General features: G+C 36.0%; 4 protein-coding genes across 8 annotated transcripts; 2 read left to right on the forward strand and 2 right to left on the reverse strand.

Moving 5' to 3' along the window:
* Window positions 1-3,070: 3,070 nt before the first annotated feature.
* Window positions 3,071-4,054, reverse strand: LOC132152272 (odorant receptor 131-2-like). Its single transcript, XM_059561080.1, has one exon. The coding sequence runs from the start codon at window positions 4,052-4,054 to the stop codon at window positions 3,071-3,073; it is 984 nt and encodes a 327-aa protein (XP_059417063.1).
* A 10,552-nt stretch (window positions 4,055-14,606) lies between these two features.
* On the reverse strand, window positions 14,607-32,240 carry LOC132151542 (matrilin-4-like). 5 transcript variants are annotated; one of them, XM_059559725.1, is made up of 20 exons: window positions 32,008-32,238; window positions 28,116-28,231; window positions 26,083-26,646; window positions 24,981-25,103; window positions 24,771-24,893; window positions 23,737-23,859; window positions 23,382-23,504; window positions 22,632-22,754; window positions 22,038-22,160; window positions 21,092-21,214; window positions 20,667-20,789; window positions 20,251-20,373; window positions 19,800-19,922; window positions 19,362-19,484; window positions 18,039-18,161; window positions 17,420-17,833; window positions 16,486-16,638; window positions 16,092-16,196; window positions 14,786-15,204; window positions 14,607-14,746 (listed from the first exon to the last, which is right to left on the reverse strand). In XM_059559725.1, the coding sequence occupies exons 2-19, from the start codon at window positions 28,186-28,188 to the stop codon at window positions 15,146-15,148; spliced, it is 2,844 nt and encodes a 947-aa protein (XP_059415708.1). In that variant the 5' UTR covers window positions 28,189-28,231; window positions 32,008-32,238; the 3' UTR covers window positions 14,607-14,746; window positions 14,786-15,145. The 5 variants fall into 5 exon arrangements, with proteins under 5 accessions (XP_059415708.1, XP_059415710.1, XP_059415709.1 ...); XM_059559727.1 differs by lacking the exon at window positions 20,251-20,373 and having other exon boundaries at window positions 32,008-32,240; XM_059559726.1 differs by lacking the exon at window positions 21,092-21,214.
* Window positions 29,080-41,015, forward strand: rbpjl (recombination signal binding protein for immunoglobulin kappa J region-like). The gene is made up of 12 exons (XM_059559730.1): window positions 29,080-29,266; window positions 31,943-32,012; window positions 33,737-33,871; window positions 34,585-34,655; window positions 34,732-34,847; window positions 35,070-35,244; window positions 35,891-36,028; window positions 36,937-37,049; window positions 38,209-38,349; window positions 38,438-38,593; window positions 38,732-38,835; window positions 40,124-41,015. Exons 1-12 carry the CDS (start codon window positions 29,233-29,235, stop codon window positions 40,395-40,397), a joined length of 1,527 nt encoding a protein of 508 aa, XP_059415713.1. The 5' UTR covers window positions 29,080-29,232; the 3' UTR covers window positions 40,398-41,015.
* Window positions 41,016-51,923: 10,908 nt separating this feature from the next.
* On the forward strand, window positions 51,924-54,872 carry LOC132151545 (oxidative stress-responsive serine-rich protein 1-like). The gene is made up of 4 exons (XM_059559731.1): window positions 51,924-52,255; window positions 52,716-52,821; window positions 52,949-53,059; window positions 53,756-54,872. Exons 2-4 carry the CDS (start codon window positions 52,736-52,738, stop codon window positions 54,456-54,458), a joined length of 900 nt encoding a protein of 299 aa, XP_059415714.1. The 5' UTR covers window positions 51,924-52,255; window positions 52,716-52,735; the 3' UTR covers window positions 54,459-54,872.
* Window positions 54,873-72,089: the final 17,217 nt, after the last annotated feature.

Below are 72,089 nucleotides of genomic sequence, written 5' to 3' on the forward strand. Positions count from 1 at the left end.
AGGAAGAGGACCAAATAAGGAAACCAAAAGTTCATAAATGTGACAACAGGTATTTATTGCAAAAACTGATTTTTTGAATATATTTGTTACTGACGTCAAAGCCTTTTAAATCCTGTGTTTTATATTGATAGATGGTTAGATTTAGGGGTAGGGGTTGGTTTACATGCTCATAAATGTGTAAACAGCGTAAGGTAAATAAAATTGTTGCGATTGTTTACGTTAAAAAAATCACATCCCAACATATACGCAATAATGGCAAAATTATTATTACCCAATATATAATTTAATCAAGACGATACAATTCTTAATATGACTTTCACATCTGCATACTGACACCAAAGAGTTCTTATTTAAAGCAATGATGGACACTGCACATCGAAATATTATGCTAAAGGGGAACCCTGTGCATTAAAAAGTGATGCCAAGGGTCCTGAACAAGCTTCTGTATGTGACAGGTTGGGAGTGAGAATGTGTTGCTAACACATGGGAATTTGGCTGTTAAATATGCTTGAATATATGTTTTTGGCTGACTTAAATGTTTTGGACTTTGTGTTTTTATTTTATCTTACCAGAGAGTACAATGCTTTACTATATAAATCATGTATTTTCATTCAAATTTGTCTATATACGGTTTCAAACAAAGTCATACTATAATTACTTATTTATCTATTACTTATTAAATTCTCATGAGATCAGGTTGCTGTCAGTAAAGGCCTTTAATGTTTCATATTAGGCCATATATAAATGTGACATACAGGAAATGGTTTGTTTTTATTAATTAATTAACTGTTAATGACTAGCTACTAAATGCTGGATTGTTTTAAAAATGTAGTAAAAAATGTTATCCCAACAGCTGGGTTAGTCCATATTTGACCCATCATTTTCAGAGTGTTTTGAGTTTCATTACATATATATATGTTTATTGTTTAAAATTTTATTCCCTAAGGGCAAGTTATTTATTTTTAATTGGCTCAAGTTAAAAAATGTAAATGTGAATCATTACCCTATTTTTTTTTAAATAGATGAATGCAAAAAAAAAAAAAAAAAAAAAATCAGTGTAGGTGTTACAAATAAGGGTGTGTGCTAACGTAAGGAAAAAGTGCTAGAGGAGGATCTGGAACAAATGAGGAGTTTACTGGATGACGAAGGAGATTACAGACAATATACTACATTTACAATACAATCTTAGGTTAACACTCACAAATATACATATACCAATATAGCATTAACATAGACAATCACGGACGAGGAAGAACTGAACAGAACGGGTATTTAGACACACAGGAGGTAATCAGGGAACAGGAGACAGGTGGGGATAATCAAATAACCAAAACAAGAAAAGGAAGGTGACCAAATAAGGGAACAGAAATCCATGAATGTAACAGTAGGTAGGGATTTGTATTTATTATTTTCCAGCTGTAGCTGTATCCTTTCTATCCACAATCCTGAAAAACTGTTAAATAGCATTAAATCCTCTGTTGTTATTGTTATTACATATGTTTATGTGATAGCAAAGATATTTAAAAAGGAAATATATCCCTATAATATTTGTATATACACAAATACATAAATCAATTGTAACATATTTGCAAATGAAATATTATGCATAAATCAGCTATACAATTGAAGAAACAATTGCTCACATAATGCTTCCATGTGCAGTAAACAAAATCAAATGTATTATTTCCTGTTTTGGGGTTACGATGTTGATACACACCCATCGATAGATACTTTTTATCACAATGCTTTTGATTGTAAAACAACTATCCAGTAAAGAAGATATGGAGCAGAGATCACTTTCAAAACAATTCCAGTCAATCTGTCAGCACTACAAAAAAAAAAAAACATTCATAGTTAGCACAGAATGAATGAATAGAAATAGAACAAGTGTATGGAAAAATGGCTTCTTCTTTTTACAAAAAATTTGACCGCAAAACTCACCAATGAAGATTTTTAAATGCACGCACACTCTGATTGTAGATTATGATGTATGTTATGTCATTAGGGAAAATATAGAGATAAAAAAAAAACACAGACACACACTCATGCTTAGTAAAATATATATGGGGAAAGTATTAATTTAAAATAGGATATATCAGAAAAGGCCTAATTTTAGGGGGCATTTTTCTAAGGACTTCATAATTCTTATTTTTCCAATATACATTTCACTAAGCTTGTGTTGTTTGTTTTTTATTTGCCCCAATGACATAACTAATGATATTTCCTTAAATGGACATAATATCAATTTATTGATGGTGCCGGGGCACTAGAAATGTTTCTGTTGTGATCTGGCTCATCATGCATCTCTCTCAGGGGCATTGCACAAGATCCCGGGCCCTATGCAGGCAGTCCTGATGGGCCCCCATGAAAATATCCAGGTAAAATAAAATATATTCCAGACTTTTCAAGGGCCCTCTCTTACCTTGGGGCCCTGGTAATCAGTACTGGTTTTACCCCCGGTCCGACGCCCCTGATCTCTCTTAGTGGAACCAACATTACAGATCATATTAATGAGAAAACACAGTTATTAGATATCACATGCTATGTGATCCGATATGTGATGAGAGAATTACATCTTATCATTTATATTATTTACACATCCACAGAAAATATGTTAGATTTACTATGTAAAAGCTGAGAAAAAAAGGTCAACTGAAACTACTGATTTATTAATGTATGTGTGCTTTCATTGCATAATATAAAGGTGTTTTCCCACTGACATTTTTTATGCTGGTATGTCCGTGAAGTTCATGTACAGCTGCCATACACTCTGAACAAGCATTTGTTTTTTGTTTTTTACTTGTTTATGCAAAAAAGTAAACACTTCCTGCAAAAGATCGTATTATCTTCTGCAATTTCTCACTTTAAAAAGTGAGCAAACAAGATCAAATCTGAATGATAACTAATTAGATAGATAACTAATCATTAGATTTCAGTGTATTAATAATGTTCATTGGGCATGTAGTGCAGTATATATTTATTATCTAATTTTTCAAACAAATCATATTCATCCGCAGATGTTCCTTAAAAAGTCAACTTTTCCATCACAACATTTTAATATAGTGAACTTTCACATGGATTTATTAGAAACTTTTGGCAAATTTCCACTGGGTTGGATGTTTTGGATTTTTCTCCTCATCTTGAACATTGTACACAGTAAGTATCTTTTCAAGTATTTGCAAAACATTTGATCTCTCAAGCCGTACACAACTGGACTGATAAACCTGGGCATTATCTGGATGACTAAATAGCTTGAGAATCTCATATCTACAATAAATTGTGGAAACATTTCTGCCAGCAGCCTGTCCAGGAAGGGCCCGACAAACGTTAGCATGCACATCAGAAGCTGGATCCCATGTAGGATGATGGTACTACGAGCTTTGTGAGCATCTGAGTTCGTGGCCTTTGCAATAAACATGATCTTCAAGTAAGTATACACTATAGTGAGCCACACAAAGGTCAGGTAAATGATGTACACAACATTTCTCTTGTCTACTATATATGGGTTATCAAACACATAATCTCTGATGCAGGGGATGTTGCTGTAGAAGAAGGTTAGAGGTTTTGTAGCCAACAGGATGAACAGGTCTGGTAAAACCTGAATGGCACTCAGGACCCAGATCAGACCAATAAGGGTGTACGTTTTACGTATGGTACAGATCTGAGCATGACGTAAAGGGTTGCAAATGGCTATATAGCGCTCTATAGCCATGGAAGCGAGATTCAGTGGTGTGTTGAGAGTTGTGAATATAACACTCATCAATAAAACACAGCAGAAAGAGACATTGAGAGTAAACACAGTGTAGCTTAAAATGTGAAGGATGACTGCAATCATCAGCTGAATCATGTCATTGAACACCATGTGAATGAAGAGAATGTAGCGAGGGTTTCCTTTGAAGATCTCATGCTTGATGAAGGTGTGGACGAGTGTGCCATTGATATAGTTGATGGAGATGCACAAACTGACCACGATCACATTCCTAGTCACCGCTGAGCTAAAGCCGTCCCTCAGATACTTGGGTTGTGTGATGTTACTCCCTAGTGAAATGTTCATTTTTTGATAGCACAGCTTTCTAAACAAAAAAGAGAGCAGAGAATATAGGAGGTTTAACGATGTGCTTTAAGATAACTAAGATAGAAAAATGTTATTCTCAATGTAATATTCAGTTGCATCAACAAATTCACATCAAAGTGAGTCACATAAAGATCAGTTGTCTTAGCAATCATACCTCTGCAGCTGCGCCAGTCTGGTGTGAAGGAAGCTGACTAGAAACTTCATTTTATACCATGTGATTTGCCTCTTTGGAATTGAGGTTTGTCTCATCTTTGTGATCCTAAAGAACTGCGCATGACAACCTTGTGAGATGTCAGAAGAATTCAAACCATGTATTTGTGCAATCATTTAACTATAAAGGGCCAAATATCAAACTTGATTGAAGGCTGTAGGCTGCAAGAAAATGCTGCTTTATATCTAACTGTATGATAAAATATCAAATTTAAAAAAAAAATGTATTAATAAAATTCCTTTATATTCTCAACATTTTAATACAAATGAAACAAAACAAACTAAATAAAAAAAGTTTTAATACAAAGTGATATAATAGAAATGAAGGTATCCTTCAATGGCATTTTTATTAATGTAAAATAATAAAGGTCATCAAGGGTCAACCCTGGTTTGGGCATCTCTGCTTTAGAGAAATATACTTTGCGATGGGCATGACCTGGCCAGGACAAACCTGGAAATATGGTTATTGCGTGTTCAGTGCTGACAGATGCTGGAGTTGCTTTCTCTCCACTGACTGGCATTCACAAGTGGCTATATATTCTGCTAAAAGACAAGCAACATACAGTAAAAAAACAAAAAAACTTCAGATCTTATAGGACATGTTTTACTGAAAATTTTTCTCATCATCCAAAGGTCTAAAAACAAGCAAACATATATATCCACAACCATTCAAGTTGTGATATTAACATCCAAACCACTATGACTTTTGAACCGTTTTCTTATTTTAGTGTTTACTGATGTAGCGGATCTGACCTGAATCAGACAAATTAAAGAGTCGATTAGGACTGTGGTTGAAACACGAGCCGAATTCCTCAGTAAGGCAACAGGAAGTCATAAAACATTCTGTGCCACATGTCCCAAGCAAGATCACCTACCAACCAACGCTTTCACAGAACAGCTTTCAACATTAACACCACTAGAACAATTATTGACAATTTCAATTCGGAGAAGAGATTGTCAAATTTGTTGTTCGTAATTGATAGGCAACGCCGGACATCACGTGTAAACCCATGAGAGTACTACACAAGATCCTTTGACTTCCCCCACCTAGCAGAACCAGACTGAAATTCCTAAGGGGGGCCTTTTAACCTCTGGTCTCCACAGAAATCTTTGTCAGATAATGGCACAGAAAACTGTCTTTTCTACATATATATATGGACGAAAATGAACTCAAAAAGACTTATAAATGAATATCAGTCCATCGCTTCATTCCATATTCATTTATATGTAACCCACACATTTGACTATCATGTTTATAATCCCTAATTGTGTATGTCTTTTAATAACTATTGGATAGCTTAAGGATACATATTCATGTTTCATTTGTATGTGCTTGAATCTGCTTGCTTGAAACAGTCATGACCATCAGTTATTTGTCAAATGTATCATATTCTTGTTATAGGAATCATGTCCAAAATTAGACCCTGCAAGAGCGGGAAAATTCGGACCATGTGCTTGATAAAATAACATATGATTTATGATACCCCCGAGCCAAGACAATATCTGATTGGTCAAGACAACATTTGAGGTGTGGCCAACAGGCCAGTTTAAATACTCAGGACACCATAAAATTCAGCTTTAGTTTTTAACTATGCTTCTTAGCTTTTGCTATTAGTCATGTTTGCATTTAGTTTTTAGCTTGTAGCTTTGCTTCCTAGCTTTGCTTTTAGCCATGCTTTAAGCGTTCTTTGAGCGCGGTTCCAGCGTGCTTCGGCCTGCACGCCTGCTACTTAGCCATGATGAGAAGAAACACCACCTAGTCTCGTCAAACTTTACTTCTTTTCCGTTTGAGAGTTTCGTGTTCTTAGTTAAGTTTTGTAACGCCGTGTCGGACCTCGACTGCCCGTTCAACTTCAACCAGCCCACACAACTCTGCATCTTCAGCCAACTCCCAACCACAGGCTTCCCAAGACATCACTTCATCAACTACTGAAATTCCAGCCAATCAGCGACATCGGGCAACCCCTTTCAACAACAACAAAGGGGACTCCCTTTTCACAGGAGACGCAAGTAACTTTACCTCCAGACTGTGACCTTTACTGGTGTATCTAATATAATTTTAACCTCATTGAGGAACTCAATGCGAGGGCTAATTAAGTGATTGATGGTTGTTCATGTCTATGCAATTTAACGTATGGCTGTAAACTTGGGATTCCACAATTCCATTCTCTTAAACTCATTCTTTCCCTAACTCTCGATCTTCCTGCAACTTGTGTGAATGTGTGAGTGCGTGCGTTTATGTGCTAGATTAGTTTATATGTCTTAGATTTATCTAATAAAGCCTTATTCATATTGAAAAGAGAAGTATCTTGTGTTTTGTGCTTACAAGTTAATGTCTTAAACTGCCGATCTTGTTACTGTGCTAATTGATAGTGTTTTCACTATACTTGGGATATTAATATCCAGCGCAGATTTGATGTTAAACGGCTCGTTCAGTGAATCGCAGGGCATCTCAGTGATCAGCAGTGAAACAGTGATTCTGTTCAAATTCCCTTTAAAATCTTAAATGATTCCCTTTGAGCTAAATTGACCTGTTTCCCTTACACTGATAAAAAAACTAGCAAAAAAAAACTAACAAAAAGAAAAAACTAATTAAAATTTTTTATGCAAAATTACTGTAACCCCTGGATTATCTACTATCTCTATAAAATCATTTAAATTAATAATTAAAATTAATAAGGCAAAAAAGGGCTACATTGCTCCAATTGCTCACTGTATATATATATATATACACTCACCTAAAGGATTATTAGGAACACCATGCTAATACCATGTTTGAGCCCCTTTCGCCTTCAGAACTGCTTTAATTCTACGTGACATTGATTCAACAAGGTGCTGAAAGCATTCTTTAGAAATGTTGGCCCATATTGATAGGATAGCATCTTGCAGTTGATGGAGATTTGTGGGATGCACATCCAGGGCACGAAGCTCCCGTTCCACCACATCCCAAAGATGCACTATTGGGTTGAGATCTGGTGACTGTGGGGGCCATTTTAGTACAGTGAACTCATTGTCATGTTCAAGAAACCAATTTGAAATGATTCAAGCTTTGTGACATGGTGCATTATCCTGCTTGAAGTAGCCATCAGAGGATGGGTACATGGTGATCATAAAGGGATGGACATGGTCAGAAGCAATGCTCAGGTAGGCCGTGGCATTTAAACGATGCCCAATTGGCACTAAGGGGCCTAAAGTGTGCCAAGAAAACATCCCCCACACCATTACACCACCACCACCAGCCTGCACAGTGGTAACAAGGCATGATGGATCCATGTTCTCATTCTGTTTACGCCAAATTCTGACTCTACCATCTGAATGTCTCAACAGAAATCGAGACTCATCAGACCAGGCAACATTTTTCCAGTCTTCAACTGTCCAATTTTGGTGAGCTCGTGCAAATTGTAGCCTCTTTTTCCTATTTGTAGTGGAGATGAGTGGTACCCGGTGGGGTCTTCTGCTGTTGTAGTCCATCCGCCTCAAGGTTGTGCGTGTTGTGGCTTCACAAATGCTTTGCTGCATACCTCGGTTGTAACGAGTGGTTATTTCAACGAGGTTGTTTTTCCCTTTTCACACCATTCTTTGTAAACCCTAGAAATGGCTGTGCGTGAAAATCCCAGTAACTGAGCAGATTGTGAAATACTCAGATCGGCCCGTCTGGCACCAACAACCATGCCACGCTCAAAATTGCTTAAATTTGCTTGATTAGATAATTGCATTAATGAGAAATTGAACAGGTGTTCCTAATAATCCTTTAAGTGAGTGTATATGTATGTATATATATATATATATATATATATATATATATATATATATATATATATATAGTTTGGGGTGACACTTAAGATTGGAGTAATGATATTCCTGCTGAAATTCAGCTTTTCATCGCTGGAATAAATTACAATTTAAAATATATTAAATTATACAGCTGCTATTTAAAATCATAATAAAATTTCACAATATTGCTGTTTTTATTACACTCTTAGAAGAGTTTAAACCTTTAGAGTTCAAAAAAGAACATCTGAATGAACTTCTAGTTATCAAAAAGGTTCTATAATGATCCACTGGTTATTTGAAACTTAAGTTCACTCTGGCATTCTTCTATAGATTAAAATCTTGCTTTTTTAGGACTATAAGAAAAAGACTGGTTGCAGGATTATTCCTGTCTCAGATAGATTATGGGGACATCATCTATCAATTTGCTTGTCCATCTACTCTGTCTATACTAGACCCTCTTTATCATGCGGCTCTCAGGTTCATTACAAATGCTGGCTATCAGACACATCATTGCATCTTATACAATATGGTAAATTGACCATCACTTAAATTGCGCAGGATGCGACATTGGTACATTTTTATTTATAAAGCGATTTTAGGTATCTTGCCGTCTTATATTTGTTTAAAATTTGTTCGTATCCAAAGTACATATCGATTAAGATCTAGTGATGTACTACTTTTTAATGTACCAAGAATGAGGACTGTAGCAGGAAAGAGGGGTCTGTCATTCTATGGTCCTTCGTCCTGGAATGAATTACAGTCTAGACTAAAGATTAAAGAAAAAAAGAATATTGGATATGCAGATGGACATGTGTAATTGCTTTAATTAATGGTGGGTGGATATTGACTTCTAGCCACTATTTTCGTTTGTTTATATATTTTAAACTCACTGCATCTTCACATGCAAATATTTAGTAAGTTTTGTGCAAATCTGCATTGTATTTTATATTGTAATTTATTGTCTTGTAACCTATGATTGCACGTGCTATACAGGACTCCCTTGTAAAAGAGACTGTGTCTCAATGGGACTTTTCCTGTTTAAATAAAGGTTATATATATATATATATATATATATATATATATATATATATATATATATATATATATATATATATATATATATATATATATATATATATATATATATATATATATATATATATATTTGGCAGTTATTTTAAGAACCTTTGTTGTGTCTAGTCAGAAATTGGACTTTTAATGAGGTCAGCTGATCATCTGCTGAAAACTTTTATTTATTTATTTTTTTGTACTTGGCTTCGCTGGTTAAGCAAAACATGATTTATTTTTTTTTTTTTTTTTTTTTATGAACACACAGTTTAAACATCTAGTGTAATATTACCACCAAAACATCAAGGGTCAAGAGCCCAACAAAATGAAACACTGATCTCCTTGATGGTGATTTCAAATGAAATAATATAACATCTCGGACAAATAAAGATTTCTCCCACTCTGCTGCTCTGTGTTTCACGGAAACTTGGCTGAATGACACCATACCGGACAGCGCGCTCCATCTGCCGGACTTTCAGCTGTTTAGAGCGGATCGCGACGCAGAATCAACGGGGAAATCGCGCGGCGGCGGGACATGCTTTTACATCAATGAACGGTGGTGTACAGATGTAACTGTGTTAAAGAAGACGTGCTGCTCAAATCTCGAAACGCTCTTCATTAACTGCAAGCCGTTCTATTCGCCGCGGGAGTTTCATTCGTTCATTCTGGTTAGTGTTTACATCCCTCCTCAAGCGCACGTGAGCTCAGCTTTACAGAAACTCGCTGAGCAGATCACAGAGACAGAACAACAACACCCAGACTCTGTTTTAATCATTCTTGGGGACTTTAATAAAGCCAATCTCTCCCGTGAACTGCCAAAATACAGACAGCATGTTACTTGTCCCACAAGAGACAGTAATATATTGGATCACTGTTACACAACAATAAAGGATGCATTTCACTCTGTTCCACGAGCAGCTTTGGGACATTCTGATCACCTTCTGGTTCATCTTATACCGACCTACAGGCAGAAACTAAAATCAGCTAAACCTGTATTAAGGACTGTAAAAAGATGGACTAATGAAGCAGAGCAGGATTTACAATCTTGTTTTGACCTCACTGATTGGAGTGTTTTTGAAGCTGCTGCCACTGATCTGGACGAACTCACAGAGACGGTAACATCATATATCAGTTTCTGTGAGGATATGTGTATTCCTACCAAGACTCAACTAAATTACAACAATGACAAACCGTGGTTCACTGCAAAACTCAGACAGCTCCGTCAGGCCAAAGAAGATGCTTACGTGAAGGGGGACAATGTCTTGTATAAACAGGCTAAATACACACTGGAAAAGGAGATCAAAGTGGCAAAGAGGAATTATTCTGAAAAAATAAGGACTCAGTTCACTTCGAACGACTCCGCATCAGTGTGGAAAAGCCTAAAGAAGATCACCAATTACAAGACACCACCCCCCAGCACTGTGGAAAATCAACGACTGGCAGACGATCTGAACGAGTTTTACTGCAGGTTTGAAAGAACACCCATCACCTGCCCTGAACACCTCACCACACAACCGTTCACACCAATAACAACTCCTGCAACCAACCCTGAATGCCTCTCCAAACAAACGTTCACACCATTCACAGCTCCTGCAACCAACCCTGAATGCCTCTCCACACAACCGTTCACACCATTAACAGCTCCTGCAACCCATCCTGATCACCTCTCCAATCAACCGCTCTCACCATTCACAACTCCTGCAACCAACCCTGAATGCCTCTCCAAACAACTGTTCACACCACTCACAACTCCTGCAACCCACCCTGAACACCTCTCCAATCAAGCGCTCTCACCATTCACACCTCCTGCATCCCCCCTCTCCCCCACACCTGCAATACAGATCAGCGAGGATGCGGTGCGCCAGGTCTTCAGGAAGCAGAAAAGGAAAAAAGCACCAGGCCCAGATTGTGTTACACCAGCCTGTCTGAAATCCTGTGCTGACCAGCTGGCCCCCATCTTCACAAAGATCTTCAACAGATCGCTGGAGCTGTGCGAAGTCCCTTCATGCTTCAAACGCTCCACCATCATCCCCATCCCAAAGAAATCCAAAATTACAGGACTAAATGACTACAGGCCTGTGGCTCTAACGTCTGTAGTCATGAAGTCATTTGAAAAACTGGTGCTGGCCCACCTGAAGGACATCACTGGACCCTTGCTGGATCCTCTTCAGTTTGCCTACAGAGCAAACAGGTCTGTGGACGATGCAGTAAACATCGGACTGCATTATGTTCTGCAACACCTAGACAGACCGGGGACCTATGTGAGGATCCTGTTTGTGGACTTCAGCTCTGCCTTCAACACGATCATCCCAAACCTCCTCCTGCCCAAACTAACTCAGCTCTCCGTGCCCACCTCCGTCTGTCAGTGGATCAACAGCTTCCTGACAGACAGGCAGCAGCTAGTGAGGCTGGGAAAATACACATCCAGCACCCGTACAATCAGCACCGGAGCTCCCCAGGGCTGTGTTCTCTCCCCACTGCTCTTCTCCCTGTACACTAATGACTGCACATCTAAGGACCCCTCTGTCAAGCTCCTGAAGTTTGCAGATGACACCACACTCATCGGCCTCATTCAGGACGGTGACGAGTCTGCTTACAGACAGGAGGTTAAAGAGCTGGCTGTCTGGTGCAGTCTCAACAACCTGGAGCTTAACACGCTCAAAACAGTGGAGATGATCGTGGACTTCAGGAGAAACCCCCCTGCACTCCCCCCACTCACCATCATGAACAGCACTGTGACTGCAGTGGAGTCATTCAGGTTCCTGGGCACCACTATCTCTCAGGACCTGAAGTGGGACATTCACATTGACTCCATTGTGAAAAAGGCCCAGCAGAGGTTGTACTTCCTTCGCCAGCTGAGGAAGTTTAACCTGCCACAGGATCTGCTGAAACAGTTCTACTCCACCATCATCGAATCCATCCTCTGCACTTCAGTAACTGTCTGGTTCAGCTCAGCTTCTAAATCGGACCTCAGAAGACTACAGAGGGTAGTCCGGACTGCTGAGCGAATTATCGGTACAACCCTCCCATCTATTCAAGAACTGTACTTATCCAGAGTGAGAAAAAGGGCTGTTAAAATCACTCTGGACCCCTCACATCCAGCACACTCCCTCTTTGAACTGTTGCCATCTGGTCGACGCTACAGAGCACTGAGCACCAGAACGACCAGACACAGGAACAGTTTCTTCCCTCAGGCAATCCATCTTATGAACAGCTGATAATAACTGTGGGACACACTACACTATTTATATTTATATACACTACACTTTTTATCCAACACACATACTTAGCGTACACGTAAATCTTTTGCACATAATATACATGTACATACATGGAACACACTATACTACTTATATTTATATTTATATAGACATACACTTATTTATCCAAACACACATACTTAGCGTACAGTTACAATTTTTCCACATAATATACATGTACATACATAAATGCTCTTTTTAATATACCTGCCATACATTGTCAATTTGTATATTGTCAATCCTTACCCACCTATTTGTATTTTTTTGTATTTTTTATTCCTTATTGTGTTTTTTTGTTCTGTCGCTGTTATGTTGCACTGCGGAGCTCTGTCACGAAAACAAATTCCTCGTATGTGTGAACATACCTGGCAATAAAGCTCATTCTGATTCTGATTCTGATTCTGATTCTAAAGTATAAGAGCTTCTCTAGACGTCTGACAGAAATAAAGACAGACTGGCTAATAATGAGAAGCTGGTAAACGGTTTTATGAGTTGTTAAATCAGATCTTGAAAGATTTCATGTTTTTTTTTTTCAGCTGAATTCATCTTTGTGGCCGAAGTCAATAGTAGTTCTTGTGTTTCTCTTGCCTTCGGTGATTCTGAGTGTTAACAGCAGCTGTTTATCATTAATGGTCAATCATCACATTATTTTAACTCTAGCCCTGCTTCAATGCTTCTGTAACACTTTAAGTGTTGAAACACATGAACAGTGTGGGACTTTGCTGTGAACTGTTACATAAATATTACCTGTTTCATTCACGTATGACTGACGCATATTAATCACATTAAGTTTATTGATTAATTTTATGTTAAAGCAGTGTAATCTAAAATTGTTATGTAATTGAATTACATAAAATGCAAATTTAGATATTATTATTTTTTCTTTTTTGAGTGAACCCTGAATGCAGCTTTGATAAGCATTAAAAAAATCTTTAGAATGGTAACATTGACTTTTAATGTATTTTATTTTGGTTTGACCAAATCCATGATTATGATTCAAATTGTCTGTTAAATAAAGTTAACATCCTAATATGGCTCTAAACTTACATCGCTTCATTTTCACATCATCATCATATCTGTCAAAAAACAAACAAACAATTGACTCCAGCCTTTCTGGAAAACCATGCCCTTTTCCTCAACACGTGTTTGTGTTCCTAAAAAGGCAATAATTCATATTAGGGAGCTTTGTCCTTTCGACATCTGAGTATTGGAGTCTGAGCTGCAGTATGTTTGTGGTAATTAACACACTTTCACTGAGGCTAGCGGGAATCTCTGACATTTCACAACCTCCAAGGAGCCTAGACTGAGCAAGAGCGATGGCAATAGAGACTCGAGCATCTCGGGCCCCAGAGATCTGCAGGCAAAAGGGCAAAGCGACCAGGAACCCTTGTTATTCTGAAGCTTGCATCCCTGGGAGTGATTAGCACGTCAGTGGAGAGATGTACAAAAGATCAAGGAACATAATAAGCTAGATTACTTTAGCTGTTTAAAGGTCTGCTGGCATCAAGAGAGATTTTGTTTTGCAATGGTAACACTAATGGTCTCTTGCCTTTTGATTGCATGGTGGCTGATGTAAATGCTGACCAATCACTAAATCTGAAGAAAGTTTGTGATGTATGCCATATTTAAGTACACTGTAAAAATGACTTTTCAAAGTTTAAATAAAACTGATATTTTTGCAGTAGTTACAAGAAAATATTATTTCAGTCCGTCTCCCTCCAAATTTTACAACATTTTATCTCAATGTTTTACTTTCTTTTTCTTTGTAATTATTTCTGAAATTTACAAAATTTCGGAGTGAAAAGTAAATCTAAAATAAATAAATAATAATAAATAATACACACTGTATATGATTTTCATTGGTCCCATATATATATTTCTACAAATACATAGTAGATTCATTTTATATTATGGCAGAACATTTGTAAAGCATCGTATTCAGAATGACAGCAGTCTGAAAACATCTTTATTTAACACTCTGAAAGAATACAGACACACTTTGAATGTTTTAAAAAGGAGTGTTATTAGGAAATAATTCACATATAACAGCCTTATAATGGGGCCTTTTTTTGCAAATATCAAGAAAACTTAAAAACCTGAGGCCAGAGTACACTGAGGTATCATAACTGGATTCTGTATTCAATAACAATAATAATAATAAAAAAAACTACAATCTTAAGGGGCACTTGTACACAATAACCCTGTTAACATAATTTCTAAATTCGCACAGGCCACATTGCAGTCCAGTTAAACAGTTTACAATTATCAAACATGTTCCTCTGACTATTTAATTATTCATGCACAACAGGCAACAGCTTTGGTCATAAGTAAGTGGATGTGTGCTTTTATGGAATTAGTACTAATGATTCTTAAACTGTATAACAGAACAATTTGTAACAAATTTTTTTTTCTGTTAATATATTTGTGAATAAAAGTTTTACAGATCCACTTTCATATATTGTGCATAAATTTGGAGCCAGAAATGCTGCCAACAGGATAAAGATGACAATATTTCAGAGTGGTATAAAACACGTAATTTCCCTTTTTAGTGTATAAATGCTAATATCAAATTTGCCATAAATACATATCTCTCTATAAATCTTACAATACAGAGCATGTATAAATAGGGAACAATATTAGCCATGTCCAAAAATGTCATAAGGAAATAGTGGGCCTCATGCATCAGGCGTCAACACCTGAAGATCTTGTGACTGTGGGACCCTTCACACCCAGCGGGCCCCGTCCTCAAAGTGCTTTCTCATTTTCTAGTGAGCAACTGGCTCTCCAGAACTTCCAGTCGCTTGGTCATAGCTGACAGTGAAACACAGTTAAGGAAATATACTATAAAAAGTGATCAATCATCCACACTACTTTTCTGCTGATATTATCATGATGAACAAAACAAGAACCAAACTTTTGTTGGTCACAGAGCTTACTTTCTGCAATAATCTGAAAGCCAATGGAAAAATTATTTTGGGGTTTTATTGAAGGAATAATGCTAATTTTCAGGTTGGCCTACAAAAATACATCACAACTGCAGCACTGATTTACATAATTACATGCAAAAGGTAAATGACAGTGGCCTTCTGCCTCTCTGATGAGAAAACAATGAGAAGATGATGTGGGAATTAACTTGAGAATTGCATCGCTTGAGCAAAATAACTCAAAGTATCTGAACAATGCACTCTAGCCACCAGATCCAACTGTAAATTAATCCTATCGGCAAGATCTGTACTAAAACTATGATGAGAGCCAAGAAGCAACATCTTTCCTTTGTAATCTCATCAAATTCTAGTTAAATGGATCCAGTGGAGACGTGCATCTGCATTTAGTAGTTCAGAAACATCTGTTTCTGGCCTCAGATGTGGGACAAGGGCTCTTTTGAGCTTTGATGAATGATGCTGAGTGAGAGATCTGAAACAAAGAGCCATTGAAGCGTGTGTTCACAGAGGTTTATGTGAGGAGCCAAACCAGAGGGGCCAGTCTGGAACAGATCAGACCAACGTACACAATGTGGGCTCTTTCTGTACAGAGGGGCTTCTGTTAAACCCCTTAGCTTGTTGTAATAATGCGTTAATCTTCAGGTTATACCATAGAAAGTTTGGAGTTGGATGAGTTACACTGCAATGTTGCATGGTGTAATTGCACACGCTGAAAGGAAAGCATAATGTTTAAAGAATCTGTACTGAATATATAAAGGATATGTTTCTGGTTGAGCTGGTCTAGGGTGGACATCGTAACCTGCTGGAACTCCACAAGACTTTCACAAGCACAGGGGTCCTTAACCTCGATCTCACCTTGACTCTCAGCTGAAAAAATGTGCATTTAATGAGTGCAAATGAAAGAAATAATGAATATTCATTAAAAATCATTTCCCAAAATTTGCATTTATGTATTTGGCAGAAATGCTAATTTGCAGGGAATGATTTTTAATAAGGAACATATAAGCTTATAAGCACCTCCTTAGGTAAACTTTGCACGTGTGTGTTTACCTCAGGCTCTAGATGGCGATATTGAACAAAATACTGTGCATTTGTGTCTGGCATCCAATAAAGATTCAAGTACTGTATGTAAGTGTTCTCAGTCTTTCAAACACACCTGCACAAACATTGAGTTTGAGGTTCTCGGCGATCTGGCTGATGGCAGTGAAGTCGGCGGTGTAGAAGAAGTGTTTTTCCACAGGCTCAGAGGCAATCTCTCTCAGCTCATCCTCCACGGCTTTACCCACACCAACAGCGTACATGGTGATACCTGGAACAAAAGTTGCACTTTTCATGAAATGAGTAGAATTTCTTTTTTATTTTTCAGCAAATAGCAAGTGAGAAGTTGCCTAATTATAATCATTTTAAATTTGCAATTTGGGATATCTTATTGCATTAAAAAAAATGTAATCTTTAATCTTTTTAGTAATATTTATTATTTTGTAAATGTAATTAATGCTAATATATCTATTTAAATAAACCTATATATATATATATATATATATATATATATATATATATATATATATATATATATATACTAAATCTTAGAAATATTTTAAAAACTATTATTTTTATTATATATTTTATAGACTAGTTTGAGTACAAATGTAGATTTTAATCCACTATGAATCTAATATGATTACATTAAAAATGAATTTATTTAAAACTTTTCTAGAAATAATATTATATTTAAAAATAAAAATATTTACAATCAAGCTAAAAGCTGCAAAGCTAGATTACAGAAGTCAACATTTGAAGTGGATGAAAAAAGTTCATCAAAGTTGTCCTAAGAAAAGAACGGGTATTGTGTTGTTTTTAGGACAACTTTGATGAAAGGTTTTGATCCACTTCAAATGTTGATTAGTAGTCTAAATTTAGATTTGTTTTTAATGATGATAAATCGAAAAAAAATATTAATTTCTAAAATTATAATTTTTTATTACAAAGCAATTTTATTACACCACAATCTATGTATTTATTAGTAAAGCTTAAAGTGTATGGTATCTACGACTGTAACACTTTTATTTTTGGCCCCTAAATAACAATACCTGCTTCCTTGGCCTTCTTAGCCCACTCTTGAATATCATCCTGCGATCGTCCGTCAGTAAAGACCAGGCCGACCCGTGGGATGTTCTTCTCAGCAGGACGGGCTCCATCAGCCTCGGAGAAGCTGTTCTCCACCATGTGTTTGAGAGCCAAACCTGTCATGGTCCCCTTCTCCATGTACTCCACATTCATCACAGCCTTTTTGATCTCTTCTTTTGTCTGAAACATGCTAAGCGGAAACTCTGTCCGCACTCGGCTTGAGTACTGGACGAGACCCACGCGTGTTCCTTTAGGGGAGACGTCCAGCTGATCCACCACCTGGTTAACAAACTGCTTGACAAGCTCGAAATTCTGCGGCCGCACACTCTTGGAACCATCGATGAGGAGAACCAGGTCGATGTTGGAAGATCGACAGGCTTGGAAAGCAAAGGAAATGAACAAACATGCATTTCAAAACATGTTTTCCATTAGCAGAGAAGCTGGGGAATTTTTGTATTTTCAAAGGTGTATAATATTGTGCTGAAATCTATACTTTGTAGCATTAGGAATTCGGCTTTAGGAATTTCCCCTTTTAAAACAATGAATGATTCCCCTTTTAATCAGAATGAAAGCGTGCATTACTTCCGCAGGTCTTGCCGTCGTCCTGTACCACATGGCCCTCGGGACATATGCAGTGGTAAGATCCTGGAGTGCTCACACACTGGTATTCACAACCATGTTCCACTGTGTTACACAAGTTATCCGCTGCAGAAGACATAAACATGAAGAGCATGTCATTAACCACAATGAAAATAAACATTAAACGGATTCATGAGGTAAGCCAGAAAAGGAAGATAATTTACGATTGATTCTTCAACAAGGATGTATTAAAATGATCAACTGTGATAAAGAAATTTATATTTTCACAAATAATATTAAGCAGTTTTCAACTTAATAATAATATTATGCACAAAATCAGTATATTAGAATGATTTCTGAAGGATCATGTGACACTGAAGACTGGAGTAATGATGCTGGAAATTCAGCTTTGATCACAGGAATAAATTATATTTAAAAATATATTCAAATAGAAAATTGTAATAATATTTTAATATTTTTTAATTGTAATAATATTATTATTTGTACTATATTTTTGATCAAATTAATGCGGCCTTGTTTGTAAGCTTTTCTTTGATCAGTCAAAAAAAAACTAAACAATCAAATTATATTTTACGAACACTGTAACAGTGTTTATCAGATTAATGCATAATTTCAATCAGCTGTAAATACTTGCAAGAGAAACAGTATAAATGTGAATGAAACTGAATTTTTGATATACATTTTATTGGTAGCAGAAAGCGGAAATCTGGTGAAGGAATGCTCTTTAAAGATTATCCAGAGCCTTTAGGTAAACTTAACAAAAGATAAACGACACACTTGATATTTTTGGTCTTTCCAGCTGTTCAAGGCCAAGGTCTGGGAAGGCCATCAGGCTTAAAGAGGGGGTGCTCACTTCCGAGCCAGCAGATTTTGAACAGTTTTAAAGAGTTTAGGCCACAGTAACCATACAGTGTTACACAATTTGAGCAGTTTGAGAGTAGAATAACTATATGGGGTGGATTAATCGGATATTCAACTTGGAATGTCAATAAATCATACTGTATCTTATCACAGATGTTGTGAAAGCCAAAAAAAACTGAATGATAATTTAAAAGTAAATGTTTAATAAGATAAATTGTGTACATAAAAAGCACACAATAAAATATAGACGTCAATATGCACTAAACTAATCCTACCACTGCTTTTAAAAACTATTATTTTCAGCAATTGTTTGTGAAAACATACTAAGTGTTATCTTTGCACCTACAACTAGGAAAAGAGGCAGTATTTTTATATAGAAAATACTATAAACCCCTCTACTCATTATAACAAACTTTTAGCATCCGTCCAGAGCTTCATACATACACTGGCAGGTCTTTCCATCCTCCTGAAGAGTGTATCCCTCATCGCAGCGACAGTAGAAGCCATTGAGCACACTAACACAGTGATGATCACAGCTGTGATTCCCAAATGAACAGTAATCAATCACTAAGAGACAAAAACAAAGGCAATAGTGTTTTAGTAAGCCAACAGAGTAAAACATCCTATAGAATGAATATGACACATTAATTGTGACCCGAACACATATGCAAGAACAACCAACAAAATGTAGATTCTCATAAAACTCAGGTTATAAAACAGCATAAGGTAACTGTCCATTTTAAGATAATTACAATAACAAAAAACAACATCATAAGAGCTGAACAATTTAAAGAGCTTGTTGCCAAATCAAACAGAGTAAGCATGGATGATTGGCGGAATGATCTGGAACAGTATGTGTGTCGATCAGTTTCTCTCACTAACTTGTGCAGGTCTTCTTGTCATCATTAAGAGTGTATCCATCTTTACAACGGCAGTAAAAGCCTTTCAGGACACTCACACACTCATGCTCACAGCTATCATTCCCAAATGAGCAGTAATCAATCACTGGAACAAGAAGAGAATAGCAGGAAACAGACTTTAGAAAAGTAGAAAACGGTGTAAGCAATTCACAAGTTGCAACTCAAAAGTTTCCATATGCGGTCGTCGTACGCTTAGGAAGCAGAATGTTAACGGTTAAACCAGCTGGTCATAAAAGGCATAGAGAGCAGAGTTCATAATAAAACAGACATATTTATTTTGTGTTTTTAAATGACCTTGTGATGACAATCCTTGTTTGATGCTGGATACCTTATGGACTTCCATAAAAGCTAACAAAATAAGGGTGTGCGCAACAGTATGTGTGTGTAGAGTTTGATATGTCGCCCTCACTTACTTGTGCAGGTCTTCAGGTCATCATTTAGCGAGTATCCTTCATTACAGCGGCAGTTAAAGCCTTTGAGCATACTCACACACTCGTGCTCGCAGCTATCATTCCCAAATGAACAGTAGTCGATCACTGGAACAGGCAGAAAGAAGCAAAGAAGCTCAAAATCTGGAGTAAGATGAGTAATGTAGCCAAAGTAGTTGGCAAAGAGCTTAATGTTTTGTAAGAGGAAGAAACATAGAAAGGAAACTCGTAAAAATGCTATTATATAGATGTGGTTGTTTCATGGATTTGGGGTAAACCATGGATTATTGGATTCATAAAGGCTATTAAATATTTTGGTTTTTAAATTAGGGTATGTATACTCTGTGTGCATACGTGTGTACTGTATGTGTGTAGAGTTTAAACATGTGGCTTTCACTAACTTGTGCAGGTCTTCATGTCATCGTTGAGTGTGTATCCATCATTACACTGGCAGTGAAAGCCTTTCAGGACACTCACACACTCGTGCTCACAGCTATCGTTCCCAAAAGAGCAGTAATCGATCACTAAAAATGGAACATGACCAAACAGGATAAACATTTATCTTTTATATTAATGTTACAATTCAGGTATTTTCTCAATTCTTTATCATGAATAAGGCAGAGAACTTCTCTTGGGCCATCACAAATAACACATCTCTTATTTGGGTCATGTGGACCAAGTCTGTTGGAGTTTTAATTCAGAAACCCTTGAAAATGGGAAACACTCCACCATTTAGAAACCTGATTACAAGTTAAGCAATGGATGGCCCAAATATTGATGCTTTACAACTGAGAAAAAAAGGAAGGAAAAAAAGGCCTTTACTAACTTGTGCAGGTCTTCTTGTCTTCATTGAGGGAGTATCCATCATTACAGCGGCAGTGAAAGCCTTTCAGGACACTCACACATTCGTGCTCACAGCTGTCATTCCCAAATAAGCAGTAGTCGATCACTAAATATGGATTAAATGTATTAGAATTCAAGGACAAGCCATACAGAATAACTATTTAATTAATCCCTAATTAATCACTTTTGTTTTTTTGCATCTGAAAGTTTTAAAGAAAGTTTCTTTGCTTCTTCCAAATTCTTCCCAATTTTTCTCAATCATCTACCACTAATATTACAGTAAGAGCTTGTTGTGGACCATCATATGCTCTCACTGGGGCCTTTATTTTTTGGGGAATCTTATTAGAAACCCCAAACGTGTCTATAAATGGTGCATTCAACAAGAATTTATGGTCTCAAATAATGCAGAAAAAGTAATTGAATGTTAAAATATTTAACTTTTTACTAACAAGCAAAATCTAAAGAACACCTGTGTTTGAACAGTTTGTGCATTTCTAATTGGGAACTTAATTATTACGAGTTGAAAAGTCAAATCATTATATACTGTACAATAATTGTACAATACTTTGGTATTTTGTACAGTACATGCAACTTAGTAATTGTATAGTTCTATTGTAGTTTTAAAAAATGTAACATTGATACAGATGGTAGATCTATTGCTTCTGATATGTTTTCTCACTAAAGCGAAAATAGGCACACAAGAAAATTTCCCACTCTAAATTACAATTACATTTGCATTCATCTTGTAAATACAACCTTTCCAAATTGTTTTGAATGCACAGTGTTCAAACTGGAAACACTCCATCTGTCCAAAAAGCTCTTTTGTTTTGCAATTGATGCCTCAAATATTGATGGTATACAATTGAGAAAACTGCAGTGAAATTGTTTTAAAAGCAAAGTATAAGTGGATCGTAAGCGACTTCACTAACTTGTGCAGGTCTTCTTGTCATCGTTGAGTGTGTATCCATCATTACACTGGCAGTGAAAGCCTTTCAGGACACTCACACACTCGTGCTCACAGCTATCGTTCCCAAATGAGCAATAATCGATCACTAAATATGGATTAGATGGATCATAATTCAAATATGACAAACATTTCAATAAATTTTTATATATAAATTTTGCGCTACACCGTTTAGATACTTTAAGTCAAGTTTACTTTCAATTGTTTGCCAAATGTTCTCCATGCTAGTTTTGGCCATCACATGCTCTTATTGAGACATTTATTTGGGTCCATTTTGGAGGGAAAAACATGAAGATTCAGTTTTCTAGAACAGGCTATATGTGGCCTAATTCACAATCCCAATTCCCAAATGTGGACAAACATCTGAAAGCTTTCAGTGCTTTGAGAAAGAACATAAGATTATTAGACCAAATGGGATCCACATCTGTTGATGTTCAAACTAGCATGGTTGGACCCAATACGGATGGTAAACAATTAAGAAAAATGTTAAGTAAACTTGATTTTAAGGGAATTCCTTTTGAATTTGTGAATGTACAAACTGATGATGGCCTTCACTAACTTGTACAGGTCTTCAGGTCATCGTTGAGTGAGTATCCTTCATTACAGCGGCAGTTAAAGCCATTGAGTACACTCACACACTCGTGCTCACAGCTATCATTCCCAAATGAACAGTAATCGATCACTGGAAAAGGCAAAGAAAAGTGAGAAAAGGTTTGGCAAAGCAGGAGGAGCAAAACCACATCAAACTAAATTATAAGCTGTTGATCTTGTATCAAAACAGTTAAGCTGCTAAAAGTATATGCATGTATCTAGCAGTGCAACTAAATCAGCAATGCTAACTTAACTACATTTAGCAGTATAACAGTGGCTTAACTACCTTCAAAACTGTGTATTTATCCAGTAACAAGCTAGTTGCATTAACAAATAGTAGTTTTCCCCATACTGCTTATAAACCAAAAACGCTAAACTTGGCTATGTTTTTACTATTTACTATAAAAACTGTACAGAACTAGAAGCTCAAACACTAAAACACCCTGTTTTGTTTAGTGGCTTGATAGATGAACCAGATGGTCCCAGGAGGAAACGGATAGATAGCGCTACTGTGTTTTATAGCAGCATATGGCCAATCGGATGCTGTAATGACACTGCAAACTTTTTCTTTGTATTAGAAACTGTTCCATGTGTTTGAAAAATGTTAGTTAGGAGAATGTCTGAGTGAGTCTGGCATTTAATTACAGGCTTGTAGTGTTTTGGGTATTTGTGAGTCCTCCATATGTGAATTATGTGTGTATTTGTGGCCCTCACTAACTTGTGCACGTTGTTTCATCCTCATTGAGTGTGTATCCTTCACGGCACTGGCAATAAAAGCTCTGAAGCACGCTCACACACTCGTGCTCACAGCTATCATTCCCAAATGAACAGTAGTCGATCACTGGAACAGGCAGACAGAAACATGAGACTTTGGTAATGGTAAAACACAAGAACAATTTAGTTCACATTTGCCGATACTAGCATACAGCTACTATTTTGGTTTATTATTTTCTGCTCATTTTACATCAGTTACATGTTAGAAACTGAATGGAATTCTATTGCAATACTAAACAGCATCTACTTTTTTATATTTTAAAAAGCATTGTAAGTTGCAGGAAATTGCTCTCACTTACTTGTGCAGGTTTTCAGGTCATTGTTGAGTGAGTATCCTTCATCACAGCGACAGTTAAAGCCATTGAGCACACTCACACAATTGTGCTCGCAGCTATCATTCCCAAATGAGCAGTAGTCGATCACTGGAACAGGAAGAGAACAGTGAGAAAAGCTTCTTGGGTGAGTAACCAGGTGTTAAAGACCCCATGAAATCTGGACTGGATTTTCTGGATTTTAGTCCACGTCTAATCATTTTGAAGCCATATATAGGCTAGCGTACTTCCATCCTCAGTCAGTGTTTTTATAGTTATCTAAAACTAAAACTACTGTTTGTTTGCTCTTTTGTTTTTATTATTTGAAATAAAGCAATAAAATTAAATATAATATTAAATGAAATACTTAGACTTAGATTAAACGTAAAAAAAAAAAAAAAAAAAAAAAAACTTGATGCAACTAACTCGGTTGGTAGCTAAGTGTATTAAAAAAAATTCAGCTAAATCTAAATATGAATAAATACTGTAATAGTATTTAAATAAAAATAAAATATAGATGGCTTCAATGGAAAAATATGTTAGGAGAGAAAAACGCTCATCAAGTGATTTCACTGGATCTTTAAGTTTGCATTACACAAGTAAGCATATTATGTGCTGAGGCATAATATATTGTGCTATACAATAAAGAGCAAGTGTATATTTAGTACACAGTATGTTCCCTTGGCTATGTTCGGAATGGAATACTAGTGTAATGGTGTTAAGTTACTGTGGCTAAGTGGTAGAGCATTGCGTTAGTAGTGCAAAAGGTTGTGGGTTTGATTCCCAGGGAACACATACTGCTATATATATATATATATATATATAGTCTGAATGCACTGTATTTTGTTTTGCTTAAAAGTGTCTGCTAAATATGTAAATGTACTGCTAAAATAGTATGGTATAGTACACTTTTCCGAACATAACCTTTGTCTGTATACTCTATGAAACATATAAGTTCATGTCAATTTTATAATTTACACTTCACTCAACTTATGTAGATATCACTACTGTGTGTCACTAACTTTTGCAGGTTCTCTTGTCATCGTTGAGTGTGTATCCTGTGTTACAGTCGCACGTGAATGACCCGGGTGAAGCAATACAGATCTGCTCACAATCATGCTTCCCTTCAGCACAAAGATCAATGGCTGCAAAGCAAACACACACCTGCTGAGCACCACTGGAATGATAATTGTGTCATACTTCTTTGATGTGTCATTTGTAAGGCTACACACGTGTGCAGGTCTTGCCGTCCTCGTGGAGTGTGTATCCAGGCAGACACAGACAGTGGTAGGAGCCAGGCGAGCTCTCACAGATGTGTTCACAGCCGTGATCTGATTCTAGACACAAGTCCATCCCTGCAAATCCAATGCATATATGAATATTGAGAAAGCAAGAAAGGTTAAACCATAGTGTCCACTGGATGTCAAAGAAAGAGTATTCATGTGCTTACAGTCAACATAAGATTTACGTATTGTACATAAGATTTTCCACTTTCAAATCCTCGATGAAATAGGATATTCAGCAAGAAAAAAGAAACAAAAGGTGGGACTGATTTAAAGCTCTGAGGACAATGTGAACCAATGAGAGCATCTCAAACAGTGTTTACAGTTTTTATTTTGTTTTGACTTTTAAAAATATATATTTTAAATTAATCAGAATCTTTATTTTTATTCCATTTAAACTCACAAGAAGCATATTTTTGACAAAATAATAAAGAACAAAAATGTATACTATGATTAATTAGCTAGATTTAAGTATATTAAATAATTGTAAAATATTTTAGAAAGAATGGAATGTTTTTTATTATTATTATTTATGATTATTTAATATATTTTATTACTTTATAAATGTATACAAGATTGTTCAAATGTTATTTTTAAGAACTTAACGCTTTTATTTAGCTAGAATGCATTAAATCATTAAATTAATCAAAAGTGATGGTAAAGACATTTATAAAGACACAAATGATTTCTGTTTCAAATAAATGCTGTTCTTTTGAACTTTCCCTTCATCATAGATTATTGAAAAAAAATGTATCATGATTTCAGAAAAATTATATTAAGCAGAACAACTGTTTGAAAATAAACAGATGCACTGCAGCTTGTTTGTAAGCAGAGAAATGCACACGCGTGAGGGTGAGTAATTAATGACAAACTTTGTGAATGGCAGTTTACATCCTTTGTTATTTCTAAGAAGAAATTGCACCTTTGAGTTGAGGTTTGAGGTTAAACCCTTTTAGAAAAGAGTCCAAAAAAGTTGAAAAGTTCAACTTTTATGTCTAGATCCTTTCACTATTGTGGAGCATACAGTATATCAAATGGAGGAACACTTTACCACAAAGCTTGTCTTGAAATTGAAGCCCAAACTGGTGAATGAGGTCAAAACTTTCCACCAGGAAGACGTGATCCTCAAATGGTGGAGATGCCATAGCTCGCAGTGAGGTCATATCAGCCCTGGCGACACCAATGGCATAGATCTCAATCCCAGTCTCCCTCGCAGCTGCCGCCACTTCAGCCACACGGTCCTGAGGGCGACCGTCTGTCACGATAACGGCTACATGGGGAACGTTGGGACGGGCGCCTTGTTCGGCAGAGAAGGCTACATTCATAACATAGCGGATGGCCAGGCCGGTCATAGTGCCCTGTGCCAATGGAATGATCTCGTTGATGGCTTTGACCATCTGCGCAGTCTTGCTGAAGGCTTTGAGGGAGAACACATTCTGGACTTGACTGGAGTATTGGACCACACCAACTCTTGTAGCTTCCAGGCCAATGTCCAGCTCATGGATGATGTCTATCATGAATTTGCGCATTGTCTCAAACTCATGGGGACGAACGCTGCGGGAGCCATCAATGATGAACACAAGGTCGACCGGGCCTAATTTACACTTTGGTTCAGCTGTAAAAAATGACAATGACAATGACAATGACAATGACAATGCTTATTCAGTCTAAAGCTACAAGAAAATAAGTACACTAGGTTCTTTACTGGCATTCACGGATCCATGAAGAACTTTTAACATCCATGGGAACTTTCCATTGCACAAAGGTTTCTTTATAGTGGAAAATGTTTCTGCAGATTATTTAAAATGTTCTTCTAAGTTCTCCTAAGTTCTTTTAAGAACTGTTTAATGAAAATCCTTTAAGAAACAAATAATGGTTCTTACGCTATCATACATAAAGGTTCTTTACTGGCATTGATGGTTCTTTGAAGAACTGTTAACATCCATGAAACCTTCATCGTGCAAAAGGTTCTTTAGATTATAAAAAATGGTCTTCACATTTAGAAAAAAAAATGTTCTTTTAAGAACTGTTCACTGAAAGGTTTTTTGGAAACCAAAAATGGTTCTTCTATGGCATTTCTGCAAAAACAACTCATGGAACCTTTATTTTTATGCATGTACAATGTTTTCCAAAATCCGTGCCATGTTTCACTGAAATTTGATAGTGCTGAAAACGTCACAACAGACAATCTTAATGAAGGGGAACCATTGGTATTACCAAACCAAAAATGGGTTGCAGATCTGTTCTAACAGTGTCTAAACAGGTGCAAATAAAATGCATCTGAAACAGATTTGTATCTGTGGTCTTGAAGATAAAAATCAAACATTTGAAATGCAATGTGTAAATAATGAAAGAATGCTCATTTCAGGGATAATGCATTTCAAATGTAAAAGAGAAGAGAATTTTCACATGCATCCCTTACAAATGCAAATAAAATGCAACTATATAATCATACATAATTTGGATAGCAAAGCCAATATGTTTATAATTTGTTTAAGATGGAGGAGGTTTCTATTATCCTTTGTTGTTGACATTAAAAGGTTTCTAATCAAATTCATCTATCAATTGATTGTAAAACTTAGAAAATAACCTGAATTTGGGAACCATAAACAAAATTATCCAAAGTAAAAGAAATAGTATTATCATATTACTCAGAATACATTAAAATATAGGTTCACCAACCCAGTAAGGACAGACATAATTTGTGCTGATTACTATGTGCTTTTAATGTGGTTTATTAGTGGCTGCCAAAAACACGAAACCACTGAAACTCAAAATGTGAAGTCAATTTTCTTTTTCAGACCCATCTCATATAATTCTGTATGTCGGGTCTTTATAGTTCATGCTTAAATAACATTTTGGTTTAGTTTTGCGTGTAAAATCTGAATCCTGAAGCAGTTGAGAAGCACAGATCTAGTTGATAAAAAAAACAAAACCAATCTATACGATGGTTGTCTGGTTTGCCAATAACAACTCAATTGTGCCACCACTAAATGCTTAGTGTAATCGACAGACTCTGAGGTAGTCTACATTCCCTTACTGCCAAGATTGATTTATTAGTGTTATGACGGCGGTTTAACCAACCTGATTTAGGCCTTGCTTCTGTCACAGCCATTATGGCTATCAGCACACCAATGTACACCAATGCACGTATCATGTTCGTCGAAAAAGGCCTAATCTTGCCACAAAAATTCCAATGGCTGTAGATCGAGAAGAGAAAGAAAGAGAAAAATTGCAGGTCAAGGGAAATCTGCGATTTAAAAGCAGCCATACATTCCAGTCTGAGCTCACAATAAAATGGCGACACAAAACAGATGGTCCACAGCAGAAGCTCTAAACAGGCCATTAACATGGAAGAGTTAATAGGCTTTTGGGCCGATCACATCACCAGAGGCACTGAGTTCAAATGCCGTGTCAAGTAATTGCTGGAAAATAACAGCGTCTGGGACGTTGCCGTTTTAAATGGCGTGCTGTCAGTCACTTTGACTTTCACAAAAAGAATTTGCTTCTCCAAAGGCCTGATAAGGGTTATCACTATCACAGGGCCACAGAATGGAGGAGTGTGTCATGGTTTGGCATGAATTCTTACTGTCTTTGAACAGCCAGCCAGATTAGTGCTGTGCTGCTTTTCTATCTGCTATTCAATTATTTCAGCTGTATACATGTTGCAGTTGAAGCTGATATGTTTACAGGCATAATTAATTCAAAATTCTGTCATCAATTATCTATGCTCATGTCATTTCACACCACAAAAGGTACAATAAAAGTTGTCTGTTTGCTTGTTATTCATGGTCGTAACTTAAATGCCAGATAGGTTTGGTGCATGTTTTACCCACAAGATAAGCAACATTTGTGCTAAATGTCACCCGCATTTTACTTCTATTTGGAGCTTCATTCTGTGTTCACTTGTATCAGTAACTGCTTGACACGTGGAGGGAGGCGTGAGAATTCAGCACCTGAGTACAAATGACTATCTCTGAAAACAAACACACATATAGATTTACAAATACTCCTATGAGGGTGATAACACAGTTACTGGAAATGGAGATGGATATGTCTTCTGAAAACAGAGCTCTGACAGTTACACTACTGCAAAAGGACAGAATAATGTAAAACCAGTTGGCATTAACAACAGTGGAGTGTCTGGCACTATAGAAGAGTTTATGAAGTTTTCAAAGTGGCTGATGTACATCTGAGTGCCATGCAGAACCAAAGGCAAGGAGACGGAGAAACAGGTCAGTACGAGAAATATGATAACAATGGTGGCCATAGTTTTAAGCAAATTAAATTAGATTTTTTATTTACATTATATAATATATATAATAAAATAATTTTTGTATTTATAAAAAATTTATAAAACTAATTAAAGATAACGATGCTAACAGTGTGGTTTTTTAATTAAATGTATTTTTATTTTATATAATATGAATAAATATTAATATTTATTCCATAATTTTTTATGCATTAATTAAAAAAATAAAATAAAAAAATAAAAGGCAACCAGGTTGACAATGGTGAGCATTATTTTAAACAACCATAACTTATTATTTATATTATATAATATTAATTATATATTTATTTAGATTGAGTGAAAAATAAAATTTGCAATGTGCCATCACTCTCCTGACAATTATAGTTAATCATTAAAATAAAAAAAAATAAAAAAAAATTATACAATGTAATATTTATTATTTATTTGTATTTTATTTATTGAAAATAAATACAATTAATAAAAGAGAACAATGTTAACAACTCTGGGCATTATAAAAAAATAAATTATATATATATATATATATATATATAAAAGTAAAATAAAAGAATATGTACATGTCATTTTTATTATATAATATTTGTTATAATATTTGTAGATATTTACTTAAAATAAATAATAAAAATCCCATACTATCGTTAGTGTAAAGCTTTAAAATAAATATCTGATTCCCAGCATAAATCATTGATCAGCATAATTTAAAGGCATTACAACAAAAACTAACATTACAATTTAAATAACATAGCATTAATCAGAATGAAATGCAAAGAGTTAATAAAATTGTGCTAAATAAGCTTACTCATATTCTTTAAGCAAAGCAGATTTTTTATTTTCGGCTTTGTGGTAAAATATGTTCTTGTTCATCACAGGTTTCATAAATCTCTGAGCATTAAAAATTAGGTGAAAAAATGGATGGGAAAATGTAAAATTAGACACAGTGAGGTACTATCATTATGAATAGTATGGATGAATAAAAATGACAGCTCCTCTGAGGAACCTAAACCAAGAGAAATCATTCCTTCCAGAGTAAAGTAGAGGAGTGAGAATAGGTGACAGTAAAAAAGAAGAGCATCAGCACATTTCTTCCAGCATGCTGTATGTATATCTTTAGAAGACTGTTTAAGCTTCCCGGATCCCAGCTCTAGCCCAAAGGGATCTCCATGGGGTAAAGCCCCGCAGTGTAAACATTTCTCTCAGCTTGACATGGGGCACAGACAGACCAAAGAAAACCCCAATGTGAGGGAGTGAGAGAGAAGACAGGAGCATTAGAGGAGGGAAATGGTGGAAAATGAGAAGCGTTATTTCTTTGGCAGCTGACTGACTGACAGCTTCGGAGCACAGTTAAGATTAACTAATAGCAGCTTCTTGTTAAAGTGGAATTGAAAGCAGATGTGACCCTTTGCTACTAATAGCGGTTTCGCCTCCAGCTAACCATGTGCACCTAAAGCATGTGGCTGTGTCGCAAAACCTATCTAGACAGCACTGTGGAAAGCATGGTGCTCAAAAATTCTGTTAAAGTTGGAAGCACAATAGGTTTTGTCACCCGCACAGCCAATCTGTTACATGCTGATCTATATTTAGTTTAGTTAGTTTGGATTGGAACAATAAGTAGTGTACTCTTTACTGCACAGTAGTATCCTGTGTATCGTCGGATATATGCTTTCATAGAATGCTAAAAAGAAAAAAGCCTATATATTGTTTTTATACGAGAATTGCTTTTATAGCAAGAATAATTTTCAAACATTAGTAGCTATGCTGTATTGTCCAATTATATTGTGGCTGCTGCATGTTTTGATTTCTGATCAGAAAAAAATACAACAAAATATTAATTAATTAAACATCGCAACTGAAAGTTTTTTTTGGGAGCACTGCATTATGGATGACAGTTTTACACAGTGTGCTTTGGTTGTATGCATAAGGATAAAGAATTACATACTGTGCACATAGCTACACAGCTTAGAAATAGTATGTCAATATGCAATTTTAAACAAACGCACTTTTCGCGGGTATGAAAAGACCACGTGATGTGCTCACAACATTAATTTGAACGTCACATTGGCTAACATTTAAAAAAATAGCATGCATATAGGCCTACATGTTAAATATTAGGCTAAAAAAAAAGTATTTAAATTAAATCTCGTAACAGACATTTATATCCAAATGTAGGCTATGTCATCATATTCATAATTGGCCTAGGCTATATAAAAACAACTGATTATTTGAGAGACCATGCATTTTATAGCGGAAAAAAATGTATTATAAATAATATTTAGCTTATATATATATATATATTAAAACGTCAGTATATTATAAACGTCGTATATTATTTAATGTGCAGTAGCCTATTTATTTCTTTTTTTAATGAAAATAAAGTTTTTTTTTATTGAGGGAGCCTGAAAACATCGTTTAAAAATAGCACGAAAATGCTCTACTAGCACATTTACCATGTTTCTCAAATTCATTAGCCTACGTTTAACCATCTCACATTAGCTGCTATTTAAAATATTATATATATACTATATATATTAAGAAAGTCACTGTCCAGGTCGTTAAACAAAAAATTCAATTTTTGTTCCATTTCCAACTCGATAAAACAATTAAATCGCAAGCAACTTTGTGTTTTTTCCTCTTAATTCTCCAGGCTTGGACATTGTGGACTCGACAGAAGTGTCTAACCTGTTCTCATCAGACGCGTGCTTCACTCACCTCAGGTAATGACACAGGTAGAATCTCTCCAGTAAGAGTGGGCAACAATATCCAAAAATACGACAAATGACGCGGTAGTTGTTAAGAATACCTTAAAAGATTCAAACAGTTCATTAAGGTGAGTAGTAACCTCTCCAGGCGATTATTCAAGTATAGAGTGAACAGTCAAGACATTGGCCAGGTATTAAGTCTACAGAGCACGTTTAAAATGTAGATCCCACCCCCGTCCGAAATGGGAAGAGCAGGAGGGATTTCACTGGGGGGTTGCAGCAGGAGAGGGAACATTAACGCTTTCTTTCAGTGAGCCTACAGAAATTCCTTGCGGTTCTGTTTTAGTCCGCGACTGATGCGCGAGCTCTTGAAGTGCCAGTGAACACAGAACTGACTTCAGTCTGAATTTCATTTACAGTGATGCTAGTTTCTTTATAGTCTTTCTATGAAATATTAATTCGGCTATAATAAATATAGTAGGCATAAAACTCATAAAGATCTTGCTGGAGTGCAGTTTATATGAAGGGAAAGTGAATTTTAGATCGTCTTTTAAGTATGATAATGGAACTAGTTAAAATAGTTTTAAAGTACTGCATGATTCTTCATGTCAACAAGCCATACAATATATTAAAAGTATTGTGTGCAATAATTTAAAAAAGCCAAACACTTGGATATAATTTGACCTTCATCCTAATGTGCTCAAAGTGGGAAATAACATCAGTGCCCCCTTGACCCTGTATCCTCTTGGGAAGGCCTCAAATAAAACCAGGCAGACTGACTGAAACATCCTAAGCCTGGGGAATGAGCGAGTTTCAATTAAAGCAATTCACTCTGCTGGGAAATATCACATTTATATCCTTGGGGTCTTAATAAGAGAAATTATAACTCCCAAGCTGTTTCGAATTGAGTAAGTAATAAAATTAGCCATTTATAAGTGAAACATTAAAAAAGAGAAACTGCAAACTGATCATATTAAGTTTTGCTAAGTAAGTATTGAGTATTGAGTTGTGTTGATAAATTTTTGATGCTTTTGAAAGAAGTGTTTCATGTTTATCAAGGCTTCTATTACTTGATCAAAAATAATGTAATTTAATCCTGTGATGTCAACACAGTATTTTTAGCATCATTACTTCAGTCTCACAGTGTCACACAGAATCAAATCATTCTTATATGGTTTTCTGTTCAAAAAACATTTATTCTTATCATCAGTGTTGAAAACAATTGTGCTGCTTACTAAACTGTGATACTTCTTTGTTTTCAGGATTCTTTGATGAATAGAGAGTTGTGCTTGAGCCAAAAAGTTAAAACCGTCATTATTTACTCACTAGTATGTCATTCCAAGCCTGAGATCTAAGTTCTTTTGAGGAACACAAAAGGACATGTTTTCTTATTTTTACACAGACGGTTCCCCTTGCCATTTATCCTAAAAGGATTTAAAAAGGAAATTGGGATAAAAAGGAAATGCCCTAAATGCATTTTCTAGCTCTATACAAGTTTATATATATATATATATATATATATATATATATATATATATATATATATTCCTTTTTGAAATAATACCAATATTTACTTTGAAACTGGAAAGGACTTAATCCATGATTGGATCTTTGAGAAATGCAGAAAGTTTACTTGAAAGGGTAAACTGCATGATTTTGGAGAGGATGCATATTGATTTACCACCCTTTTACCATTTTGTAACACCAAGTTTAAAATAAATATTTTTGTGTATCACTAGGGAGGATCAGAATTTCTCCCCATTGCCAAAAGTAACCAGAGATTCAGTGAGGCAATACCTTCAATTCAGTCCTGACCAATCAGTGATCATCTTACATGCCAAAGTTGCTCAGAAGTCTTACGGCAATGAGAAGAGGTAAAAAAAAAAAAATCATCTATGCATTAACATTTCTAACCGTGAAAAATACAAGCATGTTCACATATACATACAGAATTTGCTGATAAATGTAAACTGAAATTGATATGGTTGAGTCTTGCTGGAAAAACCACATCGTATCAGCTTAAACAATTTTTTGGAACAGAGAAGCTGTTTTTTTACCAGATGGTTTTATACCAGGTCTAAAGATGGACAGATGTAAAGATGGACTACCCATTCAATCAGGTCTCCGCCAAGTGGTCAATGAATAGCTAGGAAACCAGCTACCATGTTCCAAAACCTTTATGATTTTTAAAAAACCAAATTCAACTGGATAATGACATTAAATTTGCAACACTGAAATAAATAATCTCTGAACTGACTAACTAACTTCTGTACAGCTTTGTGTAGCTCAATTAAACGAATAAATGAACAGTTATTGAACTAAACATTGAAATAAACACTGCTGAATGATATACTCGTCTTCATCAGAGGTGCTTTACAGTTGAATTTGTGTTATAATTGATGAATTTTACAACAGTGTCACTGTTATTTTCCTGTTTATTCATTCAAAGCATGTAAATGTATTTTCCTCAGTGTTTTTAGTTATTTTATCTCTTACTGGATCATTTACAAGAAGTATTGCAAACTATTGCACACCCTCTTTCTTCATATCTTCTATCCAAAAATAACAGTTTTGTGCATTTTTGTAGGTTTTTCTGTCCGCCTCCTTGCGTGTATCTCAGTGGACATGGATGGAAACTCAGACAGGAGCAACTGAAAGGTTAATGAGCCGTGAGAGAACATCTTCATTCTTACCCTTGTAATTCTCTGTAATTTTTCCATTTGTATTCACACAGCATTAGGTCTAGGAGAGTCCAGTTGTCGGCTTTTCGGTTACATGGGTCTGGACAGCTCCACTGATCCACGGACAGACAGTTTCAAGCTGAGCTTTGAGGAGCAGACAGACAGGAGGGTAAGGCATTGCCAAAGCCCAGCGATCAAAGAGGAAAGAGTCTGTAGGGTTTATAAGAGGACATGACCGCTGTATGTACAGATAGATTTAGAGATGGGATCATATGTTTATTCTACTAGTGTTACAACCAGGTTACAAAAAATACATGTGTTTTACCAACCACAACCTTGTGTACCTTTGTACTCATTCAAGTCTATTTAATTATTAAATTTTTTTTTTCAGATGTTTGCTTGTGCTAAAACCTTGTATATCTCAGATACGGACAAACGAAAGCACTTTCGCCTGCTGCTGCACCTGTTTCACAGTGGAGGGCAAGAAATTGGCACATTCAACAGCAGACTCATTAAAGTCATCTCCAAACCATCACAGAAGAGGCAGTCCATGAAAAATGCTGACCGTGAGTCTGTGCATGTGGCCATATTTTATTTTTTGTGCAATTTAGTACTTTAAAGGTTTTTACAATTTTAAGTCATGCAAAAGCCAACAGTGATTTGTCATCCTTCATTTTCAACAAATGAAATATGAAGTCTACTCTGACTATGTGCTGTTACGTGAAAGGGTTAACCGATGTAGAAACCAAACTCCTGTAAGTTTGGGTTAGCGTGTTGGTGTGTCTTTGTGTATGAGAAGCAGGGTCAAGCCACTAACTGGTGTCACCCGGCAGCCATTGCCATAGGAGTCAGACATTTGACCTCTAACCTTTTGATCCTAAGCACACACTAAGAGGGCATCTTCTGTTGACATTGACTGTGGGACCCACAGAGAGCTTCTTAGGGGAAGAAAGAAGCGCTTGACATCTGAGAGCAGCTGTCAAGTGACGTTGAATTCCTCACCGTTCTGTGGGAGAGAGACGGACAATGAGACAAAGATTAAGAAAAAGAACAGACCGACATTAGTCACAGTATATGTCTGCTTGTTGGTCTGAATGCGCATGTTTAGGTATCATTGATGGTTTAAATTTTTATGTTGTTTCTTTTGTTTGCCTGTTGGATTAAAACAAAATCTGTAGCTATTTTCTAAAATGTTTGTGTTTGTTTCTGCAGTGTGCATTTCTTCAGGCTCAAAAGTATCGTTGTTTAACCGCTTGCGGTCACAGACGGTCAGTACGCGTTACCTGTCGGTGGAAGACGGGGCTTTTGTCGCCAGCGCAAGACAATGGACGGCCTTTACTATTACTTTAGGTTTGAGATCCAGTGCTCTTTCTCTGCCATTCTTCCTTTATTCATTTTTATCTTAATCATGATACAAATAACTGGAAAAAAAACTATGTTTAAACATGACGTGTTCTTTTAAGTGGCTAAAACTATAAACTATGAGCTTTTCAAACTGATACTTCACTCTGGTTAGTAATGAATCCTGGGTAGTCAGATTTCACACTATATATTTTTAAATCCTGGGTCACTGTTTTAGGTGACATTTGGTAACAAGGTTTTACAAAACTGTTTCAGTAGTTATTTTAGTCCAATACTTCAGTTTCAGTCCATTAGTTAACTACATTAGTTAATTTAAACTAACAATGAACAAAGCTTCAACAGCATTTATTCATCTTAATTTATTCTAATTTCAGCATGTATAAATACGTTAAGTTCACATGTTGTATTTGTTAATATTAGTTAATGCTCTCTCAACTAGCATGAACACTTTTTATCAACTAATATTAACAAAGATTAATAAATGCTGTCAAATTAAACTGATCATTGTTAGTTTATGCATTAACACTAGTTAACAAATGAGACCTTATTGTAAAGTGTTACCTAACATTCATACAAGGTTAACATTGGGACTCATTTAGTAATAACTGCGTGCAAATTATGCATTTATGTGCAGAGAAAAAAAACTATTTTTCACTAAGTGCAAAGTTGTGGAAGTTTTTCCTGAAATTCTACAAAAAAAAAACAAAAAAAACCTGAGGAATTTCTAAAAGGTCCCATTGTAAATGTCAGCAACATGTGCTCAACAGCTGGAATAAACATAGCATAAATGGGTTTAACCTTTATACGGTGCTCAAAGCCTAATCTGAGTGAAGTCTATTTATCTTTCTCATTCCCTAACAGTGCTATAGCCTAATACTTACTCTGTTTGTTCATAGTGGAGGAGATGCAAGCCGCTCATAGTGAATACACAGTGTGTGACAGCTACATCTGTTACGGCTGTGTGGTTCAGCTGGTATGCACTGACTCAGGAGTGGCACTGCCTCCAATGGTACAGTCTGGAAATATAAAACTGACTTTGTTTCTATTACATGATTCTCAATCCGCCAAATCATTTTTTTTTTTAATATATATCAAAGCTGAAATTAAGTTAAAATGTGTAATTTCTGTTTGACTAGCAATGCCAAACAGGACTACATGCATGTTTTTTATATACATAAAAAAAATAAGTTTCTGAATTGAATCTGCAAGTTGATCTATATTTGTACACCCATGTCTCTGAAGTTTATTTTGTAAAGTAAAAATTTCCATCCCTGTGGTGTTTTTTGGAAAGCGCCCTGCTACCAACCTGCGTCACGATTTGCTGATAAAGCGCTTAATCAGAATGTCAAGGATGATGTTTAAAAACCATTTTTAGCAGACTAGCAAACAGAATAGACCTTCACAATGTTGTTTTAGTTTGAATTTGCTGACTGGTTTGTTTTGGTTTGCAAGCGTGTATTTGAAGCCCTCATGCAGCAGGATTTCTGATCGCCATGCAGCAGTGTCAGAGGAGTGTGAACAGTCAGGCATATTGTGCAGCACACAGGTGCTGCGTGGGACCAGGTGTAGTGGTGCATGATAGAAGGGCGATGAATCTTTTTTTATTTTCTTTTTTAATGGCTATTTTAAGTTCGCTCATATCAGATTTCAGAAGTCTGGGAATGAAAATGGAAAGCATTTTCCACAATTAAAAATAAACGTTCCAAAAGGTTTTTTCCTTTTTCTTTGCAAACACAGCTATAGAAGAAGGTGCTCACTGATGCTCTTTATTAAGCTAAATTAGCTAAATGTTTGCTCACTCTCAGGCCATCCAAAATGAGTTTGTTTCTTCATCAGAACAGATTGGGAGAGATGTAGTATTCAATCACTTGCTCACCACTGGATCGATCCTCTGCAGTGAATGGGTACCGTCAGAATGAGAGTCCAAACAGCTGATAAATACATTACAATAATCCACACCACTCCAGTATCAATTAATGTCTCATGAAGCCAAAAGCTGCATGTTTGAGGGAAAATTAAATAATTAAGAATATGAATCCATAATCTACAACAATGCTTCCACCCCTGAAAAAGAGTGAACTGTTCCTTTAAGGGGATGTAAAATGTAAAAATGGACAAAACGGTCAGCTGTGTGAACAGTTACCTGATTCTGTTTTCTTTCCTTGCAGGTAATACGTAAAGTGAACAAGCAGCATGCATGTCTAGACGTGGATGAGCCTGTGTCTCAGCTTCATAAATGTGCTTTCCAGTTCAGAGACAGTAATCATATGTACCTGTGCCTGTCTAATGAAAAAATCATACAGTTCCAGGTGAACACAGGCAGTGACAGACAGTTAAACATGAACAATAGTTAGATCTGAAATGAAAACTCACCCCCATGTCATTCCAAACTTATAGGCCTCTCCATGTCCAAAAGAAAGTAATAAGGTGTTACTAAATGATGGCTCCTGCTGGACCATCATTGGAACGGAGGTAGTTGAATACACCTTCAGTGAGAATCTCACCAGTCACCCGACCACCATCAGCCCTGTACCTGTCATCAATGGACTAGAGGTCAGAAATCAAGCCAGCGGTTATGTTTCTTCATTTCATCTCTCCAGTAGTAACTGAATTTAATATGAATTTAAGATGTAAGTTAAATAATAGGATTACTTACCCAAACAACACTAACATGTGTCCATGGTGATTTAGTTGAATGGAGGAGGACATGTGGCCATGTTGGAGCTTCACGGAGAAAACTTCAGTCCACACTTAAAAGTCTGGTTTGGTAACATGCAGGCTGAGACAATGTTCAGGTTGGCATTTATCATATTTTGTTGCAGTGCTAAGGCAGATACTTTAAAACATGAGAAGCTTATAGTTTGGCAGGCTTAAATTAAATGGCAATCAAGCCACGCTACCAAGTTCATAATTATAGCTTTAATACATACAAACAAAGCCTGTTGCAAAAAAAACAGCATTGATCCTAAAATAAGAACTAAAAATTAAACACCTTAATATATAATTCAACTGAAAATATAGTTGCATTATGTAACCAATCATATGGAGAGCTCAAATATTTTTTTTCAGTTCATAGACATGATATTTTGTTTTGTTAATTATTGAAAAAAATGCTTATTTATAACATAGCTTATTAATAAAACTACTAATAAAAGCTACTGTCAAGTCAAGTCACCTTTATTTATAATAGTGCTTTATATAATACAGATTGTCTCAAAATAGTTTTACAGTGTTAAACAGGAAAATAGCAACGCTATCTCATGAACAATTCATACGTATTTTACGAGGTGGCTAATTCGTACAAATTCGGACGACCTTACTCATTTGATTTTGTACGATTTGTCTAGACACCAGTGACGGGTAGGTTTACTGGTGGGGTTAGGTATAGGTCATACGTACAAATACATACAAAATGTGCAACTCGTAAAATACGTAGGATTTAGCACAAATCGTATGAATGTCTACGAGTGAGGTTGAAAGAATTTGTACGAATTAATCACCTCGTAAAATATGTTCGAATTGCCCTGAGATCGGGTTAGAAAATAACATGTCAAAAATGTAGGACAATAGTAAACAGTCAATTTTTCAGTTTAAGTCAGTTCATTGATGATTCAGTGATGTCATCATCCAGTTCCGTTAGGTTCTCTTCAAATAATATCTTTGCAATCAAGCTGATAATATTGCCAGAAATTAATTGTCCCCACCTAAGCAAGCCAAAAGCGACAGTGGTAAGGAACCAAAACTCCATCGGTGACAAAAATGCAGAAAAAAAACCTTGAGAGAAACCAGGCTCAGTCGGGAAGGCAGTTCTCCTCAAGCAAATGCATGCTAATTTTAGAATGTTAGATATTTGAACCAGAAAACAAAAATACAGTGGAAGATATTAATTTTTGCAGTGCATACAACATTTAATTCCACGATTTTCTGAATTAAAGGCAAACAGGCAATTGCACTGAATTACAATAATATAACAGCCAATGCCACCTGCTAACAGGTTCTTTGCTGAAAAAGCTTGTTGTACACTAGAGAATAAGGCTATTTGCTCAACATTTGATTGTAAATCTAATACTTCATTTATCTTAGGTCTTCCAGGTCTCTGATGTGTGTTGTTCCTGATGTATCCATAATGAGTGGCGAGTGGAGATGGATGAGACTACCAATCACAGTGCCTTTATGTCTGATCCGATTGGATGGGCTAATCTACAGGAGTTCATATTCATTTACTTACACCCCAGAGCACGGCGCCCCCCCTCAAGGAAACGGTACAGCAGAGAGAACCGCAGACTCAGACTCACTCATAGACACCATTCACCAGGAGTTCACACGGACAAACTTTCACCTATTTATGCAGAGCTGAGATCACACAAACACACACATACACACTCATCAAGGAAGCAAATATTCATGTCAGATTATGTCCAGTCCTGGCACACATTCTATCCTCTTGTTAACACTTACACTCATAAGAAAAACTCTCACATCATGTAATCATATAGAGCTTTAGGGAGCTTACGGACTAAAGACAGCTCTGAGGGGCCGTTTGACGTAGGAATGCACAAGATCTGTGTATCTGGGCTGTGGAAAGTACCGGGTCAGTCTGAAATAAATACAGAATACAGTTAATTGGATTGAAACTGGACCTGCCTCTGTGAAGTTCTCATTGGTCACTTGATGCTTATGTCAGAGTTTGCTGCAGCAAACGTTTCAATTTTGACTGAGCATTACTTTCATAAACACTTTTGTTTTCTATTTCCTTGCTGTGCAACTTCCACATTAATATCAATGGATTCACAGCATAAAATAATATTTCATAACACAACTGTTTTACTGTATTTTTGATCATATAAATGCAACCTTGGTAAGCAACGTAAGACTTCAAAATATGATTATTTATTTTAATTTTTTTATGAATTCAAAGCAACAGCATTTAATCATGATATAAATTATAAATGTATTTTAAAAGCATTAATAAAAAAAAAAAGACTGACCCCCAAAAATTGACTGTCCAATTCATCAAATATATATATATATATATATATATATATATATATATATATATATATATATTTTTTTTTTTTTTTTTTTGAGTAATTAGATTATGAGTATGGCTTGTATCTAATTATCATTAATGCAGATATGTTATTGATATTAGTATGTCCTCTATCTCTACTTACTCTGCTTTACTGCTTCTGGTATCTTTTACATCATGCTGCACATAACTTTACACAAAGCAGCTATTATACAGCACCACTGCCACATCCAAGATCATCTTCAAAGGTTGAAAGCTTAGAACATACCCCATAAATTGTGTTGAAAAGTGTGAAACAGTGTGTGTGCACATTTTTGAAGGGTCTTAGAGGTCTTTGGCTCATTTCCTCCTCCTAATTACTAAAGCAAATATGCGTGAGAGGGCCTGTGACATCGGCACATCAACTAATCTTTATCATGTGTCCACCATTGCCAAAAGGCACCTGGAATATATTTTCAAATCGCTCGGAGACAAGAGATTTGAAGGGACCTATTCTTCTATCTATATCCGTTCTTCACACCTCTTATGTAACTGGAGGGATTGTATTCAATACCATAAAAAGGACATTTTTTTCAGCTTTGCCTTCCTGCTTCAAATGAATCTCTCAAAGCAGCTTAAACATAAACTTTGGGTATGTGTATGTAGCGCATCAACAGTCTCCCTATGCTGCTCCCTCTGAGCATAAAGAAACCTCTGTCCCTTTATTTTGGCAGAGCATTTGTCTCCCATCATTCCACCCCGATCTGCCTTCTGCTCCAGTCAAGGATCTGGGCTGTGACTGACAGCTCATTTACAGCTCTGAGAAGGGCCCTTTAAGGTCCAAGAGGCCAGTGTCTGGGCAGAGAAGATGATAAAAGTATGAAAAATAGTTCTGTACCTTGTTCCCAGGGAATTGTGTGTTCAGGGGCCAAATGTGAGCCAATTAGTGTGTCAAGTTAAATTACGGCAGAGTAGACACACTTCGCAAAGAGTTTAAGAAATGGATTATTATAAATGCTTTGAAGGATTTCCCATGTTTGACAACATGAATCCAGAATTTTCTTCTACATTTCGTCCACATCACACAAGAACAAAACATGCAGGCTTATTATAAAATGGATAGTTCAGACTCCAAAGCCACAAGTCAATCTGTTATCAAAAGATTTTTAAAGTGAGGGACTACTTTTAATACTCACAAAATTATATATATATATATATATATATATATATATATATATATATATATATATATATATATATATATATATATATATAACTTAGAAATTTGAAAAAGATGCCTTTAAACATTCTTGTATGCCTTCTATGGCAAACTGAAAGTTAATAACTACTTTATGAGCAGAAATTGTGAATAACTGACCTAATATGATACAATAGGTCTTTTTATAGATGACCACGATCAAGACTGACATGTAGAGGGACCGATTCCAGATGTTTGGAGGACTTTTCAAACAGGCTAGATGACTAGACAGTGACGAATGAGGCTTATTTGCCAAACCAACCAGATAGAGGCATTAACTAAGACCCAGAAAGCCTTAAACGGTCATTTTTGATATGATGGCATTTCAATATTTAAAGCGTTTTAGACTTTGGGAAAGATGGGATTAAAAGTGAACATTTGTTAAATCCAGTGCATTTATTTGACATCACATGGCTCGCTAAGTGTGATGGAGTTTATGAGCTCTTTGTTCTCTGTTGTAACTGCATGAGAACCTGAAAATGGTCCATTCCAGAAAGCCCTTCTGCCTCCACAGGACGTCTGTAAGGATGCCTGACTTGAAGGGGAACCAGCTGACCTTGCATCCTTCCGCCAGCCGGAACAGAATCACTCCCTACAGCAATCTCACAAATGTTCCATGTTGTCAGAATGTCTTAAATGCAAGTGGATCAGAAACATGGGCGGAAAGCCCAGAACTTTGCAGAGAACGTCGCTTTTGGTCATGCAGAATGAGAATATTTTCCAGCATCCTCAGCATTAGGGCTTGTTAAAGAGCGTACCTGGTGTAAATGTCAGCATTCCCATACAATTATGACAAGGGCTTGGAAACATTACTATTTTTAATGTTTTTGAAAGAAGTTTCTTTTGCTCATCAAGCCTGCATTTATTTGATCAAAAATACAGAAAAAAATTTAATATTGTGAAATATTATTACAATTTAAAATAATTGTTTTTAAATGTATTATACTTTAAATTATCATTTATTTCTGTGATGCAAAGCTGAATTTTTAGAATCATTATCACATGATCCTTTAGAAATCATTCTAATATGATGATTCATTATCAAAGCTGGAAACAGTTCTACTGCTTAATATATTTTTCAGAACATGTGATACTTTATTAGGATACTTTGATGAATAAAAAGTAAAAAAAATATAAATATTTTGTAATAACAATATACACTACTGGTCAGTAATTTGGGGTCAGTAATTTTTTTTTCTTTCTTCTTTTTAAATAAAATCAATACTTTTATTCAGCAAGGATGTGTTAAATTGATAAAAAGTGATAGTAAAGAAAATATATTATTAGAATATATATTATTAGAATTTTTTTTTTTATTTTGAATAAATGCAGTTCTTTTTAACCTTTTATTCATCAAATATATTAGACAGCAGAACTGTTTCCAACACTCATAATAAATCAGAATATTAGAATGATTTCTAAATGACCATGTGATAGACATGTGACACTGAAGGCTGGAGGAATGATGCTGAAAATTCAGCTTTGCATCACAGGAATAAATTATTTTTTAAAAGTATATTCAAATAGAAAACTATAATTTTAAGTTGTAATAATATTTCACAATATTACTGTTTTTTCAAAAACATTAAAAATATTAATGTTTCCAAACTTTTGGTCTGTACTGTAAAAAAATCTAATATTGTGAAATATTATTACAATTTAAAATAATTGTTTTTAAATTTATTATACTTTAAATTATCATTTATTTCTGTGATGCAAAGCTGAATTTTTAGGATCATTATCACATGATCCTTTAGAAATCATTCTAATATGATGATTCATTATCAAAGCTGGAAATGTGTATGTGTATATATATATATATATATATATGTATATATATAATATATATATATATATATATATATATATATATATATATATATACACACACACACACACACACACACACACACAGTATATGTAGCTGTCGGGACAAATTTTCCGACAAACTGCATATTGTAATTTTATCTATAGTAGTTATCATATCAGTGAATAAAGAATAGATGGGTCAGGTTACTATTTTATGCAATGGAATTAATTTGAAGCCATAACTAAGGAACCTTGAACCGAGTAGTGTTTAAAAGTTTAAAAAAAAATTAAGCAACAGGACTTAAAATAAAACATTAATCAAAATAGTTTGCACAGCTTCAGATTTGCTGTGCATTGACTACATTTACAAAACAATGTTTATGTTGGTAACAATGTCCAATGTCATTCTCTAAACCAGTTACTCTGCGTTGGTCTATATGCTTATAAATAGCCTTGAAATCTTATAGTTTGCACTGTTATCTGATGTGAATATCAATCTTTATGTTTAATGTTAGGGTTGCCAAACTTTTGTAATAAACTGGATTTCAATAAGTCAAAACAACAACCAAATATAACCTACTTAACTGCTCATATAACATAATTTTCAGATTCTTTCACTTTCTTCCTTCTTATTGGGAGAGTTATGTCGACGTTATCTGCAAACATGAGAACAGTGGTGCGACTCAAGCCATCAGTTTCATCCACACAGAACAACTTAAAAATTACCAAGATAATGTTCCTCCACGAGGAACCATTTGTAGTGTCATGCTTTAGCCGCTAGAGGGACAAAAGTTACATTAATGAGACTCAAACGTAAAGAATCTATAGATGTGCATATCAGTGAAGATTAATTAGACATAAATCAGACATAATCTGATGAGAAATGTTCTTATTGAGATGTCTGACTTTTGATTGCAAACTTGGTCTGATATTTTCTGGTAAGTGTCTAAACAAGTTTTGAGGCCACTCTATCTAGGAGAAACAAGATATTAGAGATCCATTTTAATTTTCCTTTCCTGTGGGCCAAAATGAGATTTCAAGGGAGAAACATCTAAGTTCAGAGCAGAACCTCATCTCTCTGGCTCTTGTTTCCCTGTACCTCCTCTTTGCGGCAGTATACTGGTATTCCTGTGGGAATCTCTTTCCTCTCAGGAAGCAGGTCCCCTTTCAGAGTCAATAAGCCTTTCTGCTACACCCCAGCTCAGTGTGCACACTCACATGTACAGAAGCGTGTTCACGTAGGTCTGACCGGCAGCTGTGGGTGTGTGGGCTCTTAGGAGCCACTTGTTTGAGGGGTTGGAGAACATTCCAACATCCGCTGCTTTGTTCACTAGCACAGAATAGTGAAAATACTCCAGTATTCAATATACATGTTAATGTGACCAAAGCAACAGAAACAAAACAAGGCAACAAAAATAGCCACGCTTGCTTTACTTGTTTGTTTATTTATTTGTTTTGTGTTTTTTGTAATGTTAATGGAAAGTGTGGGTTAAGGATATTTCTTGAGGTATAACTTTGATTTTGACTTTTTCTATAGCAATTATGATTTGTCAAAAACACAGACACAACATTACAACTTCAAGAAAATGGAAATGGCAAATCTATAAATAAAATTAAATATAACAAAATCTGGTTAGGTGAAAATAGAAAAAAATAAAAAAAAATAAAACATTCTCAGAGATTACAGTAAAAATACCTTGCTTTCGACAGAAAAGAAGAAATAGATTAATTTAAAGGCCTGAGAGCAGAAAAACAACCTTGGTAATATTTTTCCGGGAGGTTAATTACATTATTTTTTAATTTATACATTATTATTATTATCTTGGCGTGTTTGTTAAAAGCATGAAATGGAATGGAAATTCAGTTTTGTTCAAATCAGATAATAGTTTGACAGCACTGCAGTATTATATGGTTAATATTTCAAAGAGGTCTGTCAAAAAGCATACAGTAAATTTTCCCACTTCAAAAACAACTAGAAGGCCATAATACAGACATCAAGCTATAGCAGACAGATCAAGAGTGAATTATCTTCCCATTCCTGTTGTCTGCAGAGCATGACCATCAATATTTTTCACTCTGGAACCTAACACAAAGAGACATAAGAGAGTTATGTGCCCAGAGCATGCTTGTAACATGCAATCTTTCATTTAATGTTCATTTCTCATAACCCCATAGCCAAAAATAATATAACTGAATATTCTTCCAGCTAGGGCAGAACGTTTGAAATTGCTCTTGTAAGGCAATTGAGTTACTTGCTTACACTCTGGTATTACACTCTGAAGTTATTGAATAAATCATATTTATTTAGGTATGCAGAAACTGAATCATCAGATGTACACATACAAGACCTTAAACTAACTCAACTAAATACACTGCCTGGGGGTTCAGTTTTATTTCATTAGTGTTGCCTGCTGAACTGAACACTATACTCAACTCAAATTGTGCAAGGAGACATTTACTTTTACGATCGAAATAAAAAATAAATTAAGAAAAGAAAAGAAAAAGAAAAATTCTAAAGACTTAAAATGAAGGAGTGATGTGAACCTAAAGAATATCTAAAGATAAGAGAATAGACTTGATACTTGGCTCTTTTCACTTTTGTCAATAGCAACACCCAAGTATAAGGTGATCACATTTCTGAAATGAAAACCAGGGACATTTCCTAGTTCAGTGGCCAAAATATCATTGAAATCTCTCTTGCAATTATCAAAAAAATAATAATAAGTAATAAGTATAATAACAATAAGTAATTACAATGATGTTTGAGGATCAAACTTACCCTAGTTTATTAATAGAACTACAAATCAAAAAAAAAAAATCATCAATTTTGAAAATTCATAGATTCTGTCTCTCTAAACCCCTCCTTTCCGTGAGCCTGCTGATGGCCTATGTTTTGATTGGTCTACGGCATACAGCACATGTCGGAAATGATATGCCTATTTCAATAGTTCTGTATTTTGAACGCTCTATAGAAAATATAAACATCTATTATTTATCATACTAACAGGTTGTGATTCAGTAGAGCAGCTGGTCCAAATAAACATGATACTGACCATCTTTCAACAGCAGGCATTTTGTGACTCCCATGTTGAACTCCCCGAGATTAGAGAAGCTGTCGTCAGTAGAATTTTGTGTTTGTGGGCGGAGTCAAGTTGTTCACGGCTATCCAATGTAGAACATACATGAGCATTATGCAAATGTGTTACCGCGTGATGCGTAGCCGTCATGGAAGTGTGATTCGTATTCGTATACTAATGACTCGTTTCAGATGTTCAGAGTCGATTCTTTATTTTGGGAGACAGTAACTTTATTTATTGTGCACTTTCAACTTCACAACTTTGCAGATCGTTTACGTTCACATACAGCTACACTACACACTGCATGAAAGGCAATATTGGAAATGGCAAAATGGGCCACTTTAACATTTTCACAAAATATGAGTATATAGTAGGCTAATTACAATTCATTTTTCAAGTTATTAAATGTTTATGCTTTTGGAAATTGATGTTTACTATCCCTAATCAAGCTTATTGTTTTGCATTTTAGGCTCACTCTGACCACAAATGCAGTGCAGTGCTTTCTGTTAGTGTAATTGTTTAATTTAGTCGATTATTTTTTTTAATGTTATTCATATCGGAGTTGTGACATTGTGTGTAAAACAATCCCGCAACCTCATCATGCTGTTAGAAAGTGCGCACAACGGCTATTACTTTGTTTTAACATTCATGTAACTTATATGAAACCAGTAACGGTGTCTCTTTTGATAACTGATGATAAGAGCGCTCTTCTCCCATCCAGGTTTTCGTGGCTACAGTCATTCGCAGCGCCCTCTGTAGGAGAAAGTAATCTATGTTTTGAACGTGCTGTAAAATGGGGACATTTCTGGGGGACAGCTCCAGTCAGGACAGGACACCAAAAACCAGGAACGTCCTCGGAAAATGGGGATGTCTGGCAGGAAAGCTTTTACATTCAACACAGCCTTGACAACCATGAAAGCTTCATGAGAGAGAGCTGTAATATGCTGGTTTTGAGTGCTAGTAAAATCCCTTCTCCAGATTCAAAGCGCTGGAAGAAAAGGCTGCCACTGTGTTCATGAATAGAGTCTGTATGTACCATGCTTTGACATTTCTATAAATTGAGAAATGGTGGTTTATAAAGCTTACGTTTGTTTACATAAGTGTTTGTACTAGAATGAAGGCTCCAAAGCTCAGGAGGAGCTTCAAGGACATATTCACTTCCAGAATAAAAATTTCCAGATAATTTACTCATCCCCGCGTCATCCAGTCCATGTCTTTCTTTCTTCAGTGGCAAAGAAATTGAGGTTTTTGAGGAAAACATTCCAGGATTTTTCTCCATATAATGGATTTCAATTGTGGCCAGGCTGAAGGTCCAAATTGCAGTTTCAGTGCAGCTTCAAATGGCTCTACATGATCCCATTCCCAGCCAAGGAATAAAGGTCTCATCTAAAGAAATAATCTGTAGTTTTCTTAAAAAAAAATGCTATACTTTTTAACCAGAAATGCTCTCTTGCACTAGCTCCGCGATGCACGTCCACAACTTCACACTTGATGTATTCACGTTGGAAAGGTCATCTGGGGTCAGCTCTTAGTCTGTGTACTCTGGTTCAAAAAGGTAGGTTAGGGCGAAAAACACCATAGCATTTCACCTTTTTTTTTTTTTTTTTTTGTATAAAGGACTTTCTTTACAGGGTCTTTTTGTAAACACTGGGTCTGTACTTCCACCTACGTGACCTTTCCAACGTGATTACATAATGACTGAAATCGAGACGAACATTTGTGGTAAAAAAGTACATACATTTTCTACATTTATTTTATTAAGATAACGACAGATTGTTTCACTAGATAAGACCCTTATTCCTCAGTTTGGATTGTGTAGAGTCCTTTGAAGCTGCACTGAAACTTCAATTTGGACCTTCAGCCCATTGGTTCACATTTAAAGTCCATTATATGGAGAATGTTTTCCTCAAAACCCTTAATTTTTAACGAGTAGAAATGATACAACAGATAACCTCGAGACGCTTCATTACGAGCCATAATGATCATGATTGTTACTGTTTGGGCTTTTGAAAATCAATCTTTCAAGCTATGCTAAACTGTCCCTCATCCGCTGTAATTGTGAAGCCCAGGATTCCAGATTGTCTTTAACAATGTAATGTGATATATGGGATGAATTTCAATAACATGAGGAATTTTCTGGAGCAGGAGGAACCTCGTTCCTGATTGCTGCAGAGAACAGCCCATCTTTTCAACACATGACAGATTGCAAACTACGACGACAAACATTCCTCCTCACAAGCACAAAATTTTAACCTACACTACAGCGCCATCTGCAGGCCACAGCTGCAAACTACAACAGACTGTCCTGAATCTAAATGTGTATAATATTGATATTGTACGTATAAATGTGAAACTCAGGAAGGAAGTCACTAGTTACATAAGGTCTTGCAAAGTCTAACACTAATATCAACCATAAAACACATATTAAAGATGTTTTATTTGCGATTAAAATATCGACAAATAATAATATAAAAACTATAAAAAAGTTAACATAATAAAAAATTATTTCATAGTCTCAGACTGTTTTAAATAAATAAATTATAAATAATGTAATTTTGATGTAAAAGCATTATACATAATATTACTTGCATAATAATATAAACCCTGTATATGTTTACATCATAAGAAATTATTTCAAAGTCTCAGACCGTTGTAAATAATTAAAACCATTTATAAATAAATAAATACATTTAATGGTTCAACTAAAAGGTTGACAATGCCAAAGCATTATATTCCATTATTTAAATTAATATGAATATAAACACAACATATACGTTTTCGTAAGAAATGATTTAAAGTCTCAGACTTTTGTAAATAAATTCATAAATAAAAAGAAAGATTTAAACACAATGTTGACAATGCATAATAATTAGAGGCAAATATAACATTATTTAACTAAATATTAGTTTATATTACAAATCATTTCAAAGTCTTAGACTTATAAAATATTAAATAAATTAAATATTAAAATATTGATAAATCTTTCATTTGTATTTAAATTAAAAAAATTTAAATTAAAGGTTTTAGCAATGACTTTACATTTCCTCCTCCTTCCTATTATACTTAGCATGTAAACCTTTTTTTTCGGTACATGGAAAGGTCCCACTTTCTAACTTAAAAATATTTGCCTTAACAAATAATTCCCTTATCAAATTGTATAATATTTATAGTCATGCATATGTTGTCCAGTAACTGTATGTGTGAGCATGCTTTTATTTATGAAGTAATGTAAAAGTCTTGGCATTGCAATTTAAATGCTTAAACATGCAGGGATAGGAATTACATAACATGGCCCATTTCCCTTCAGACATCATTAAGTTTCCTGCCAGATCAAACCCAAACATGGAGAGAAGGATGAGGCAAGTGGATGATAAAATGCATTGTTAAGTATCTGTGCTAAAACACTTGTCTGTGTGTGTGTAAGATACTGCACACATCTGGCACATTTAACAGTCAGAGCCAGACACTGGGGTTTATTTTAATGCTTCCTGTGGCTTTCTCCAAACATAAACTCGTGCACATGTGGGGAAAAGAGTAAACAAGAACTCACCAAACTTTTTCCTTTCTGGCTTTAATGAACTCTGCATCTGGTTGTTATTTATTTTATTTATTTTTTTACAGTAATACAAGCAGTTCTTTCATGGTAGCCTGGCTATAAATTCCATCTTTATGATGCACTTTGTGTCTGGCTTCTTTACAACTCAAAGCTTCGTGTTTTCGACTGAGAACAGGCTTTGCAAGGTGTGCATATGGAGGCCTGAGACAGTTCACTTCATCACCACAAGAGGACGCCATTCAGCTGAGTGCAGTGTTTGTGGAATGATTTACGTTATAGAAAAACAGTGGCTGTTAGCAGCATAGACTGTGGTTAGCAGAAAAAAATGTATACAGTGGTAACAGTTTAATGAACAGGTATTTTTTTACATAATAATAACAACAGAAAAAACAACTATATAAATTGCTTATACTCACTTTTTTCTTTATATGTATAAATATGTATATATGTACCGCTGGCTGTATTTATGAATGTTTAATGCCTATTTTTTAAAATGGGAATATTTGTAATATTTTTTAATTTACACGTTTTTTGCATGTTAGCACCTGCTCAATAAAGTTGGGAAATTCTAAAAAATTCACCCCATATTAACTTAATTGTGATGTAAATATAACTTCCATTTTTAAATACTTTAAAGATTAATTAATTAAGTTTACATATGTTTTAGGCAATAGATAATAAAGACTTTTATCTGTTACTTTTCTCATCGACGGTCAGGAAAGACCACTCAAAGTCGTTTGCGATTACTAAATAATGCTTGTTATTTAATTAGGCCTACTTGTATTTGATTTGTAAAGCGGGTTTCTATTTGATTCTCAGATACCAATAAAATCGATTGATATGCTTCAAATGCTTATGGCGTGTACGAATTATGAATGTCCAGTGAGATAAAACGCGTGCAGATTTAGATGCGCCTCAAACATTATTTGTATATGAAATAATCATAGACTGTATAAAAACATGAAATAATAAACGCAAATGTACAGACTTAATACTGTAGCCTACATATTGCACATATAACTAGACATGAAAAGCTCAAATTATTAATATATGAACAAATAGAATACAATAAAATATAATACATCTGTACAAAATATATTGCATCCTTTAATAATAAAATATGGCACTACACGAGAAGCTTCTACAAGCTTTAACAATCTGCTGACGTTTTTGTGTATGTGCACTACGTCATCAGGATCTGAGTTGTTGCAGAGTCACTCTGGTGGTTGAGTGTAAACAAGACACTAGCGAGCGAAACATCTACAAAATTGTATATGATTTATTCTATCATTTGTGAGTATTGATCGAACAGTCGTGATCTCTAGATCGCGTTATCCTCATCGAAAGTCTGTCATCGGGTGATTTAAAGTGAGTTTTTCTCACAGATATCGTCTCTACACGCTGGCTAGCTAACGTTAGCCTGTTAGCTTTGTGAACACAGATCTTCTCTACAGGAGAAACAAACTCCTGTATGTCCGGGATTTTCACGGATTTGGGTCCTTTGGCCGTAAGTATATTGCTTTAAGGGCCCTTTTTGTGATATATTTTGGTATGGCAAAGTAGATACTGATTGTAAACAGCGCCAACTTGTCCTGGCACAATGCTAAACTTCATAATACGAAGTGTTCATGTGATCAGCCTTTCACAACATGAATCATAACTTGTCAACTAGTCCAATATGAATGATAAAGGACATTACAATGTTGAAATATGCTTGTGAATAAGTCAATATTTTAGAACCTGATACTCAATTGGTTCTTTACAACATTTATGTAAAGGCTATTCTAAACGCTCGAATTACTATTCAGTCACTGCAGGTTTTCTTCATTTATTACATTCTTCTAATTGTTTGAAGCCTGTGTTAATGGTTGAAAGTACCTGAGTGGGTTAAGATAAAGTTGAATGTTTTAATGGCTTTAATTGGGTTTGCTGTTAACTTGTATCACTCTTTATGGTTTTGGTTTCAGTTTGAAGGCTGTCTAACATAATGGCTGCTGTGGAGAAAGTAGGCAAGGAGTGTGAGGAGGAGACACTACAGACCGCTTTTAAGAAACTTCGTGTGGATGCTGAAAGGTTTGCTGTCTCTTGATTTTTTTTTTTTTCAGCTAATTTGTCTCAAAAGTGAAACGGAGGCTCCTCTGTTTTGGCAGAGAAGCCATGTTTTTGTGCTGTCCGGTTAATTGTGTATATTCCTTTCCAGTTCCACAACTACAGTCCGCGTCTCTGAGTCTTTGGCTTCCAGATTGGTTGCTCGAAGCAGCCCGGAAGGAGCCAAATCCAAGATGAGCTCCTCGAAAGATAACTGGCTTGGGTAAGGACTACTTTAGGATTCTGACCTACTTAACCCTTTAAAGCCTGACTTTGGATATAATAGAAAATCTAAAAAAAATTTATGGAACAGGTTATTTAGCAATTGGGGGGAAATATTTGTAAGAAAATAAAGTTTACGTATGTGGGTTTTGTTGAGTATAATTTTTTTATATGTAAGACCTTTAAGGCTCGAGTAATATGATCTAGTAAGAATTCAGAATTTGGTGCAGTTGCTGATATCTATATGGCAAAAAAGTAAGATGAAATTCAGATAGCTTGTAAATCAGTGAGATCTTTATAACAGTATAACACACTACTTCCATAAAGTTATATATAAGTTGTCACTCTATATCTCACAATATTATTATGTCTTCAGATATTTAAATGCTCAGTTTTTTATTTTTTACAATTTAAATCAAAGTTGTTTCAGTCCAGTAAATTTTCATCTTGAAATATTACTAACAGTTTAAAAGTTATTGTAGGTGGACAGTTTTACAAATACATTTAAAGGCCTTTTACTTGTTAAAAAGTATATTTTGTCAGGTGACAATAGTAGGTTGTTTTTTAGGAAAGTTTTGATCATGTTGATCATCTAGAGGCCTTAAAAGTTAACATATCAAATAGATTTGATAAGATTAAAACAACCACTCAAAGCTACACTTTATACTAATATGTTCACCTTTATTCTTTACTATAGATGCTCAAGAAAGTCATCAAGAGGAGCTGTAAGAAGCCAGCGACGTCGAAGATCAAAATCTCCGATCCTTCATCCTCCAAAGTTTACTTACTGCAGCAAAATGTCTCCCCCTCCTGACCAGCTCAAGCACAAGACCCCTCCAGAGCCCGACGACACCAGCGCCGTCAAGAACGAAGTAGCATTCTCAGCGCCGTGCTCCACTGTATTCGGTGTCGTCGGCTATGAAACCCACCTCCCTTCTCCAAAGGGTCAGGAATCACCCCTCAGTCCCAGAATGCCCTTGGATGACGAGAGCGCTGCTGAAAACAGGCCCACTTTAGGATGTGGGCCAGGATCTCAGGAGGCATGCGCAGGTAATGCTGCTCCGTCTGACTTTCAAACTCTGTCCAAGTTGCAGGAGGCCGGTCAGTGTCCGTGTGGGCAGCGGGAATGCCAGTGTCACAGCTGGCAGGGGGTCGAGGTCTACTCATTCACCGGCCTTCGAGATGTGATCTCTGAATGCGAGCGGAAGCTTCCCAGCCTGCAGGACAGTTCATCCAACAGCAGAACTTCTGTTGGGTCGTCCAGCTCCCCTCGCTCTTGTTCCGAACAGGCCCGCGCCTACGTGGATGACATCACCATAGAAGACCTTTCCGGATACATGGAATATTACCTTTACATCCCCAAGAAGATGTCGCACATGGCTGAGATGATGTACACCTGAACAATACATTTCATGAAGCAAACTAAAGCATTATAAAGATGGATATTGGGTACTTTTAAAGAAAAACTAATATTTAAATAAATAAAAGGTAGCAATGAAGATGTTATCTAAAAGCAGTTCTACTTAATTGTTGTATTGAGGATTTATGATGTTTGTTCTTTCTCTAGAACATCCAGACATGTGCTGACTGAGAATCATGGGAGCATGGCTCATTCTGTGATTTACTACTCCGTTTCCTTTGTTTTTGTTTGATTTCGTGATAACTGTTTTGTTTGGTTAACATTTTAAAGTTGCCAAAAGTCTATCCTAGAGACTGTAGGTTTGATTTCACTGATATATGCAAACTTACACCATGCCAAGGATGTGATGTCATCTCATTTCTCAATAAAACAGCTTTTTGGGGATTGTTCATGACGTTTGTTGTCTTGGACGTCTTGCTTTGCATCTTGCTGCTGCTTTAGTGGACAAGGCACCAAGATATTTTATATCTACAGGAAATTAATAATACATTTTGTCTTCACCCATAAATGGCTTCAAAGTTTCAAGAAATTAAACATAACTATAACATTATTATAACAATTGAAAGACATAATTTAAAAGTACTGTAGTTATGAAACGTGCATATGTTCATCATACAAATAACATGAATTTTTTTATTTTTACTTGCCTAAATAAAGAAGGCTATGTTACGTAAGGAAGGAGCTTCACCTTTATAAGAATGCATTTTTCTGAATCCTCAATAAACTGGAGTGACATACCAATCCAGTGTCGTAACTAGCACTGCGTGATTTTCATCGTGTTGCTGTAATGGACACTAGAGGGAAGCACTGCTCCGTGTATTCACTTCACTTACTGAAGGCCTGATCAAGTCTGATGTCTGTAAGCTCAAGAGTTATTCTTAAACTTGATTTCATTCTCTGCTAGTAAACAACTGTGGCACATTAATGTATAATATAAAATAGACAAAAGACATAAAAAGACAAATAGAGATCTCGTTTTAACACAAAGAAATCTCTGTGAGCAAGAAACGACAAACCACAACATTTGCAGAATATCCCTGATACCAATTTTGTTTTCATTTTTTGGATTTTAGGTTTGGAGTCGTGATCTTGCGGTCTGGTTCCCAAAAGAAAAAATCTTGTTCTCTATGCTTATTCTTAGTTTCAAATTAATTTAAAATTTTGCACTAAATGTAAGAATTGTCTTGCTTTTAGTACATTAAAATGGACATCTTCATTTTCGAACTGACAAGATTTGGTCTAGTTCACCCCCAAAAAATACAAATTTGCTGAAAATTTACATCGGCATTCTTGGATGGCCTGAATACATTTTCAGCAAATTTTCATTTTTGGGTGAGTTATTCCTTTGGACGTAAACATAAAAAGAGCAGGACCAAATGCCAATTACTAAATCAATTACTACCATCAGGGAAGCGTTAGAGAGTTCCACGATGGTGAAGTAATCGCTTCAAGAATTCATGATCTGTATCTATTAGGATTTTAAATAGTACGTTTTTCTAACTGTGATGGTATTTTAGGTTTAAGGTTTTCTCTCTCTCTCTCTCAATAATGTAATTGTGTGTGGTTGTTGTGTACTACTGAAGCTTTTGAGTCCGAGACTTCCTGATTTCCTGTAAAGGACAATAAACTATAACTTAAATGTAATAATTGAACTATTCAAACTCCCATTACGAAGACAAGATCTTCTTCTCTCAGATGACACAAACATACAGGAAGCACAAGAGCAAAGGGAGAATATACACGTAAATACATGTTCACCTGATTTATACCAACAAAAAAAAAAATCCCATATTTTTTTTTTTTTTAGCTCGGTGTACATGGGCCAGCAAGATGACTTTGTTCCTGTCAGAGGACGAGAGAGACACCCTAAAGGGCATTCCAGTGAAGCATACCATGTGTTTCCAACCATGTCACAGAGACACAGAGATGTTATCCCTACAAATAACCTGTGTGTTAAATGTCATGGCATAAGTCATCTCTCAATGATCTGTAACATTTGCTTTGTATTTATACAGAAGTCTAAATTTAATTCAGCTTTTTTCTGGTTTACTGATTTCAGTTCTGTCTCTGCTCCTCTGAGAAGGACTTGTAAGGTTGTATGGATTTTACAAAAGGGGAACTGCATCAAAGCATACCAAGAAAAGCTATGGAAACACACAAAAGAGTCTGTTGGATGTTGCCAGTCAACAAAAGCTGCCCAGCTAACTAGTTTGCCTAATAATCAAGCCTTTTGTTAACCAGATTGAAAAAACACAGGGAATTCTGCTGGGGGAACATGAGCAGCTGCTGTTTTTGTGCTGTCTGTTGTTTCGGTTGTCTGAAATTACTCAGAGGTTGCTCATTCAGACCTCATCAACTTTGATGTTTCTCTTAAAATTCTTTAAGCGAAATAAAAATAAGGTACTCATGAAACACTTGTTATTTAGAGTATAGAGCTATAAATGAGTACGAATAGCAGCACTGATGATATTTGAGTATTAAATGACAAGTTCATATTGTGACTTTTTATTGAAGATTTTTAAATCTTACATCAAATCACAGTTTGAGAATTTTAGGTTAGTGAAACTAGTGGAGATAAGTTATTTTCATTTTATTTTATTTTAAAATTATTTTAAATTGTTACAAATTATCATTATTATGATCAGTGTTCGAATTGTGTCAAAGCTCTTGGGGGGACCCCCCCCATCCCACCCAAAAACAACAACAACAAAAAAAAAAACTAATAATATATATTTGTATATATTTATTTCATATAATATTATAATTTAATTTACTTTACTTGTGAATTTCATTTAATTTGTGTGTTTCAGAACGTGTTTTTGCAGCTGAGCATTTACTAAATTAAATAAAAACTATATACTTTGAACAGTGCACATGTATGCATTTTATTTAATTAAAAAACTAACTTATCTTGAATGTAGTTACATAACCCTTTCATATTTTCTAGCGGAAGTTGTCGTAGTTGGGTAAACTTCCATAGTACTGAATGAGAGACTACATTAAATATATGTTTTGTCACAATAGTGTTTCTACAAGAGGTAAAAAAATAGAAAGAATTTGATACGATTACGATGCTGATGAACATGAATCAATTTCGATCTCTTGATTCACTATCAATTCACATGAATAGGCCTACTGTACTTACTTTTCTTGGGTTAAATTCAGTATTTTCTTGCATGAATTAATATGCCTCTTTGCATTGAATTTAAAACCCTTTTTCTCCCTTTAACCTTAAATACTACACTAATGGCGCTTTTCCACCACACAGTACCAGCTCGCCTCGGCTCTGTTTGGTTTTCCACTGTGTAAAAGTTGTACCTGTACCGGCTTCCAGGTACTTTTTTTCGTACCACCTCAGGCGAGGTTCCAAGCGAGCTGAGGCGATACTATAATGTGACGTGAAAACACAGCAGACTGCTGATTGGTCAGAGAGAATCGTCACTATTCACTGCGTCATCATTACACGCGCCAGCAATAGTATCCAGATAGTATCCAGAATAACCCCGCCATTTTTAAAACAACGTTTGTCTTCTTGCTGTGAGAAACAGCCACATCCCGAGGATCAAAAACAACATGCACTCGATTTCCTCCATTGTCCTGGTAGCGGGTGTGTGTCGCGTAGAAGATTACGTCACGGCAGTTTCCTGCAGCGTCGCTATGACAACCAGGTACTATTGTGGAGGTACTATCTGCAATGGAAAACGGAGCGAAAAGCGAGCCGAGGCGAGCCGAGTTGGTACTGGTAATGGAAAAGCGCCTTAATTGTATTAGGCTATAGCCTAGATAATAAAAGAAAATATGATACAATTAATAACAAAAACGGTTGATCTGCATGTTTATCTTCGGCGTAATAATAATCAATGCATGTGTGTCTCACGCACAATTTGTGAAAGTTTACACAAAAAAACCCTTCACCTGATGAACATGTTCATCAGTAATAATGTCCTTAATTAAATTAACACTGTTTTTGAGCAGTTAGGCCCTGTGTCCACCAAAGCGCTTTTAGCCAAAGCTGCTGAAAACGCCCAGCTGTGAGCGATTGAGAGCGATTTTTGTGGGCTGCGTGTTCATCTTCAGTTCTCTCTTCACATCAGTTCAGTCAGTGTACTGTTTGAGTAAATGAATTACTCCGGGATATTGGTTTGTTTGAACTCAGAGGGAGTGTCAGCCACATTAAAAAAGTTAACAGCTTAAGTCATTTGTGGATTAATGCGTATTGGAGACGCGAACCGTTTAAAACGATTCAGTTCGATTTGGTTAACTGAATGATTCGTTCGCGAACCGTATATCCAGACTGCTTTGTTTTGAACTCTCTCACACAACAGACACGGAAGAGAAGACAATGCTGAATAAAGTCATCGTTTTTACTATTTTTGGACCAAAATGTATTTTCGATGCTTCAAAAAATTCTAACTGACCCTTTGATGTCACATGGACTACTTTGATGAAGTTTTTCCTACCTTTCTGGACATGGACAGTATACCGTACACACAGCTTCAATGGAGGGACTGAGAGCTCTCGGACTAAATCTAAAATATCTTAAACTGTGTTCCAAAGATAAACGGAGGTCTTACGGGTTTGAAACAACATGAGGGTAAGTTATTAATTACATAATTTTGCTATCTGGGTGAACTAACCCTTTAACCTTTAACTCCATACCGATGTCCCAGATAGGCAGACAACGAAAATATAAATATAAAAAAAAAACAAAAAACAATTATTTGTGTTTGGGACGCTGTGAGCACGGAGACTGTAGTGTATGCCGTAAGTTTGAAAGGGTTTAGCTTAAATTATTAATATGAATAAACAGTGCTCATAAACGGCTGCTGAGGTCATATTCTCCAGTGAAGTAGTGATGTGTCGTTCGTGAACGAATCGTTCTTTTTGAACGAATCTTTTAGGTGAACGAATCGTTCTCGTTCACGTAATCCACTGACTCATATTTCTCGTTCAGTGAAGTTCCTCCCTTCACACCAGCGCGGCGCTATAAGCAGCGCATGCGCAGCTCAGTGAACCGGGTAACAACCATTTCATCCTGTCAAAGAATTACTCAACCTCGAGCCAATAGCCTTCGAGTATGAGATGTGACAGAGTAGGTGATTTGTTGAATGTAGTGAACGAATACGCCCTTAATGAACGAGTTTCATATGAGTCTGAACTAGATCTGGAGATCTTATCGTTCGTGAACGAAATGACTGAACTGGTACCCATGTCGTTCGTGAATGAGTTGAATGAGCTGATACATGTCATTCGTGAATGAAATGACTGAACTGATACACATGTCGTTCGTGAATGAGTTGAATGAGCTGATACATTTCGTTCGTGAATGAAATGAACTGGCACATAGCTTATCTCGTTCGTGAACGAAATGAATGAGAGTAAACCGGGTTAGTCTGCCATTTAGCATGTCAATCTCGAAAAAATGCAAAGCGCAGTTAAGTACTGTACTGTGCACATACGCTTGTTTTGATATTTAGCAACTCCACGTTTAATCCCCGATTTATGAATGTGAATATATAATATACAAACTGTCTGACCAAACAATTAAAATGCTAATTAGGCAAGAAAACCTTGTGCTTTGTTCATCTGAAAAACTTAATTAGACTTTATATATTGAATGTGATTACACACACATTTTGATAAAGCCAGATCAGTTTTTGTAACCAGTGAATACGTTCGTTGACTTAAGACATAACACATAATACACTCTTTTTTTGCCATCTGCTGGCTTATTTTGTGTAATACGAAGAAATGGTCACTGAACGAATCAGTGAACGATTCTGAACGAATCATTTTGGTGAACGAACTGAAAATGAACGAATCTCTAAAAAGAATCATAATTTCCACCACTACAGTGAAGCGACTTAAGGCTTGGACCCGGAAACAGCGCTTCTTACGTCATCACTTAACAACCGAGTATTATAGGTCAGTGGTTGAGACGCTTTGGTTGCTATGATACGGAATAACCGCTAAACTGTTACTTGTATCTGATTTGGCAAATCATTTTTTTTTCTGACTTAAATGCTCTGGATGCTCAGAAACCAGCAATATTAATTTCTCCTCCATTTTTCTTGTTGTTGCGCTTGTTGACACGTCATTATAACAAAATAACAGTTGGAATTTGGCCCGCCCCTCCTGCACTCTGATTGGTCAGCTGACTAAAAAGTGACAGTGATGAGCGCAGCGTTTTATCCAAAGTTGAACATTCTTCAACTCTCGGCACGAAAAAAAAACACACAAGCGCAAAACTCGGCACGCTTGTGGCATTTTTAAAAACGCGGGGCCCCCATTGAGAACAACTGAAAAAATACGCTAGCTGCGGGTAAAAACGCTTTTGGTAAAAACCTTAAGATAATTAGATTAATTACAATGCTAGTTTTTTTTTTTTTTCTTTTAATTTACAACTAACAATCCGATAGTGAGCTAGCATCATAAGATAAAAAAACAACTATTGACAGACAAATTATAATAAAAGTGACTGTCCGATTCTAAGATAAACACTTATTCACTAGCAGTAAATTAGGTGTACCAAACAACCATAAAACAAATAAATATTATCTTACTGTCATCGTGAGGTAAAATAATGAGGAATGATCACTCTGCCAGCCAATCACACAGCGACGTCGCGCCCACAGTCTGTAAATTCCTTCAGAAAACAGTGTGTGGCGCACTTGAGCTTTGAAAATACTTTGAAAAAAAATAGATAAGGCTATGTAAAATTCTTTCTATTTTAGTTTTAATGAAAAACCAGGGGACCCCCCAAGGTCATTTTTTTGTGACTTATGGGGGGTCCCTTGATACTTATGGGGGGTCCCGGACCCCCCCAGCCCCCCTCAATTCGAACACTGATTATGATTATTTTAGCAAGTTATTTTCATAGTAATTTTGGTCATTTTCTCAGGAAAAAACTTCTGAAAATCATGTGACTTTGACAACAATCTCCATTCGTTTTCCATTCTCATTATGATCTTGGAGAAACAACTGAGATATTAAAGAGACATTTCATTCATTTACTGTTCCTCCTTTACACATAATAACATTTTTGTGGTTTGTTGGTTTTACAGTTCAAGTTCACACATTACCAACAATCACGTATTTCAGATATGCATGTTTTAACCCTACAAAGCCTGGCATATAAAATAATGGTCAAAAAAATGTTTTTCTTAAAATGAAACAGTTTATTGAAACTTTATATGAAATATTTTCTTTTAAAAAAGTTTTATATGTGCTTTAGGTTTTGTATCATATTTGATACATCAAGCAAGGCTCATATAGTATAGTGAGAATAAGGAGCTCAAACTCAACCTCAATTACATAAAATAAGATTTTTATAACAAGATAGCAGATCCTTACATAAATATCAGTTGTCACCTCCTATGTTTTAGTAAGATGATATTTAAATGTTAGTTTTATGATCAAACTATAGTTTCAAAGCATTTAATACAATGCAATACATTGATGATGAAAGATGAACAAATAAACATTCCTCTGAAACCTGAGGATCAAACATCATTTTTAAAAAAAAACAGATTTATGGATAATCAAGTAACCCTAAGTTGCTTCAGTCCAGTAAATGTTCATCTTGAAATATTAGAAAGGTCACTGTTATGTTATGTATAATTATTAAAAATCAGAAAAGATTTCACAGCAACAAAACTCACGTGAAGCACATTTTTTCAATTACAGAAAATCCTTTCACTTAGTAAAAAGTATGAACAATCAATCTGATGACAGAAGACATGTATAGATTGTGTACAACAGGTTTTTCAAAAAAGTTTTGATCTTGTTGATTATTTAAAGCCCCTAGAATTTTGCATATCGGAAATGATACAGTAGGTTTATAAGTTATGAAATGTGCAGCTGTCACTCACTGACTGGTTCCTGTAGTGCACCTGTGCTGGTTTTGTTCAGACTTGTCTCCTCACCTGTGGTTCCCGTTCCTCCTGGCTTTGCTCTCTTCGTACACTGGAATGTGTGTAGCCTACTTGAATCCTGGCTGCATTCAATCAAAGACTCAGGAGAGGAATGCATTGTTCTGTCCTGGTGGGGTTGCGTCCCCCTTTGGAGACTTTTTTCGCTCTTTTTTTCATGTAATATCAGATGTTATTTTTTTAAGTCGCTGCACAGATTCCCTGATAATGTTGAGATTTAAACCAATGACGGTTAAGGGTAATTTTAATGAGGCATTAAATTATTGCACCTTCCTTTATGGCAATAATATGGAAATAAATTGAATACTTAGGAAAAAGAGTTTATAAGCAGTAGTAACCATGATCACGCTTTTCACAGCAAGATCGACTAATAATAAAAAGAGACATTTTACAATGTTTAGATGGACTCTTTGACCCAAGCTACTTTTTCCCATGGTTTAGGATGGGCGCTCATATGGAAGTGTTTAGGTTGGCACAGCTTTAGCAGGATCCTGTTGCCACTCAACCCACAGCAACCCTCATAGGGGCATGATCCTAGCAAATGGAGGTCAAAGGTCAGCAGATCTGAGTGAGACTGGAAAGATCCATATCTCAACCATTATGAAATGGTCTGATCAGTCTGTGTGTGATTTTAAAGGTTCAACCACTCAAACTATTAATTTTTACCCTGGCAACATTAAAATGTATTATAAATTAACCATGCATTAGTATACACATTTTTTTTATGTGAAAATGGTTTCTGCACCATCTTTTCCCCCCCTAGCTTATCTATTTCTTAAAAGATATATATTAATACTTTTTTTTGTTTCTTTTTTTCACTAATCTGTTACATTTGGATGTACACTCTTCACGCTTTATATGTTACACTTGGGAGATATCATCAGGAAACATGGTGTTAGCTTTCACTGTTATGCTGATGATACTCAGCTCTATATTTCTTCGCGGCCCGGTGAAACACACCAATTTGAAAAACTAATGGATTGCATGGTCGATATAAAAAACTGGATGACGAGTAATTTCTTACTGCTAAATTCTGAAAAAACAGAGGTGTTAATTATAGGACCTAAAAACTCTGCTTGTAATAACCTAGAACACTATCTAAGACTTGATGGTTGCTCTGTCAATTCTTCGTCATCACTTAGGAACCTAGGTGTGCTACTTGATCGCAATCTTTCCTTAGAAAGCCACATTTCTAGCATTTGTAAAACTGCATTTTTCCATCTCAAAAATATATCTAAATGACGGCCTATGCTCTCAATGTCAAATGCAGAAATGTTAATCCATGCATTTATGACCTCAAGGTTAGATTATTGTAATGCTTTATTGGGTGGTTGTTCTGCACGCTTAGTAAACAAACTACAGCTAGTCCAAAATGCAGCAGAAAGAGTTCTTACTAGAACCGGGAAGTATGACCATATTAGCCCGGTCCTGTCAACACTGCACTGGCTCTCAAACATCGTATAGATTTTAAAATATTGCTTATTACTTATAAAGCCCTGAATGGTTTAGCACCTCAGTATTTGAATGAGCTCCTTTTACATTATAATCCTCTACGTCCGCTACGTTCTCAAAACTCAGGTAATTTGATAATACCTAGAATATCAAAATCAACTGTGGGCAGCAGATCCTTTTCCTATTTGGCACCTAAACTCTTGAATAACCTACCTAACATTGTTCGGGAGGCAGACACACTCTTGCAGTTTAAATCTAGATTAAAGACCCATCTCTTTAACCTGGCTTACACATAACATACTAATATGCTTTTAATATCCGAATCCATTAAAGGATTTTTAGGCTGCATTAATTAGGTAAACTGGAACCGGAAACACTTCCCATAACACCCTATGTACTTGCTACATCATTAGAAGAATGGCATCTACGCTAATATTTGTCTGTTTCTCTCTTATTCCGAGGTCACCGTAGCCACCAGATCCAGTCTGTATCCAGATCAGAGGGTCACTGCAGTCACCCGGATCCAGTACGACTGTAAAAGTGATTTTTTACAATTTGTTAAAAGGTTTTACAAGAAAATACTATTTCAGACTTACGTCTTAAAAATGTCATGTTTAAATCAGTATGTTAATTGTTGTTTCTTTGTAAATAATTGTTTAATTGACTAGCAATTTCTAAGTGAAAATAGTTTCTACACCAAGTTTTTTGTGTCACAATACTGAAGAAAAGATGTCACGACTTTTACATTTTACCTTCTGTTTTCTGTGACACAATATTTGCAGCAAGCCAATATTTGAAGACTGCAAAATATATTAATTTAAAATATCTAAATTTCTAATTTCTAAAAATGTTATATAATAAACTGTATAATAAACTATAATAAAATTTTAACTGTCCCAGTTATGAAATTGTTCTAATTTTAATTGAAACCTGATAAATTTATTAGATTAACAACCATTAGAAAACACCCTAGCAACTGCTTAGCGATGCATTAAAAAACACTCAACACCTTAGCAACCACACCAACCTGGAAACCAACCTTAACAGCCTGTCTATTTTTAATAAACATGTAAACATAATGCCAGCAGAACACTTACTCATCTCTTTTGCACAATTATATTATACAAATATATAATCATATTTACATTTATGCATTTAGCAGAAGCTTTTATCCAAATTGACTTAAAATTAAAAGAAGGGGTTAAAATGGTAATTTTATGTACAACCCGAATTCCGGAAAAGTTGGGACGTTTTTTAAATTTTGATAAAATGAAAACTAAAGGAATTTCAAATCACATGAGCCAATATTTTATTCCCAATAGAACATAGATAACGTAGCAAATGTTTAAACTGAGAAATTTTACACTTTTATCCACTTAATTAGCTCATTTAAAATTTAATGCCTGCTACAGGTCTCAAAAAAGTTGGCACGGGGGCAACAAATGGCTAAAAAAGCAAGCAGTTTTGAAAAGATTCAGCTGGCAGAACATCTAGTTAATTGATATCAGGTCTGTAACATGATTAGCTATAAAAGCTTTGTCTTAGAGAAGCAGAGTCTCTCAGAAGTAAAGATGGGCAGAGGCTCTCCAATCTGTGAAAGACTGCGTAAAAAAATTGTGGAAAACTTTAAAAACAATGTTCCTCAACGTCAAATTGCAAAGGCTTTGCAAATCTCATCATCTACAGTGCATAACATCATCAAAAGATTCAGAAAAACTGGAGAAATCTCTGTGCGTAAGGGACAAGGCCGGAGACCTTTATTGGATGCCCGTGGTCTTCGGGCTCTCAGACGACACTGCATCACTCATCGGCATGATTGTGTCAATGACATTACTAAATGGGCCCAGGAATACTTTCAGAAACCACTGTCGGTAAACACAATCCGCCGTGCCATCAGCAGATGCCAACTAAAGCTCTATCATGCAAAAAGGAAGCCATATGTGAACATGGTCCAGAAGCGCCGTCGTGTCCTGTGGGCCAAGGCTCATTTAAAATGGACTATTTCAAAGTGGAATAGTGTTTTATGGTCAGACGAGTCCAAATTTGACATTCTTGTTGGAAATCACGGACGCCGTGTCCTCCGGGCTAAAGAGGAGGGAGACCTTCCAGCATGTTATCAGCGTTCAGTTCAAAAGCCAGCATCTCTGATGGTGTGGGGGTGCATAAGTGCATACGGTATGGGCAGCTTGCATGTTTTGGAAGGCTCTGTAAATGCTGAAAGGTATATAAAGGTTTTAGAGCAACATATGCTTCCCTCCAAACAACGTCTATTTCAGGGAAGGCCTTGTTTATTTCAGCAGGACAATGCATAACCACATACTGCAGCTATAACAACAGCATGGCTTCGTCGTAGAAGAGTCCGGGTGCTAACCTGGCCTGCCTGCAGTCCAGATCTTTCACCTATAGAGGAAATTTGGCGCATCATTAAACGAAAAATACGTCAAAGACGACCACGAACTCTTCAGCAGTTGGAAATCTATATAAGGCAAGAATGGGACCAAATTCCAACAGCAAAACTCCAGCAACTCATAGCCTCAATGCCCAGACATCTTCAAACTGTTTTGAAAAGAAAAGGAGATGCTACACCATGGTAAACATGCCCCGTCCCAACTATTTTGAGACCTGTAGCAGAAATCAAAATTGAAATGAGCTCATTTTGTGCATAAAATTGTAAACTTTCTCAGTTTAAACATTTGCTATGTTATCTATGTTCTATCCATCCATCCATCCATCTTCTACCGCTTATCCGGGGCCGGGTCGCGGGGGCAGCAGTCTAAGCAGAGAACCCCAGACTTCCCTCTCCCTAGACACTTCCTCCAGCTCTTCTGGGGGGACACCGAGGCGTTCCCAGGCCAGCCGGGAGACATAGTCTCTCCAGCGTGTCCTAGGTCTCCCCCGGGGTCTCCTCCCAGTGGGATGTGCCCGGAACACCTTCCCGGGAAGGCGTCCAGGAGGCATCCGGAACAGATGCCCGAGCCACCTCAGCTGACCCCTCTCGATGTGGAGGAGCAGCGGCTCTACTCTGAGCTCCTCCCGGGTGGCTGAGCTTCTCACCCTATCTCTAAGGGATCGCCCAGCCACCCTGCGGAGAAAGCACATTTTGGCCGCCTGTATCCGGGATCTTGTCCTTTCGGTCATGACCCAAAGCTCATGACCATAGGTGAGAGTAGGAACGTAGATTGACCGGTAAATCGAGAGCTTCGCCTTGCGGCTCAGCTCTTTCTTCACCACGACAGACCGGTACATCGACCGCATTACTGCAGAAGCTGCACCGATCCGTCTGTCAATCTCCCGTGAACAAGACCCCAAGATACTTAAACTCCTCCACTTGAGGCAGGAACTCTCCACCAACCTGAAGTGGGCAAGCCACCCTTTTCCGACTGAGGACCATGGCCTCGGATTTGGAGGTGCTGATTCTCATCCCAGCCACTTCACACTCGGCTGCAAACCGTCCCAGTGCATGCTGAAGGTCCTGGCCTGATGAGGCCAACACGACAACATCATCCGCAAAGAGCAGAGACGAAATCGTGTTGTCACCAAACCTGACCCCCTCCGGCCCCTGGCTGCGCCTAGAAATTCTGTCCATAAAAATCATGAACAGAACCGGCGACAAAGGGCAGCCCTGCCGGAGTCCAACACACACCGGGAACAAGTCTGACTTACAGCTGGCAATACGAACCAAGCTCCTGCTCCGTTCGTACAGGGACCGGATAGCCCTTAGCAAAGGGCCCCGGACCCCATACTCCCGGAGAACCCTCCACAGGCCGCCGCGAGGGACACAGTCGAATGCCTTCTCCAAATCCACAAAGCACATGTGGACTGGTTGGGCATACTCCCATGAACCCTCCAGCACCCTGTAGAGGGTATAGAGCTGGTCCAGTGTTCCACGGCCTGGACGAAAACCACACTGTTCCTCCTGAATCCGAGGTTCTACTATCGGCCGGATTCTCCTCTCCAGTACCCTGGCATAGACTTTCCCAGGGAGGCTGAGAAGTGTGATCCCCCTGTAGTTGGAACACACCCTCCGGTCCCCCTTCTTAAAAAGAGGGACCACCACCCCGGTCTGCCATCCCAGAGGCACCGTCCCCGACTGCCACGCGATGCTGCGTAGAATCTATGTTCTATTGTGAATAAAATATTGGCTCATGTGATTTGAAAGTCTTTTAGTTTTCATTTTATTAAAATTTAAAAAACGTCCCAACTTTTCTGGAATTCGGGTTGTAACTTCACGAGTCTCATAGTTACTGATATACTCAAAAATAAACATTAAACCGTTTTGAATTGCTGTCTATTGTCTTTTAGAGTTCTTTCCATTTGTGCATGTTGCATTTTAATACCATTTTAAATAAATATGTAAAACTGCTTTGTTTTCTATATTAATTAGATATAAAATACGGAAAGCACTAAAATATATAAATATAGAAAGCACTCATTGACTTTAATCTCCAATCTAATGCATATTAAAAAGGTGAATAAACATATTGTGTTCTAATTAACATAAATTCAGCTGCAAATGAAAGTGCAGGCATTCATCTTGCTTGTATGATCAAGGTTAAAGTAGCTCTGATTATCTTCTAAACTAGCGTCTAACATGTGTAATGTGAGACGAATCGTGTGAATCAACACAGTCTCTCAGTTCACTGATGAGGTGAGATCTGAGATGCAGTGATGCTTAGCAGAACATTGATTGCGTCAAGCACTTAATCATGATCGTCTGGATGACTGTGAGCTCAATGCTGGTAGATGGTGGCTCATTTTTAAGTGTGTCATACCTTATCTATTCAAATTCTTCCTGGTAGACTAAAAACATCAGTAGGTTAGGCTACATAACCTCAACTTATCAAGGTCAGATATACAAATTTGCAAAGACACCAAAGTTTTTTATATCAATTCAGCACATTTCTCACCAATATATATATATATATAGCGCTCTAAATGTAAATGTATGAGAGTTTCTCTCAATTGTTTCTGTTAACCTTTGAGCAATAATATCACACATCTATATTATGTTTCCAGACATTATCACTTATTAATGATTTTCCAATCAAAAATACAACTGAATGTGTTAATAGCTTATAAAGCATTATTTTTTGAATGCATTAATGCATTTTTGAACACAGTTTAAGATGAGACTAAAATAAACGTCCTCTCTTACAGGCCACTTAGTCACATGCATTCAAAAACAGACTTGAAAAACAAAGAATGAAACTTTTATGAAGTTTATGAATTTTTTTTTTTTTTTTTTACTTTCAAAATACAATAAAAATAATAATATAAATAATTAGTGCATTTGATCTGTTTTAGCTTTAATTTCTTATTTTAATTTTAGTTCATGTCATTTTACTAATAATTTTTTTTCAATTTGTTGCTAGAGTAATATTAATAGAGCACCAGAAACGTTTTTTCTTAGTAGAACCACAGAGTGCAGCTGCTGTCTGCTCACTAGCAAAAAGCAGAGCAGAAACTGACTCTATTAGTCAGATTCATTTCAGTAATGGTGGGCACACAGATAGTGTCCTCATTAGAATCCTGTGGCTTGTAAAAGAGAGATGCTCGTCAGTCACTTGATTGTACAGTGAAATGTCACACCTGGCCAAGAGCAAAAAGACAGTGGGCAAGTGAAACAGCAGAGAGATGTGTTAAGTGTCTATATTGTCTCCTGGGCACATAACACTGTGAAATGGTAAAATGATCCATGTCAGAGCTTTTTGTCTGACAAAAGCATACCAGATAATTCTCCAGTGAACTGTGGAGTAGTATGACAAAAACCTCTATTCATCCAAACTCCACACCCTGAAACACATTCAGATAGCAATTTGTTGTTTTTGATGCTTTAGAGCATGGCAGAACTAGATTTATACATATTCTAAATAAATAGTGTGTGGCATTTACAGGTGTTGTGTGTGGTTGCCAGGGCGGTTGTTAAGGCATTCTGGGTTGTTGCTAGGCGATTGTTTTCTTACCCATGCAAATTTTATGATATTTAGTTCTCAATGACTTTGGTTCCTTCCTCCTTCAATGTAAATCTAAAGGTATTTGCATCCTATTTTTAGAAACTGTCACAACTGCACAAATGTATCTATAATTAAAATACATACCACAAACGAAAAAGTCCTAATTACACTTTCTGTAAAAAAATAAAGAAATAAAGAATATATATATATATATATATATATATATATATATATATATAGTCTTTCATGTGTTTGAAAGACTTATCTGCTCATCAAGGCTGCATTTAATTGATCAAAATACAGGAAAATTAGCAATATTGTGAAATATTATTACAATTTAAATGAACTGTTCTGTATTTAAATATATTTAAAAATTATTCCTGTGATTTAAAGCTGAATTTTTAGCATCATTACTCCAGTCGTCAGTGTCACATGATCCTTCAAATCATTCTAATATGCTGATTTGGTGCTTATTAAATATTACTTCTTCTTCTTCTTCTTCTTGAAAATAGTCGTGCTGCTAAATATTTTTGCAGACACTGTGACACATTTTATTTTCAGATTCAAAAGAACAGCAGTTATTTGAAATAGAAATCTTTTGTAACATTATAAATGGCTTCATAAATATCTTATGTCTCTTTATAAATGTTATTATAAGTGTCTTTACATTTGTCACATTTGATCAATTTGATGCAACCTGCTGAATAAAAGTAATTTCTTTCGAAATAATGTTACTTTCTGACCCACAACGTTTGAACAGTATTGTACATGTTTAATAATTCTTAGTGGTTTTGAAAAGTTCTTTCATTTATGTTAAAAATCTGTAAGATTAGTGATAATCAATAGGAATATTTTATATATTATTAATATATAAAATATTCCTTATTAATATATAATATATATTAATAATGTCTTATTTGTTCGTTTTGTCTTAACATTTTATGTATTTTGATTCCTTTTAAACTATATTGTTCAGCACAATGGTCAACCATTGTTGTTTAATTGTGCTTTATAAATAAAAATCATTTACATTAAATTACATTTTCATAAAATAAAGGTTATTTTAGAAGACACAATGATATAATCAGCTTAGCTCAAGACCATCAATTGTGTAATAATAAACTCCTAAAGGAGTTAAACCAATGCTAAGGTCAAATATCATTCCAGTGAAATTTTGTGACTCATCATTTTTGGTTAAATATTGTCTCATCATGCAGTTCTCTGGCTGTACACGTAAACTGTGGCTGAACATTGCGGCACATGTGACGTTTGTAGCAGGAAATTCCAGTCATTCCACACAATTTCCCTATCACAGCTTTACCCGGTTACCACATGGTGTTTCTTGTGTCCTTTTCTATACTCCAACACACACACACACACACACACACACACACACACACACACACACACATCTCACACTCTTAAATTCCACTTTCCTGCAATGCACAGGAAGTGGTGATGTCTTCCTGGCTTTTAGCATGTGCTGGGAAAGTGAACTAGCGTGTACTCTTCTATATATGGTTTGGCAGTGTTGTAGGCAGTTGTGGGTGGAGTGGGTGAAGGGTAGCTGTTTTTGTGCCCTGTTTTTATGGCTCCCAGTCAACAGTGCCCTTCTACAGCCTTTATCTCTGCGTCCGTAATGTGAAAGTATGAGATATGAAAAGGGAAAGTGTAAAAAAAAGAAAAAAAAAAACACAACACGAACATGAAAATGAATTTGAGAGAGAGAAAATACACATGAAGTGAGAGAGCTGGTTAGATTAGAAAAAGAAAGAGGATCCAGTCCAGAATTCAAATGGAAAATGGGTGTGGCTTCAGTGATATACCATAGTGCAGGAAGTGGGCGTGTCTCTTTGTGTGAGTTGCCAAATAAGAGAAATTCACTGAAAAGGGAAGCAAAGCAAAATGCTTTGTCATATTCATGTTTAAACAACGAATATGATATATATATGGGTGTGTGTGTGTGTGTGTATTTCCAAAAAAATTTAAATGATAACATATTTTTGACAATATTGTATTAAAATAAAATAGACAATATTACATTATTTTGGCCCAAAATAACAATAAGATATATAATATATAATTTAGAATATTGGCTTATTATGTTATTAAAATATTTTTATAATATTAAAATAAAAAATGTAATATAAATAAGCATATTAGAATGATTTGAAGGATCATGTGACACTGAAGACTGGAGTAATGATGCTGAAAATTCAGCTTTGAATTTATTATTATCACAGGAATAAATTAAATTTGTATATATATTCAAAT

This window comes from Carassius carassius, chromosome 10 (assembly GCF_963082965.1).
Source record: "Carassius carassius chromosome 10, fCarCar2.1, whole genome shotgun sequence".
NCBI classification, from domain to species: Eukaryota; Metazoa; Chordata; class Actinopteri; order Cypriniformes; family Cyprinidae; genus Carassius; species Carassius carassius.

Excerpts from the sequence above, each read along its gene's own strand:
- LOC132152272 (XM_059561080.1), bottom strand. The coding sequence starts at position 4,054 with ATGAACATTTCACTAGGGAGTAACATCACACAACCCAAGTATCTGAGG.
- LOC132151542 (XM_059559725.1), bottom strand. The coding sequence starts at position 28,188 with ATGATACGTGCATTGGTGTACATTGGTGTGCTGATAGCCATAATGGCT. Across the intron at positions 20,790-21,091 it reads AGACAAGAAGACCTGCACAA|TGATCGATTACTGCTCTTTT; the intron begins GTTAGTAAAGGC and ends TTCCATTTTTAG. Across the intron at positions 20,374-20,666 it reads TGACATGAAGACCTGCACAA|TGATCGACTACTGTTCATTT; the intron begins GTTAGTGAAAGC and ends TGCCTGTTCCAG.
- rbpjl (XM_059559730.1), top strand. The coding sequence starts at position 29,233 with ATGCAGAACCAAAGGCAAGGAGACGGAGAAACAG. Across the intron at positions 32,013-33,736 it reads GCGTGCTTCACTCACCTCAG|GGAGGATCAGAATTTCTCCC; the intron begins GTAATGACACAG and ends GTGTATCACTAG. Across the intron at positions 34,848-35,069 it reads AGGAGCAGACAGACAGGAGG|ATGTTTGCTTGTGCTAAAAC; the intron begins GTAAGGCATTGC and ends TTTTTTTTTCAG.
- LOC132151545 (XM_059559731.1), top strand. The coding sequence starts at position 52,736 with ATGGCTGCTGTGGAGAAAGTAGGCAAGGAGTGTGAGGAGGAGACACTA. Across the intron at positions 52,822-52,948 it reads CTTCGTGTGGATGCTGAAAG|TTCCACAACTACAGTCCGCG; the intron begins GTTTGCTGTCTC and ends ATTCCTTTCCAG. Across the intron at positions 53,060-53,755 it reads TCGAAAGATAACTGGCTTGG|ATGCTCAAGAAAGTCATCAA; the intron begins GTAAGGACTACT and ends TCTTTACTATAG.